The sequence below is a fragment of the Salmo salar genome, chromosome 16 (assembly GCF_965601325.2).
Source record: "Salmo salar chromosome 16, fSalSal1, whole genome shotgun sequence".
NCBI classification, from domain to species: Eukaryota; Metazoa; Chordata; class Actinopteri; order Salmoniformes; family Salmonidae; genus Salmo; species Salmo salar.
This window is the reverse complement of record NC_138306.1, coordinates 17,319,611-17,381,094: the sequence shown is the minus strand read 5'-3', so window position 1 is coordinate 17,381,094 and position 61,484 is coordinate 17,319,611. Positions and strand designations below refer to the sequence as shown.

The 61,484-nt window shown below is 42.7% G+C and overlaps 4 protein-coding genes across 8 annotated transcripts in view; 3 read left to right on the top strand and 1 right to left on the bottom strand.

Annotated features, from left to right (window-relative positions):
- Nucleotides 1-3,277: 3,277 nt before the first annotated feature.
- On the bottom strand, nucleotides 3,278-17,895 carry LOC106573169 (unconventional prefoldin RPB5 interactor 1). Its single transcript, XM_014147885.3, has 10 exons — nucleotides 17,513-17,895; nucleotides 16,302-16,336; nucleotides 15,988-16,066; nucleotides 13,965-14,100; nucleotides 12,722-12,813; nucleotides 5,631-5,890; nucleotides 5,219-5,492; nucleotides 4,932-5,083; nucleotides 4,482-4,722; nucleotides 3,278-4,211 (listed from the first exon to the last, which is right to left on the bottom strand). The coding sequence occupies exons 1-10, from the start codon at nucleotides 17,582-17,584 to the stop codon at nucleotides 4,029-4,031; spliced, it is 1,524 nt and encodes a 507-aa protein (XP_014003360.2). The 5' UTR covers nucleotides 17,585-17,895; the 3' UTR covers nucleotides 3,278-4,028.
- A 1,515-nt stretch (nucleotides 17,896-19,410) lies between these two features.
- Nucleotides 19,411-30,303, top strand: zgc:112052 (protein C19orf12 homolog). Of its 2 annotated transcripts, XM_014147886.3 has the most exons (3): nucleotides 19,411-19,640; nucleotides 20,419-20,579; nucleotides 29,733-30,303. In XM_014147886.3, exons 2-3 carry the CDS (start codon nucleotides 20,420-20,422, stop codon nucleotides 29,996-29,998), a joined length of 426 nt encoding a protein of 141 aa, XP_014003361.1. In that variant the 5' UTR covers nucleotides 19,411-19,640; nucleotide 20,419; the 3' UTR covers nucleotides 29,999-30,303. The 2 variants fall into 2 exon arrangements, with proteins under 2 accessions (XP_014003361.1, XP_014003362.1); XM_014147887.3 differs by lacking the exons at nucleotides 19,411-19,640; nucleotides 20,419-20,579 and adding an exon at nucleotides 24,787-25,744.
- Nucleotides 30,304-45,108: 14,805 nt separating this feature from the next.
- Nucleotides 45,109-49,702, top strand: rxylt1 (ribitol xylosyltransferase 1). 4 transcript variants are annotated; one of them, XM_045696661.2, is made up of 6 exons: nucleotides 45,109-45,892; nucleotides 46,693-46,872; nucleotides 47,035-47,137; nucleotides 47,253-47,567; nucleotides 47,929-48,099; nucleotides 48,455-49,702. In XM_045696661.2, the coding sequence occupies exons 4-6, from the start codon at nucleotides 47,386-47,388 to the stop codon at nucleotides 48,855-48,857; spliced, it is 756 nt and encodes a 251-aa protein (XP_045552617.1). In that variant the 5' UTR covers nucleotides 45,109-45,892; nucleotides 46,693-46,872; nucleotides 47,035-47,137; nucleotides 47,253-47,385; the 3' UTR covers nucleotides 48,858-49,702.
- Nucleotides 49,703-58,214: 8,512 nt separating this feature from the next.
- The window catches only part of LOC106573171 (SLIT-ROBO Rho GTPase-activating protein 1), a 158,912-nt gene continuing 155,642 nt past the window's right edge, over nucleotides 58,215-61,484 (top strand). The window contains 1 exon segment of the mRNA XM_014147891.3: nucleotides 58,215-58,736. Coding sequence (XP_014003366.3) covers nucleotides 58,673-58,736 — 64 coding nt within the window. The 5' untranslated portion in view covers nucleotides 58,215-58,672.

Here is a 61,484-nt window from a genome sequence, read left to right as displayed (position 1 = left end):
GAATAATGCAGGATACCGCTGACTTGTGATTCAGCTGTTTTTACAGTTAGTGCTTAGAGCGCTCATAGGCTTCTTTTCAGAAAGCTTAATTGGGTGCTTCTAACATTCATCACACTCCTGCCATCCCAATGACCTTCCCAATGGATTATTTTCTAATAGAGAGATGGAATTTATCTATACAATAACCACACACACACAAAAAAGACCCTATTGTGCATACATCCTCAGGCATTCTACCTAGATGAAATGTATAGCCTCAAAGTACTGTACTGATGTTAGCTGTTGTTAGCCGCTGGTGCACTTTGACACCATTTACAGAGGTCTGACTTTCATTCAAATTAACTATATGACCCCAGATTGCTGAAATATTAAATAGATGCAAGAACATGTGCGTGTGTGCATACTTACATTATATAGACACAGATTAATGTAACACTTCAGGGGATGTTTCATCGACCAAGCAGTGATTCTCTATGGAACATGGTTTGAAGTACAGGAGTAGGCTTTATCTGGGCCCATGAAACCAGTCCAGGTGTACAGCAAGGAACAGTTTAATGCCTCTTCTGTAGCTGGGAACATGAGCCTCTTTTCTGAGCAACTGTCTGGTCAACAATACCTGCTTGTCTCTGCAAGGAGATCCTAAATAACCTAACTCTTAAACCCTGCAATGTGGATCTCACTGTTGTGTTTCAGATTAACATGTTCCTTAGGTCTCTTTGAACTGTTAAGTATATGGTCCAACATCTACCTTTGAAGATGAGCTTTAAGTCCAATGATCTGTGTCTAGCCAACGCTCAATCAAGTATGTTAACTGTTAGCTAATTTGTCTCATGCTAACTGGATTGGATTTTCATATTGCAGCCCTAATCCTGATGGTGAGGTGATCACCTCAAGACCAGTTCAGTTTAAACGCTGCTTATCAAACCCTGCACTCTCACCACTTAGCAAGCAGCAAGTGATACAGTGCCGTGAAAAAGTATATACATTCTGATTTTATCTAATTTTTATTTTATTTACACTGAATGTTATCAGATCTTCAACCAAAACCTAATATTAGATAAAGGAAACCGGAGTGAACAAATAACATGAAATGTTGATACTTATTGAATTTTTTTAAATTATGCAACACCAATTGCCCCTGTGTGAAAAAGTAATTTCACCATCACACCGCCGGTATGTTGTTCTTACTGTGGAATGCAGTGTTTGGGACAGACATAACCGGACCCATGTCGTCCAAATAGTCGACTAGAATTTGCCAAAAAGCACCTGGATGATCGTCAAGATTCCTGGAAGAATGTTCTATGGACAGATGAGTCAAAACTAACTTTTTGGACGACACTGGCCCCGTTATGTCTGCGAAAACCAAACACTGCATTTCACAGTAAGAACCTCAAAACAACAGTCAAGCATGGTGGTTGTAGTGTGATGGTTTGGGGATGCTTTGCTGCCTCAGGACCTAAACGACTTGTCATCATTGAAAGAACCACAAATTCTGCTCTGTATCAGATAATTCTAAAGGAACATTTCAGGACATCCATCCGTGAACTGAAGTCGAAGCACAACTGGGTCATGCAGCAAGACAATGATCCAAAACGCACAATCAAGACATCAGAAAGGCTGAAAAGCAACCGGTTCTGGAATGGCCTAGTCAAAGTCCAAACCTGATTGAGATGTTATGGCAGGACCTGAAACGAGCAGTTCATGCTCGAAAACTCACCAATGTCGCTGACTTGTTCAGTGGTTGAAAAAGTACCCAATTGTCATACTTGAGTAAAAGTACAGATACAGTACCTTATTAGAAAATGACTCAAGTAAAAGTCACCCAGTAAAATACAACTTGGGTTAAAGTAAAACAAGTATTTGGTTTTAAATATACTTAAGTATCAAAAGTAAATGTCATTGCTAAAATATACTTAAGTATCAAAAGTATAAATCATTTCACATTCCTTATATTAAGCATACCAGACTGCACAATATATTTGGTGTCTTTTTTACAAATAGCCATAAAACATTTTTACATAGGAGAGATGATCTACTGTTGGTCATTGTGTTTTGACATTTTCAGGATACACTATACAAAAGTATGTGGATAAGCCTTCAAATTAGTGGATTGGGCTATTTCAGCCACACCCGTTTCTGACAAGTGTGTAAAATCTAGCACACAGCCACGCAATCTCCATAGTCAAACATTGGCAGTAGAAATGGCCTTACTGAAGAGCTCAGTGACTTTCAACGTGGCACCGTCATAGGATGCCACCTTTCCAACAAGTAACATTTCTGCCCTGCTAGAACTGCCCCGGTCAACTGTAAATGCTGTTATTGTGAAGTGGAAATGTCAAGGGTTTCCATCCCCATGAGCAATGACAAGCGTCAGCTGGAGTGTTGTAAAGCTCGCCGCCATTGGACACTGGAGCAGTGGAAACATTCTCTGGCGTGATGAATCACACTTCACCATCTAGCAGTCGAACGGACTAATCTAGGTTTGGTGAATGCAAGGAGAACGCTACCAGCTCGAAGGCATAGTGCCAACTGTAAAGTTTGGTGGAGGAGGAATAATGGTCTGGTTTTTCAGGGTTCGGGCTAGACCCCTTAGTTCCAGTGAAGGGAAATCTTAACGGTACGATTCTGTGCTTCCAACTTTGTGGCAACAGTTTTGGGAAGGCCCTTTCCTGTTTCAGCATGACAATGCCCCTGTGCACAAAGCAAGGTCCATACAGAAATGGGTTGTCGAGATCGGTGTGGAAGAACTTGATTGGCATGCTCAGAGCCCTGACCTCGGCTTTTGGTCACGTACTGTATGTGGCATACCTGTTATGGACAATAAAAACCAACACGAACATCAGCAGTGGGCAGCCATCCTATCACCTCTGACCAAAGAACATCAGCAGTGGGCAGCCATCCTATCACCTCTGACCAAAGAACATCAGCAGTGGGCAGCCATCCTATCACCTCTGACCAAAGAACATCAGCAGTGGGCAGCCATCCTATCACCTCTGACCAAAGAACATCAGCAGTGGGCAGCCATCCTATCACCTCTGACCAAAGAACATCAGCAGTGGGCAGCCATCCTATCACCTCTGACCAAAGAACATCAGCAGTGGGCAGCCATCCTATCACCTATGACCAAAGAACATCATCCGTCATCTTGTTAATTTCCCAACAATTTTACATGTTCAATCACCCCCCTCTGACACTCAGCAGGTGATCTACTGCGCACAGTCAACGTTTGTGTTGGTCTGGCTCGTCCTTTAGTGGGAAAAAAAGGTTTCAGAAAATCTACCCAAAGGGGAGTAACACGTGACTTTTTCCCCCCCAAATCTTTTATTTTCCTTCCAGTTTACAACAATATTTATTCTGACATAACGCTGGTCACAGAGGTGGGCATTAGGCAGGTACAAGGGGATTGGGGACAATAAAGGGCAGTCAGCATATGACCCAGTGTAGAATAATCGTAGAAAATAAAAAAGGAACAAAAATAAATGACGCAGAGCATGTCGCTTTTAGCATTGCAGGCAAAATGATGGATCAAACAAATAGAGTGGTAAACCACTGGCCTTGTCAAGACACTGACACGAGAGCAACCACCATAAAATGAGCACCTAGGCAGTGTGGACTAGTGTAGTGCCATAATGTTGGAGGATGAGGGCTCTAAATAAACAACTTCTTGACTTAAATACATATTGCAATTAAGTGCTTACTTAGCAACAAAAGCTTGATGTTCCTTACAAGGCAGGTAAATGATTAAGCGTAAGGGCATTGGGTTGCGTTCTAAACAATGCTATGCTACTCTTAGAGTACTGCCTCTTATAGAATAGTCATACTGTAATAGTGTACTAACAGGAAAAGCGTTACGAGAGAGAAGAGAGGCTTGAAGAGTGATGACAAAAAAAAAAGAAGAGACATGGCAGATATTAAGGAGGGTTCACGGTCTGTCCAGCTCAACAAAGTGCTGGCATAGAAAATCTATGTAAAAAAAAAACAACAAAAAACAGCCTGTAGTGTGGATCCTGGAGACTGGCTTTGCAGGGTCACTTCTGCTGCAGCCGGGCAGCTTTGAACTTGGACACCCGCTTAGGGGCCTCACGGGGGGCTTCGGGAGCCACATCCTCCAGCTTCCGCTCCGGGATAGTGGGCAGAGCTGGAGGGGCGATGGTTAGGTGGGGGATCGACGAGGGAATGGGCTCCTTCTCCACCACTGTGCATGAAAAGGCCTGGAAGATCAACAACAAAAATAACAGGAGGTTAATGAGAGGATGTAGAGCTGGACAGTGCACAGACAAACAGCTTGTCTAAGGTGTATCCCTATTCAACATTCAAAGATCATGATTCGAAAAACAAAATCAGCAGAGAACCAGGGTCGTATTCATTAGGGCCTGCAACGTAAAATTAATGTTTCTTATTGCACAAGATGTTCAGGTAGTCCCTCTCGGTCAGTTGTCTTCTGTTAAGTGTCTAATGAACATGACCCAGCTGAGTTTTACCTCGAAGTGTCTGGTGGGGTGTAGAGGTTTCCCGGTGGGGCTGTCCTCCTCGGTGATGCCGTCGCTGGCGTCACTGCACGTGTTCTCGTCGTGGCTCAGGGTGCGTCCGAACGTCCTGCGCTCTTCGAAGTCGGCAGCGCTGCTCTCGCTGGTGTCGCTACACCCACTGTTCTCTCTGCTACGGGACTTTAGGATGGACTTCCTGGGGATGGGCTCGCCATTCTTCACATCCACAAACAACCTGACAAAAGTCCACAAACATAGGCCTAGTCAGCCATTATACCCAATCAGATCGCAGAACAGGTTAATAGACAGACACCATACCGAATCAGAACAAAGTACCTGGAAACATTGAGTAAATAACATGTAAATATATATATTGGACCCAAAATGTTGCTAAAAAAGTATGCCAACCAAGACCTAGATAAGTGATGTGTAGTGTGGGTTTACCTGTAGATGTCTGTGGGTGTGGTGATGTTGTGGAGCCCGTGGTGAGAGTGGCCATTGCTGTTGCCGTTCTTCTTTTTCCTCTTGGCTTGCTGCTTCTGTTCTTTCAGCTCACTGAACTTCAACATGGTGTTCTTCCCTGTGTTTATCCTCACCTGGAGACGAAGCGACAGAGAGACAGAGAGAGAGAGAGAATTGTAGTACATTGATTTACGTGACTCAAATAACATAACTGAAAACATTTGACTGTTGACTGCATTGAGCTTAATACGATTTATAAAAACACTGACCTTCTTGGGTTCCACCGTATGAGAGAAATAGATGGTAGGCAAACCGTTGCTTTCCTCCTCTCCCTTGTCTTCCTCCTCTTCCCTGTCCCTGGTTGTACCGTTAACTTGGCCACTGTTGTGAGGCACAGACATCTTGCCTTCACTCCTCTCGACTTCACTCCTCTCGTCATGTCCGTTGACGCGATGATGGCCGCCACCATCTCCCTCCTTCTCTTCCTCAGAGGAAGAGGATGTTGTGTCGTCATTGCCGTTGGTGTCTGCACTTCCAAAGTGTCTGAAAACAAATCAAAACAATGCATCATGAGAAATCTAATCTTCACTTTTGCAATGAAACACAGGTGTGAAGGTGGGAAGAGTGCGCTGAATCACATCTCAATGTGAAAGTCCATGCATTTTGTGTGTGCAACTCTACCGGTCATGCTCCTCCTCAAGCTTCTCCTTTGCTTCCAGCTCATCTAGTCTGGCCCACAGCTCCTCCTCAGACAGCACTCCTCTCCTACTCCCTCCATCTCCCTCTCCACCGCCCTCCTCCTCTTCTTCTTCCTCCATCTTGACAATAGCCTCCATTTTGGGCTGAGAGTGGGGCTTAAGGGCCACACGCTGCTTTCCTTTGCTTACAAATTCTTCAATACTTCCAACCTCTTCTCTGATGTCCACATAGTCCCCTTTAGCCTGAGGAAACAGAAGGGTAGAAGCCAGAGTGTTAACAATGTCTGCTCATACAAATTGCTTTATCTGCACAGAGGAGTTGTCTATCAGATAAGCTGGCTGAAGAGGATCCTCAAAGCTCTTTGTTTTCACTGTAATTACACTTTTATATATATATATATATATATATATATATATATATATATATATATATATATATATATATATATATATATATAAAACACCTTTATTTAACTGGGCAAGTCAGTTTAGAACAAATTCTTATTGACAATGACGGCCAACCAGAAGGCAAAAGGCCGGGGGCTGGGATTAAAAATAAAAATATAGCACAACACACACATCACAACAAGAGAGACACCACAACACTACATAAAGAGAGACCTAAGACAACAGCATGGTAGCAACACAACAGACCAACATGACAGCAATATTACATGGCAGCAGCACAAAACATGGCACAAACATTATTGGGCACAGACAACAGCACAAAGGGCACGAAGGTAGAGACAACAATACATCACGTCAAGCAGCCACAACTGTCAGTAAGATTGTCCATCATTGAGCCTTTGAATGAAGAGATGAAGATAAAACAGCCTAGTTTGAGTGGTTTTTTTTGCAGCTCTTTCCAGTCGCTATCTGCAGCGAACTGAAAATAGGAGCGACCCAGGGATGTGTGTGCTTTGGGGACCTTTAATAGAATGTGACTGGCAGAGGGTTTTATATATAAGCATCATTCAGGGGATCTTGGGACGGGTATACAGAGATGACCAGTTTACAGAGTAGTATAGAGTGCAGTGATGTGTCCCAAAATAGCATTGGTGGCAAATCTGATGGCCCAATGGTAAAGAACATCTAGCCGCTCGAGAGCACCCTTACCTGCCGATCTATAAATTACATCTCCGTAATCTAGCATGGGTAGGATGGTCATCTGAATCAAGGTTAGTTTGGCAGCTGTGGTGGAAGAGGAGCTATTACGATAGAGGAAACCAAGTCTAGATTTAACCTTAGCCTGCAGCTTTGATATGTGCTGAGAGAAGGACAGTGTACCGTCTAGCCATACTCCCAAGTACTGTATGAGGTGACTACCTCAAGCTCTAAACCCTCAGAGGTAGTAATAACACCTGTGGAGAGAGGGGCATTCTTCTTACCAACCACATGATCGTTGTTTTGGAGGTGTTCAGAACAAGGTTAAGGGCAGAGAAAGCTTGTTGGACACTAAGAAAGCTTTGTTGTAGAGCGTTTAACACAAAATCCGGGGAGGGGCCAGCTGGGTATAAGACTATCGTCTGCATATAAACGGATGAGAGAGCTTCCTACTGCTTGAGCTATGTTGTTGACGTAAATTGAGAAGAGCGTGGGGCCTAGGATCGAGCCTTGGGGTACTGCCTTGGTGACAGGCAGTGGCTGAGACAGCAGATGTTCTGACTTTATACACTGCACTCTTTGAGGTAGTTAGCAAATCAGGCCAAAGACCCCTCAGAGACACCAATACTCCTTAGCCGGCCCACAAGAATGGAATGGTCTACCGTATCAAAAGCTTTGGCCAAGTCAATAAAAATAGCAGCACCACATTACTTAGTATCAAGAGCAATGGTGACATCATTGAGGACCTTTAAGGTTGCAGTGACACATCCATAACCTGAGTGGAAACCAGACTGTATACCCAAGAGAATACTATAGACATCAAGAAAGCCAGTCGACAAGTTTTCAACACTTTTGATTAACAGGTCAAAATAGAAATTGGCCTATAACAGTTAGGATCAGCGTCATCTCCCCCTTTAAATAAACGATGCACCGTGGCTGCCTTCCAAGCAATGGGAACCTCCCCAGAGAGGAGAGACAGGTTAAAAAGGTCAGAGATAGGCTTGGCGATGATAGGGGCAGCAACCTTAAAGAAGAAAGGATCTAAACCATCTGACCCAGATGTATTTTGCGGTTCAAGTTTAAGGAGCTCCTTTAGCACCTCGGACTCAGTGGCTGTGGTCCAAACACTTAAAAAGACACACCCTATCCCCTCACCCCTCAAATTAAGTGGACACTTCTGATGACGTATGACGAGTATACACTTGCTGGGCAAGGGAGGCATAAATCATTTTTTTAATGGACCACCACACTTGGTCGGATATTTGTCACTCGTTCATCCCGCGATGATTGTCTTTTCAGCCACCGGTAATTTGTGGGTGCTTTATATGCGCTACAGTCAATTATGATTGCATGTCTACTTATATTAAATAATTATTAATATACACTACCGTTCAAAAGTTTTGGGTCACTGCGTTCGTTATGGGTCTGTGGTAAAACGACCACCCCTCATCACTGTCAAACGCTCCCTAAAACACTTCTGCGAGCAGGCCTTTCTAATCGACCTGGCCCGGGTATCCTGGAAGGATATTGACCTCATCCCGTCAGTAGAGGACGCCTGGTTGTTCTTCAATAGTGCCTTCCTCACAATCTTAAATAAGCATGCTCCTTTCAAAACATTTCACTCCAGACCTGACTGCCCTTGACCAGCATAGAAACATCCTGTAGCGCACTGCACTAGCTTCGATTAGTCCAAACAATACTCAACTTTTCAGGGAAGTCAGGAACCAATATAAACAGTCAGTTAAGAAAGCAAGGGTTAGCTTTTTCAAACAGAAATTTGCATCCTGCAGCACTAACTCCAAAAAGTTTTAGGACACTAAAGTCCATGGAGAGTAAGAGCACCTCCTCTCAGCTGCCCACTGCACTGAGGCTAGGAAACACTGTCACCACCGATAAATCCACGATAATCAAGAATTTCAATAAGCATTTCTCTACGGCTGGCCACCCCAACCCCAGCTAACAGCTCTACACCCCCCGCAGCAACTGGCCCAAGCACCCCCCCGCTTCTCCTTCACCCAAATCCAGACACCTGATGTTCTAAAAGAGCTGCAAAATCTGGATCCCTACAAATCAGCTGGGCTAGACAATCTGGACCTTCTCTTCCTAAAATTATCCGCCGTCATTGCCGCAACCCCTCTCTCTTTCGTATCGTCTGAGATTCCTAAAGATTGGAAAGCGGCCACGGTCATCCCCCTCTTCAAAGGGGGAGATACTCTAGACCCAAACTGTGACAGACCTATATCCATCCTGCCCTGCCTTTCTAAAGTCTTCCAAAGCCAAGTGAACAAACAGCTCATCGACCATCTCGAATCCCCACGTACCTCCTCTGCTTTGCAATCCGGTTTCCGAATTGATCACGGGTGCACCTCAGCCACGCTCAAGGTCCTAAACAATACCATAACCACCATCGATGAAAAACAGGACTGTGCAGTCATCTTCATCGACCTGGCCAAGGCTTTCGACTATGTCAAACACCTTATTCTTATCGGTAGACTCAACAGCCTTGGTTTCTCTAATGACCGCCTCGCCTGGTTCACTAACTACTTCTCAAACGGAGTTCAGTGTGTCAAATCGGAGGGCCTGTTGTCCGGACCTCTGGCAGTCTCTGGGGGTGCCACAGGGTTCAATTCTCGGGCCGACTCTTTTCTCTGTATATATCAATGATGTTGCGGGTGATTCTTTGATCCACCTTTACACAGACGACACCATTCCGTATACATCTGGGCTTTCTTTGGACACTGTGTTAACTAACCTCCAAACGAGCTTCAATGCCATACAACACTCCTTCCGTGGCCTCCAACTGCTCTTAAACGCTAGTAAAACTAAATGCATGCTCTTCAACCGATCGCTGCCCGCACCACTACTCTGGACGGTTCTGACTTAGAATATGTGGATCACTATAAATACCTAGGTGTCTGGCTAGACTGTAAACTCTCCTTCTAGACTCATTAAGCATCTCCAATCCAAAATTAAATCTAGAATCAGCTTCCTCGCAACAAAGCCTCCTTCACTCATGCTGCCAAACATACCCTCGTAAAACTGACTATCCTGCTGATCCTTGACAAAATAGCCTTTTTTCAACAGTCAAGAGGCAACTCCGGGATGCTGGCCTTCTAGGCAGAGTTGCAAAGAAACAGCCATATCTCAGACTGGCCAATAAAAAAAAGATTAAGATGGGCAAAAGAACACAGACACTGGACAGAGGAACTCTGCCTATAAGGCCAGCATCCCGGAGTCACCTCTTCACTGTTGATGTTGAGACTGGTGTTTTGCGGGTACTATTTAATGAAGCTGCCAGTTGAGGACTTGTGAGGCATCTGTTTCTCAAACTAGACACTCTAATGTACTTGTCCTCTTGCTCAGTTGTGCACCGGGGCCTCCCACTCATCTTTCTATTCTGGTTAGAGACAGTTTGCACTGTTCTGTGAAGGGAGTAGTACACAGCGTTTTACAAGATCTTCAGTTTCTTGACAATTTCTCGCATGGAATAGCCTCCATTTCTCAGAACAAGAATAGACTGACGAGTTTCAGAAGAAAGTACTTTGTTTCTGGACATTTTGAGCCTGTAATCAAACCCACAAATGCTGATGCTCCAGATACTCAATTAGTCTAAAGAAGGCCAGTTGCATTGCTTCTTTAATCAGTACAATAGTTTCCAGCTGTGCTAACATAATTGCAAAAGGGTTTTCTAATGATCAATTAGCTAATCCAAGTTCAGCATTTTAAAAGGCTAACACAATGTGCCATTGGAACACAGGAGTGATGGTTGCTGATAATGGGCCTCTGTACGCCTATGTAGATAGATTTTTTTAAATATATTTTTTTAATCAGCCATTTCAAGCTACAATAGTAATTTACAACAATAACAAGGTCTACACTGTATTTCTTCTGATCAATTTGACGTTATTTTAAATGGACTTTTTTTATAGCTTTTCTTTCAAAAAACAAGGGTATTTCTAAGTGACCCCAAACTTTTGAACGGTAGTGTACGCCTACTGTATGTCAGCTAGCAAATGAATTAGCTAACTGTCGTTAGCCTGGCTAGCTGGAACTTCTGAAGAAGTAAACATTTTTTTTTCTACAATTTGCAAACGATAACCAAACAAAAACATATTTACGAGACGTGTTTGTGCCGTCATGTGCATTAGTAGCGCAATTTCTAACTTATTTGCATTTGTTTTTACTTACACTTGTATGTTGACTTCTCCATTGATGTTGTTTTTAAGTTTTCACAGACTTTTCTTAGCGGATGTTCAATCGGCGCAAACTGAATTATGGGGAGTTTCAGGCCCCAGAGTGAACATAATTATACACTCACAAAGCTGACTAAAAACGAGGGCTGAGGGCCTTACGTTGCAAACTTCCCTTGCTTGGCTAATCATTTGGACCACCCTCCAAGATGGCGACAGGGATTCCCCCAAGGGCATAAGGCGAGGGTAAGTGGACGAGTGTGTCTTAAGTGTTTGGACCGCAGCCAGTGACCGCCTGCAAGGAGAAACTTGGTAGCAGGGCAAGAGACAAAAAGGGAGGACTATTGGGGATAGTCGCATTAGAAGGGGTGGGAGATGAGGAAATGTTGGACGGGCAAGGAGGCATGACTGAGTCAGATAGGAATCCTGACTTAATGAAGTGGTGATTAAAGAGCTCAGCCATGTGCTCCTTGTCAGTAACAACCACATCATCAACATTAAGGGACATGGGCAGCTGTGAAGAGGAGGATTTATTCTCCAGGTCTTTAACAGTTTTCCAGAACTTCTTGAGGTTAGATCCACAGAGAGAGAACTGCTCCTTAAAGTAACTAACTTTGGCCTTCTGGATAGCCTGAGTGCACTTATTTCTAATTAGCCTGAACGAGAGCCAGTCAGCCTGAGTATGACGAGCGATTTGCCAAATGGAATTATTGAGGTGGAGTAACTCTGCCAGATCAAGGTCGAACCAGGGACTGAACCTGTTTTTAATTCTCATTTTCTTCATGGGCGCGTATCTGTTAACGATACCACGGAAAATATCAAATAAAGGTCCAAGCGTCTTCGACAGAGGGGATCAAGCTGATTCTATACCAATTTACAGAGGCCAAGTCATGAAGGAAGGCTTGCTCAATAAAGTTTTTCAGCAAGCGTCTATGACAAATCAGGACAGGTCGTTTCACTGAGCAGCCATTGCAAACACAGGCAGTAAAACAGTGATCACTAAGGTCATTACAGAAAACACCAGACTGATACCTATCAGGATTATTTGTAAGGATAACATCAAGGAGAGTAGCCTTTTCTGGGTGTTTGGAGTCATACCTTTTGGGATTGGTAATAATCTGGGAAAGATTTAGGGAGTCCCATTGCTTTAAGACTTGGTCAGGTGGTTTAAACATGTTTTGGTCACCTAGCAGGACAAATTCAGACTTAGTGCAAGGGGCCAGGAGAGAGCTTAGGGCAGTTAGGGTACAGGCCTGTGCTGATGGTGGCCTATAACACCCAGCAACAGTCAACAAAGAGTTATTTGAAAGTTAATGTTTAAAACCAGCAAATCAAATTGTTTGGGGACAGAATTGGTGGTGACAACCGAGCACTGAAGGTGTTCCTTGGTAAAGATTGCTACTCCACCACCTTTGGAAGATCTGTCTTGCCGAAAACATTTATAACCAGAAAGGTTAACATCAGTGTTCAAAACACTGTTTCTTAACCACGTCTAAGTAATGACCAACACATCTGGACTGGAGCTGTGAACACACACTTTTAGGTAATAAGCTTCTAGTGTTAACGTGCAGAAAACTCAGGCTTTTTACGAGAGCAGAAGTCAGTGAAGCAGATATCAGAGCACAAATCAGAATTGGGCCTAGCAACAGTAGATGGGCCAGGGTGTACATGCACATTTCCAGGTATAATCAGCAATAATACAATCAGGGCACAGCAGAGGACAGGGAGAGCTCTGCAAAGTTGATTTATAACATTTGAAGGTGCTTTAGATGGCACTTACACCTGAGAGTTTTTCTAGATCCTCTGTGAACCCAACTCTGGCTTCAAAGTTCTTCCTCGTCTTGTGCAAGTCATCCAGCGCACTCCTTACATCTAAAAAACAAAAGGGAAATGTTTTGATTTGATATCATTTGAAAAATAAAGCACCAAAATTGTGTGATTAGTATGGAATTGGAAAAATGTGTGTGTAAGGGGTCAAGACATGTCGCTCGTGAACCAGATTGGTCGCAGTCAGGAGAAAAGAGAAACAAAAACCACAGTATTCGGACCAGCAAGGGGTTAAATCCTGAACACACTGACAAAAAAGGGAAATGATGACACAAACAGTTCATAATATCTCATGCCCTCGGTGCTACTTCGGATCATTAAATCTTCACAACAATTAAACCCCCGTTTGCTAATGGCAGCAAAGGGCCCCGTTGCCATGGCGACGGCGAGCCCTCAAGCCGTACGTCTCCGAAGCGTTGGGGAAAGGTCAAACACGGACAGCCTGACAACTCAGCGGGGCTGTTTGACAGATCTCAGCCAGCCATGTTTGCATTATGGCACTTAGCTGTGTAAAAGCAGCCTGGGCAGGGTCAGGGAGGGGTGGACAGGGTTATGGCACATTCACGCTTCAGTAAACATCAGTCTAATAAAGCTCCCATCACTATCACACATTGTTATTTAGGCCGATTTGACACAATATTAAATTGCTTTTCAGGGCGTAGGGTGAATAACAAAGGAAGCAAGGGGAAACTGCTTTCTCTTACATGGGTAAGAGAAAGAAAGAACGGCCAGCAGTGGAATGGACAGGAGGATTTTTAAGGCTGGACTGTAGTGACAAAATGACAGCAGAACATGGTCAAATCGACCTGAGTAACCAAACAATGGCTTTATCAATGTGTAACATTCTGGTCACAATTCTGCATTTTCAATATTTAATTGCCCACCAGCAAGACTACATCAAATATGATTATAATCCAAATATTCACAAAATGAGTAGCCATTCAACTTTCCTTGATAACACTGAGTGATCACCTCTTTGTTTCTGACAGCAAGTCTATAACAACAGCCTCCTCTGCTGGGCAAATGGTGGGAGTCTTAAGACATTCATAATATGACCTCAATATTTCACAATAACCACACATATACAATTGAGAAGTTAACTAACATTATAAAAAGACTAGAGAAATGAGTGTCAAAGTTTGGCAAGGAATCATGGTATCTGAGAAAATTCAACATGGCTTCCAAAATAAACTCACGTTTCTTCCTGTGCTCCACGAGCTTCTGGGCTTGCTTGGCAGAGCACTTGGCAAACCAGTTGTCTCCCAGTAGCACAGTGATCTCATTGGTATGGACCAGCTTCCCAGGCATGAATGCCAAAGGGCCAAACGGCACCTGTTACAGCAGAGAGGGGAGGAAAAAGGGTTTTAAAATAAATACTGCATTATTTAAGTTTCGAGTTCAAGTTACACCTCGACTAAAATCATTTTTATATTACGGCAATTCAAACATAGTTCTGCATATTTTTTTACAAACTGAAAGTGAAACTTAAAAAAATAAAGGGAACACTTAAACAACACATCCTAGATCTGAATGAAATAAATAATCTTATTAAATACTTTTTTCTTTACATAGTTGAATGTGCTGACAACAAAATCACACAAAAATAATCAATGGAAATCCAATTATCAACCCATGGAGGTCTGGATTTGGAATCACACTCAAAATTAAAGTGGAAAACCACACTACAGGCTGATCCAACTTTGATGTAATGTCCTTAAAACAAGTCGAAATGAGGCTCAGTAGTGTGTGTGCCCTCCACATGCCTGTACGACCTCCCTACAACGCCTGGGCATGCTCCTGATGAGGTGGCGGATGGTCTCCTGAGGGATCTCCTCCCAGACCTGGACTAAAGCATCCGCCAACTCCTGGACAGTCTGTGGTGCAACGTGGCATTGGTGGATGGAGCAAGACATGATGTCCCAGATGTGCTCAATTGGATTCAGGTCTGGGGAACGGGCGGGCCAGTCCAGAGCATCAATGCCTTCCTCTTGCAGGAACTGCTGACACACTCCAGCCACATGAGGTCTAGCATTGTCTTGCATTAGGAGGAACCCAGGGCCAACCGCACCAGCATATGGTCTCACAAGGGGTCTGAGAATCTCATCTCGGTACCTAATGGCAGTCAGGCTACCTCTGGCGAGCACATGGAGGGCTGTGCGGCCCCCCAAAGAAATGCCACCCCACACCATGACTGACCCACCGCCAAACCGGTCATGCTGGAGGATGTTGCAGGCAGCAGAACGTCCTCCACGGCGTCTCCAGACTCTGTCACGTCTGTCACGTGCTCAGTGTGAACCTGCTTTCATCTGTGAAGAGTGGCTAATTTGCCAATCTTGGTGTTCTCTGGCAAAACCCCCACCTGTGGACATCGGGCCCTCATACCACCCTCATGGAGTCTGTTTCTGACCGTTTGAGCAGACACATGCACATTTGTGGCCTGCTGGAGGTCATTTTGCAGGGCTCTGGCAGTGCTTCTCCTGCTCCTCCTTGCACAAAGGCGGAGGTAGCGGTCCTGCTGCTGGGTTGTTGCCCTCCTACGGCCTCCTCCACGTCTCCTGATGTACTGGCCTGTCTCCTGGTAGCGCCTCCATGCTCTAGACACTACGCTGACAGACACAGCAAACCTTCTTGCCACAGCTCGCATTGATGTGCCATCCTGGATGAGCTGCACTACCTGAGCCACTTGTGTGGGTTGTAGACTCCGTCTCATGCTACCACTAGAGTGAAAGCACCGCCAGCATTCAAAAGTGACCAAAACATCAGCCAGGAAGCATAGGAACTGAGAAGTGGTCTGTGGTCCCCACCTGCAGAACCACTCCTTTATTGGGGGTGTCTTGCTAATTGCCTATAATTTCCACCTGTTGTCTATTCCATTTGCACAACAGCATGTGAAATTTATTGTCAATCAGTGTTGCTTCCTAAGTGGACAGTTTGATTTCACAGAAGTGTGATTGACTTGGAGTTACATTGTGTTGTTTAAGTGTTCCCTTTATTTTTTTGAGCAGTATATATATATATATATATACACACACACACACATTAGGCCTGTTCCTATATATATATATCATAGGAGCTGTATTAATTGATGTGTTTCTTTCCAGATCAAGACAGGACAATTTATAATAAGGAATTCACTCTGTGACACACCTCATTTAATGAACTTTAAATAAGCCCTGCTATGGAAACTCTCCCCCGTGCATTTAATAAGAGAGAACGTACCATGATGTCATAGGACACCTCATCTGGAAGAGTTTTGAGTTGATCCTCAAGGGCTTCATAGTCACCTTTTACCTTCTCCCTGAAAGTCCAAAGATTTTAATTTTAGCTAAGTAACGGCACACACAATGATCCACATGCCCTTCCTGGTCTACCGGTTATCCCAGAACTAATGTTTAGACTATCTATGTACTATCAAGGATGTGGTGAGGGACTAGGTGTAACTAGTAATCTAGGAGCACAGTAGCATCGTCATTTATGAGATTCTGTTTGACTCCTACGCCAGTCACTACGCGGAATCGCTACACAAGACTCACCAGTGCTGGATCTGAACTTCGCAGCCTTTCACCACCTGTTGTTGACAGAGTGACAATTCTATAGGTCAAACTTTGCATTTTTATTCTCCATAAAAATTAAAAATAAACTCTAAATAACTATAAAATGCAGGGGGTTATTCTCACTTACTCAATGTTGGGGAAGCAAATTCTCAGAAAGTTTAGGGTGTTTTGATTTAACAGCTGTCAAAGATGAATTGACAAAAGCTTTTCTGGAACTCACAGGATATACTTACACAGAAGCACCAACTTGGGGACAGGAAGAGGCATCTGTACACTTTACAGTGGATGTCATACTAGGAAGTAGCCTATAATACTACACTTTTGATAGGGGTATGAAATATGACGTGTACTATGGAATGAGGCAGATACAATTCTTTACTCAATACGACAGAGATTTAGCTAAGCATGTCTGGTCAACACATTAGGCCTGTTCCTATTTGAAAGTAGGCCTTCAGGCCTACAGCAAAGATGCATGAGTCAAATTCTACTGTAACACAACACGAGCATTACTTTGCCAACTGACTTGCTAACTAACTTTAATTTTGTCCTACATTGCATTGCCATCAATGCATGTTAATAAACATCCAATCACTGCCCAACACTGTGTATTGATATTCTCTGAACATTTAGATACGATTATACTAACTCTAGCTAGCTATGGATGTTGAATCTAGGTCAATGTTGAAAGGCCAGTAGTAAATTAGCTAACGTTAGGCCACACAAGGTAATGCTTGTGTGCATAAGTGTATGGTAAATTCATTAAACTATCCTTCATGCATTGGGCAAGTACATTTGTTTATTTATGCATTATGCATTGTGTTTGCTAAAAAATATAATTCAACATCAGACCAATTGACAAACTTCACTTTGCATATTCGATGTTTGTAGTTAAACAACACGGTTTGGCCAGGATCCAAGCTGAAATAAACTAGAAGCAACATGTGACCGCAGGCTCAAGGAAGCTTCTAGAAAAAGGTTGAACTCGCTAGGTTTCCACGATGAATTATCTGTCGAAGATGCCACACGCATTAATGAATATGCAACTAAATAGCTAGCTTGCAACATTCTGAAAGAGAATGCACGTTAGGCTGTCTCATTTAATGAACATGTAAAACAATTTGATAATTATAAGTCGACCGCGTACATTGTCAGACAGAGCACGCACAATCCACCTAGCTCGTTTATTTTACCTTCTTATGCTCCACTCGAAGTCTGTCAACTCCTTGTAGGACCTCTATGTTCCTTTTATTTCTCTCAGCCATCTTCCCATGTAATAATCAAATGAAATGTGACGTTTGTGAATCCAAAACAATGCTCAGGGGTTGTAAGTCCTAAAGAAATGTTTATGAATACAATTGCAGGTATTCCTGAGACGCGTTTTCCTCTTATTCATCAAAGGGGCAGTGATAGATATCCAAGACTTCGGAAATGAGACCATTTCACACTCTCATTTTAGGATTTCAGCATGATCTCAAAAATATCCACGTAATATAATCCTCAATGTTCAGCGTCCTCCTCATCGACCCTGCGCCATGTTCCCATGTCTGTTTCCCGGTGTACTCTGGGTAAAATGCTCACTTTCACAACAATGTTGCAAATGAATGGAAAGGATCACAGTATGTAAGACTGTATCCAATAGGCTACATATAAACAGGATTTCCCTCTCTTGCAATGGTATTAAATTAAACATATTTATCTTTATTCCCAATCAAATGCTTTAACTACATTTTAAACCTTGAGTGTTTACCTTATATCGCAAATTATATCTCAAGTTACAGTTGTAAATTCACTAGTTACAGAGCTGACACATTTACAGAATAAAGAAACAATTCTCACTCAATATTATCCCATCAATCCAACTAGTATGATGACTGAGGTTGTAAAATTACTGTCATGATTGTCTTTTACATTCTTTGGCATAATGCAAAATCGAATAATCTATTTATAATGTTGCTCCAAGATGCACATGGTATAATTCATTGGCCGGATGATCTCATGATAGAGGACAGCAGTGTAGTTGGGAAGATTAATAGTCTGTCTCCTTTGCAGAATGATATACAGTAAATTCAAATGGCACAATCTTAGCAAGAGGGCACACAGGCTCAGAACTCAACACGGGAGATGTATCAATGAAGTCACATGTGTAAACACGCTGCCAGTTGACCACGTGGTCCACTGTGCTCAGCAGAGGCTCAGGGAAGTAGAATGAAGTTGCCCTGATCTGGGTTGTCACTAGTTACCACAGCCACAAAGTCAAAATTATGGCTAAACCCCGACTATTTCTACAATTTCTCTTCTTAAAATCTGATTTTAAACCTAACCTTAACCACACTGCTAACCTTATACCTAACCATAAATTAAGACATAAATATATATATTGATGAATTTTTAAGATATAGACATTTTTACATTTTTGCATCGTGTTCACAGTCATATCAAAGACAGTACTGTGGCCATGTCTTTGTTATTTGGGACAAGTAAGCTGATCCTAGATCTGTGTTTCAAAGACAACTTCTACCAGCAATGTGTATCAATCTAATTGATTAGAGATGTAGGCTAATTTGATGTAGTTTGACTCGTTTGATGTAGTTTGAATGTTTGAATAACCTATTATTGAAAAAAATAAACACATATTAAATACTATCAAGCCAACACGATAAGGTTATTTTCAGACCTCTTCTCATTGGCTCACATCTCTCTGACGTAGTGGCTTTACAGGAAATGAACCAGTACCTTAAAGCAATACGACCGTGACAAGGAAGGAATTCGATTAATGCCCCGGGTACGCCGGGTTAGTGCTGATCGCATTCGTTTTGAAACTGGGCTGCCTCCTGGTGGTGAGCCGGATAAAACGGTCAAATCAAACGGGGAAGTCCTCTGAAAACAAAAGTGACGTATGTTAAGTACGTGGATTAATGAGTTAGGATTCAGTGTTTTCACATGCAAAAGTGTTAGATCTTTATAAAAACGCATATATCGCTTTACCCACACTTCCCAAGGAAGACTATTTGTGAAGAAATTGTCAAATATATTTTATATAAAAATTAATACATGCTTTGTGTTTCTGAACGATTCATCATGTTTTGTTGACATTATGGCCAGAAGATGCTCGATGAGAGGGTGCTCATCCCTCACCGCTTTTGCCTGGTGACGTGACGTGCCATAGACCGGTTTTCCCCGGTTCAGTCTAATGGAACTCTCTCAAGGCTCGGGAAATCAAGAATGACGCTTGAAAAAACCTCTAGTTTTGACTGGAATTGAACCTTCATATAAATATAGCAAGCAGACAATATACAAGGAATTTAGTTCATCATCAAGGTATGTTGACTATTAGTTTATATTACAATATTTGTATCTTATCGCTGCAAATTCGTTTAGCGAAACAATGTAAAACACATTCAATGTCAGAGAGTAAATTTACTTATCATCGTCACGTGATCATCTTTAACGTTCTGAAGTGATACATTGTACCTTGAATTGTAGCAAATACATTCTAGCAAATAGAATAAGCGTTACTTGTATTGTGGAGTTAATACATTAAAGATATCTTCACCAAAACAAGCAGAATACTTACATTTCGATTATAGAGTATATACTGAAATAATATGACATTGATGACAATCCTTATCTATTTATTGTTGCCACATATTTCCTGCTGTTCAAAGGTCATGCATAGGGTTTTTAAAGGTAATCATATACCCATTTGATTCTTATAAAATGCAATTCAAATGCTTTATGACCTTAGTACAGCTGTCTTATCATAGCCCAAGATCAATGGCTGTATTAGTCAATGTTTGTTGTCATTTGAGTGTTTGGAAACGATTTCTAACTTATATGTTTTAAACTATCATGATAATCTCAGACTGTCAATCCTTGCATCCATAGCACTATGAATTTTAGTGTTTACATTTCCCCCGCCCCATCCCTCAGTTTACCCCAAAAGTTGGTGGGTCAGACTGTTGAACTGGCAGATTGTGGCATTAAACAGCAATAGCCTATTATGTTTTCCCCTCAGCCCATTCACTCTATGCAGCTGTCAGTGTCATTGTTGAGTTATTGTAAACGTGGGTCTAAACCCTTAACCTTTGTTCCCCAGAATGTCGCAACGAATTAACGATGTTGTGCGGCTGTGTTGCGAGTTATCTGCAAACCAACAGATAAAGACCACAGTGAAGGGATCTTCCAAAGGGGCGGTGGCAGCAGGGGGACTAGCCTTTGCAGGAGGACTGGTTGGAGGCCCCCTTGGCATCGCTGTGGGTGAGTGAGGATTATAAAAATCACGAGTTGTTTGTCTCACATCTAAATGACAATACTTACACAACTTGTCCTCTCTTATAGTAGTGCGAACCACCGCATTTAACCATGGAAAAAGGTCTGGGAATATGGCTGAATATAAACAGTGTAGTTATTCTCTCCGCAAGGCAATCAAACAAGCGAAATGCCGGTACAGGGACAAAGTGGAGTCGCAATTCAACGGCTCAAACACGAGACGTATGTGGCAGGGTCTACAGGAAATCACAGTCTACAAAAAGAAAACCAGCCACGTCACGGACACCGACGTCACGCTTCCAGACAAACTAAACACCTTTCTTTGCCCGCTTTGAGGATAATACAATGCCACCGTCTCGGCCCGCTAACAAGGACTGTGCCCCCCCCCTCTCCTTCTCCGTGGCCGACGTGAGTAAAACATTTAAACGTGTTAACCCTCGCAAGGCTGCTGGCCCAGACGGCATCCCTAGCCACATCCTCAGAGCATGCGCAGACCAGCTGGCTGGTGTGTTTACGGATATATTCAATCGCTCCCTATCCCAATCTTCTGTCCCCACATGCTTCAAGATGGCCACCATTGTTCCTGTACCCAAGAAGGCAAAGCTAACTGAACTAAGTGACTACCGCCCCATAGCACTCACTTCTGTCATCATGAAGTGCTTGAGAGACTAGTCAAGGATCATATCACCTCCACCTTACCGGCCACCCTAAACCCACTTCAGCTTGCATACTGCCCCAACAGGTCCACAGACGATGCAATCACCATCACACTGCCCTATCCCATCTGGACAAGAGGAATACCCATGTAAGAATGCAGTTTATTGACTACAGCTCAGCATTCAACACCATAGTACCCTCGGAGCTTATCATCAAGCTGGAGGCCCTGGGTCTCAACCCTGCCCTCTGCAATTGGGTCGCCCCCAGGTGGTGAAGGTAGGAAACAACATCTCCACTTCGCTGACCCTTAACACTGGGGCCCCACAAGGGTGCGTGCTCAGCCCCCTCCTGTACTCCCTTTTCACCCATGACTGCACGGCCATGCACGCCTCCAACTTAATCATCAAGTTTGCAGACGACACAACAGTAGTGGGCTTGATTTCAAACAACGACGAGACAGCCTACAGGGAGTAGGTGAGGGCACTCGGAGTGTGGTGTCAGGAAAACAACCTCTCACTCATCATCAACAAAACAAAGGAAATGATCGTGGACTTCAGGAAACAGCAGAGGGAGCACCCCCCTATCCACATCAAAGGGACAGCAGTGGAGAAGGTGGAAAGTTTAGTTCCTCGGCATACACATCACAGGCAAACTGAAAATGGTACAGCGCCTCTTCAACCTCAGGAGGCTGAAGAAATTTCGCTTGTCCCCCAAATCCCTGACAAACTTTTACAGATGCACAATCGAGAGCATCCTGTTGGGCTGTATCACAGCCTGGTACGGCAACTGCACCGCCCTCAACCATAAGGCTCTCCAGAGGGTGGTGCGGTCTGCACAACGCATCACAGGGGGCAAACTACCTGGCCTCCATGACACCTACAGTACCTGATGTCACAGGAAGACCAAAAAAATAATCAAGGACAACAACCACCCGAGCCATTGCCTGTTCACACTGCTACCGGTGCATCAAAGCTGGGACCGAGATACTGAAAAACAGCTTCTATCTCAAGGCCATCAGACTGCTAAACAGCAATCACTAACTCAGAGAGGCTGCTGCCTACATTGAGACCTAATCACTGGCCACTTTAATAAATGGATCACTAATCACTTTAAACAATGCCACTTTAATAATGTTTACATATCTCACATTACTCATATCATATGTATATACTGTATTGTATTGCTCCTTGCCTATGCCGCTCGGCCCTCGCTCATCCACATACAGTTGAAGTCGGAAGTTTACATACACCTTAGCCAAATCCATTTAAACTCAGTTTTTCACAATTCCTGACATTTAATTCTAGTAAAAATTCCCTGTCTTAGGTCAGTTAGGTTCACCACTTTATTTTAAGAATGTGAAATGTCAGAGTAATAGTAGAGAGAATGATTGATTGATTTATTTCAGGTTTTATTTCTTTCATCACATTCCAGTGGGTCAGAAGTTTACATACGCTCAATTAGTATTTGGTAGCATTGCCTTTAAATTGTTTAACTTGGGTCAAACGTGTCAGGGAGTCTTCCACAAGCTTCCCACAATAAGTTGGGTGAATTTTGGCCCATTCCTCCTGACAGAGCTGGTGTAACTGAGTCAGGGTTGTAGGCCTCCTTGCTCGCACCTGCTTTTTCAGTTCTGCCCACAAATTTTCTATAGGATTGAGGTCAGGGCTTTGTGATGGCCACTCCAATACCTTGACTTTGTTGTCCTTAAGCCATTTTGCCACAACTTTGGAAGTATGCTTGGGGTCATTGTTCATTTGGAAGACCCATTTGCGACCAAGCTTTAACTTCCTGACTGATGTCTTGAGATGTTGCTGAAATATATCCACACAATTTTCCACCCTCATGATGCCATCTATTTTGTGAAGTGCACCAGTCCCTCCTGCAGCAAAGCACCCCTACAACATGATGCTGCCACCCCCGTCCTTCACGGTTAGGATGGTGTTCTTCGACTTGCAAGCTTCCCCCTTTTTCCTCCAAACACAACGATGGTCATTATGGCCAAACGGTTCTAGTTTTGTTTCATCAGATGAGGACATTTCTCAAAAAAATACGATCTTTGTCCCCATGTGCAGTTGCAAACCGTAGTCTGGCTTTTTTATGGTGGTTTTGGAGCAGTGGCTTCTACCTTGCTGAGCGGCCTTTCATGCTATGTCGATATAGGACTCATTTTACTGTGGATATAGATAGTTTTGTACCTGTTTCCTAAAGCATCTTCACAAGGTCCTTTGCTGTTGTTCTGGGATTGATTTGCACTTTTCGCACCAAAGTACGTTCATCTCTAGGAGACAGAACACGTCTCCTTCCTGAGCGGTATGACGGCTGCGTGGTCCCATGGTGTTTATACTTGCGTACTATTGTTTGAACAGATGAAAGTGGTACCTTCAGGTGTTTGGAAATTGCTCCCAAGGATGAACCGGACTTGAGCTCTTGGCTGATTTCTTTTAATTTTCCCATGATGTCAAGCAAAGAGGCACTGAGTTTGAAGGTATGCATTGAAATACATCCACAGGTTTTACTTTTTTTTTTACCTTTATTTAACCACGTAGGCTAGTTGAGAACAAGTTCTCATTTACAACTGTGACCTGGCCAAGATAAAGCAAAGCAGTGCGAAACAAACAACAACAGAGTTACACATGGAATAAACAAACACAGTAAATAATACAATAGAACAAGTCTATATAGAGTGTGCAAATGAGGTAGGATATTGGAGGTAAGGCAATAAATAGGCCATAGTGGCAAAATAATTACAATATAGCAATTAAACACTGGAGTGATAGATGTGCAGAAGATGAGTGTGCAAATAGAGATACTGGGGTGCAAAGGAGCTAAATAAATAACAGTATGGGGATGAGGTAGTTGGATGGGCTATTTACAGATGGGCTATGTACAGGTGCAGTGATCTGTGAGCTGCTCTGACAGCTGGTGCCTAAAGTTAGTGAGGGAGATAAGGGTCTCCAGCTTCAGTGATTTTTTTTGTAAAAGATTTTTGAGTATTTTTTTTCATATTTTTTTCATTATTCTTTTTAAAAAGAAATTGCAGTTCGTTCCAGTCATTGGCAGCAGAGAACTGGAAAGAAAGGCGGCCAAAGGAGGAATTGGCTTTGAGGGTGACCAGTGAAATATACCTGCTGGAGCGCGTGCTAAGGGTGGGTGCTGCTATGGTGACCAGTGAGCTGAGATAAGGCGGGACTTTACCTAGCAAGGACTTATAGATGACCTGGAGCCAGTGGGTTTGGCGACGAATATGAAGCGAGGGCCAGCCAACGAGAGCATACAGGTCGCAGTGGTGGGTAGTATATGGGGCTTTGGTGACAAAACGGATGGCACTGTGATAGACTGCATCCAATTTGCTGAGTAGTGTTGGAGGCTATTTTGTAAATGACATCGCCGAAATCAAGGATTGGCAGGATAGTCAGTTTTACTAGGGTATGTTTGGCAGCATGAGTGAAGGATGCTTTGTTGCGAAATAGGAAGCCAATTCTAGATTTAATTTTGGATTGGAGATGCTTAATGTGAGTCTGGAAGGAGAGTTTACAGTCTAACCAGACACCTAGGTATTTGTAGTTGTCCACATATTCTAAGTCAGAACCATCCAGAGTAGTGATACAGGATGGGCGGGCAGGTCTGGGCAGCGATGGGTTGAAGAGCATGCATTTAGTTTTACTTGCATTTAAGAGCAGTTGGAGGCCATGGAAGGAGAGTTGTATGTCATTGAAGCTCGTCTGGAGGTTAGTTCACACAGTGTCCGAAGAAGGGCCAGAAGTATACAGAATGGTGTCGTCTGCGTCGAGGTGGATCAGAGAATCACCAGCAGCAAGAGCGACATCATTGATGTATACAGAGGAAAGAGTCGGCCCGAGAATTGAACCCTGTGACACCCCCATAGAACCCTGTGACACCCCCATACAGACTGCCAGAGGTCCGGACAACAGGCCCTCCGATTTGACACACTGAACTCTGTCTGAGAAGTAGTTGGTGAACCAGGCGAGGCAGTCATTTGAGAAACCAAGGCTGTCGAGTCTGCCGATAAGAATGTGGTGATTGACAGAGTTGAAAGCCTTGGCCAGGTCGATTAATACAGCTGCATGGTATTGTCTCTTTTCAATGGCGGTTATGATATCGTTTAGGACCTTAAGCATGGCTTAGGTGCACCCATGACCCGCTCTGAAACCAGATTGCATAGTGGATGTTACGTTCCCCAGTTTCTGTGTTGTGGTTTGTGTATTTTCATGTATGTATTCCAGGAAATGGATTCCTGAAATTCTCTACAAGCAGCTGATTGGTCAGCCCCATTGATGATTGGAGAGCTGACCCCGCCCCCTCATCAGGACACAGCTGTCTCCAATTACCAACTCCTTCTGAAGCTTTATAAGCCAGTGTTCTGTTGCTCAGAAGAAGGAGAGATGATTGCTGAGAGAGGAGGCTGAGGGTTATTACTTTGTTTGTTACTAACAGACATGAGTGTCCTGTGTTGATTGTTGCTGGAGAGCTGATTGGTAAATTCTGTGTTCAGAGTTTTGTTTAAGTATTGTGTAGCCTCTGACTTGAGGTATGTGTGTGCCAATAGAACTGTGTTTTTGATTATTGAAACTGTTACTTACATTTGTGTTATTCTGTTTCATTTGTTCCCAGGGGGGAAGGGAAAGGCACCTAGGGAGTGCTAAGGCAAGAGGCCCGCGCGCATACATAACCCGTAGTAGTTTACTGTCTATGCACACTAGGAAAGACCTGGGTGGACCATCCCCTGTATTTTGGTTAGTGCACCAGGTGGTGCTAGTTGGTTAAGTAGTGGGTAGGCAGGTAAGGTGGGAGAGGGGGCTTTGATATTTACTTTCTTTGCTTTGGTTCCATCCAGCCCCTTTCCCCCAAAGTACCGTGTGACGGAATATATTCCTTGTAAACGGTAATTCTCTGCCTTTTGTCATCCTTACTCACACCTACAGTCCCTACCTCTTTCACACCACGAGAGTTGAGTTGTAGCAGGGTGTCGCGTTCCCTCTTCCTAGAGGCGTGCGTAACAGCGGAGAAGGTACGGTGGGATTCGAAATGGTCGGTGATCTGATTGTTGACTTGGCTTTTGAAGACCTTAGAAAGGCAGAGTAGGATAGATATAGGTCTGTAGCAGTTTGGGTCTAGAGTGTCTCCCCCTTTTGAAGAGGGGGATGACCGTGGCAGCTTTCCGATCTTTGGGGATCTCAGACCATACAAAAGGGAGGTTGAAGAGGCTAGTAATAGGGGTTGCAACAATTTCGGCAGATAATTTTAGAAAGAGAGGGTCCAGATTGTCTAGCCCAGCTGATTTGTAGGGGTCCAGATTTTGTAGCTCTTTCACAACATCAGCTATCTGGATTTGGGTGAAGGAGAAATGGGGGGTGCAGGGCTGTTGACCGGGGTTGGGGTAGCCAGGTGGAACGCATGGCCAGCCGTAGAAAAACGCATATTGAAATTCTCAATTTTCGTGGATTTAACAGTGGTGACAGTGTTTCCTAGCCTCAGTGCAGTGGGCAGCTGGGAGGAGCTGCTCTTATTCTCCATGGACTTTAGTGTCCCAGAACGTTTTGGAGTTTGTGCTTCAGGATGCAAATATCTGTTTGAAAAAGCTAGCCTCTGTTTTCCTAACTGCCTGTGTATATTGGTTCCTAACTTCCCTGAAAAGCTGCATATCGCGGGGGCTATTCGATGCTAATGCAGTACGCCACAGGATGTTTTTGTGCTGGGTTATGAGAATTACGTTCCCAATGTTAACTTCATTGGGAACGAAAGTCTGCAACCCGGAATTGGTAAGATTCTGGTTGAATGAAGAGTCCCAGCTTACAACAGGCAGAATGTTTATTCACAAGAACGTTCTGAAGTCCGTTGTACAGAGACATCGATTATATACCACTCCTTATTTACGCACACACATACACACAAACATTAAGGAGAGTTCGTTATCTTCTTCCCCAGAACTCTCAACACTGTAAAACCTCACCCAGCCTGACAGTTTCATTCCTCTGAGATTAGGGAAACCTCTCATATCATAAACCCTTAGAGTTCAAGCTAGGCCAGGTCAACCACAGTTTAACAGTTCTTGGTGTTTACTTAAACACACACAGACACACATTCTTCTCTTTCCCAGTCCAACCTCATTAGATTTATGCTTAACCCTTTAGTTACTCATTCTACATGCTATATAGACCATATCCCTAATAGCTAAGTTTCAGGGTAGAATTATTTAATCATTACATTCAAACATATAAATCCCTTAACAGGCAGTCAGGTCTGGAGTGAACCAAGGGCTATATCTGTTCCTGGTTCAGAATTTTTTTGAATGGGGCATGCTTATTTAAGAGGGTGAGGAAAGCACTTTTAAAGAATAACCAGGCATCCTCTACTGACGGAATGAGGTCAATATCCTACCAGGATACCCGGGCCAGGTCGATTAGAAAGGCCTGCTCGCTGAAGTGATTTAGCGAGCGTTTGACAGTAATGAGGGGTGGTAGTTTGACCGCAGACCCATTACGGATGCAGGCAATGAGGCAGTGATCGCTGACATCCTGGTTGAAGACAGCAGAGGTGTATTTGGAGGGCAGGTTGGTTAGGATGACATCTATGAGGGTGCCCGTGTTTACGGATTTAGGGTTGTACCTGGTAGGTTCATTCATCATTTTGTGAGATTGAGGGCATCTAGCTTAGATTGTAGGATGGCCGGCGTGTTAAGCATGTCCCAGTTTTGGTCACCTAACAGCACGAGCTCTGAAGATAGATGGTGGGCAATCAATTCACATATGGTGTCCAGGGCACAGCTGGGGGTTAGAAGGCGGTCTATAGCAAGTGGCAACGGTGAGAGACTTGTTTCTGGAAAGGTGGATTTTTAAAAGTAGAAGCTCAAATTGTTTGGGAACAGACCTGGATAGTATAACAGAACTCTGCAGTAGATTGCAACTCCGCCCCCTTTGGCAGTTCTATCTTGTCGGAAAATGTTATAGTTAGGGATGGAAATTTCAGGGGTTTTGGTGGTCTTCCTAAGCCAGGATTCAGACACGGCTAGGACATCCGGGTTGGCAGAGTGTGCTAGGGCAGTGAATAAAACAAACTTAGGGAGGATGATTCTAATGTTAACATGCATGAAACCAAGGCTTTTACGGTTACAGAAGTCAACAAATGAGAGCGCCTGGGGAATGGGAGTGGAGCTAGGCACTGCAGGGCCTGATTTAACCTCCTCTACATCACCAGAGGAACAGAGAAGAGTAGGATAAGGGTACGGCAAAAGGCTATAAGAACTGGTCGTCTAGTACGTTCGGAACAGAGAGTAAAAGAAGCAGATTTCTGGGCACGGTAGAATAGATTCAAGGCATAATGTACAGACAAAGGTATGGTAGGATGTGAATACAGTGGAGGTAAACCTATGCATTGAGTGACGATGAGAGAGATATTGTCTCTAGAAACATCATTTAAACCAGGTGAGGTCACCGCATGTGTGGGAGATGGAACTAAAGGGTTAACTAAGGCATATTGAGCAGGGCTAGAGGCTCTACAGTGAAATAAGGAAATGATCACTAACCAAAATAGCAATGGACAAAGCATATTGACATTAGGGAGAGGCATGCATAGCCGTGTGATCATAGGTGTCCAGTGAGTTGCTCGGCAGGCTGGAGACACGGCGATTCAGACAGCTAGCGGCCGGGGCTAGCAAGCTAGCAGAAGGGCCTTAGAGGGACGCCGCGATGGAAGAAGTCTGTTGTAGCCCCCTCTTGCTGTTACTGTCGGCAGATCATTCGTGATGGATCAGCAGGGCTCCGTACACCTACAATTCACTCAAATGATGTCAATTAGCCTATCAGAAGCTTCTAAAGCCATGACATCATTTTATGGAATTTTCCTAGCTGTTTAAAGGCACCGTCCACTTAGTGTATGTAAACTTCTGACCCACTGGAATTGTGATGCAGTGAATTAAGTGAAATAATCTGTCTGTAAACAATTGTTGGAAAAATTACTTGTCATGCACAAAGTAGGATGTCCTAACCGACTTGCCAAAACTATAGTTTGTTAACAAGAAATTTGTGGAGTGGTTGAAAAATGAGTTTTAATGACTGCAACATAAATGTAAACTTCTGACTTCAACTGTATTTATATGTACATATTCTCATTCAACCCTTTAGATGTGTGTGTATTAGGTAGCTGTTGGGAAATTGTTTGAATACTTATTAGATATTACTGCACTGTCGTAACTAGAAGCACAAGCATTTTGCTACACTCGCATTAACTTCTGCTAACCATGTGTATGTGACCAATAAAAATGTGATTTGATAATGTTGTGTGCAGAGGTGAGATCACACGTAAGAGGTCCATACACAGAAAAATACATAAAAAAATGGCTCATACTTAAAACTGTTGAAAATGTGTTAGACTAACAAGGTTTCCAAAGAAATGGATGATTGATTTCAGACATGCATCCTTACCTCAGCCTCCTCATTCTTGCCTCTTCCTCATTATCTCTGTCAGGGGGTGCTGTCGGTGGCCTACTGGGATGCTGGATGACCAGTGGACAGTTCAAGCCCCTGCCTCAGATCATCATGGAACTGACCCCGGTGCAGCAGCAGAAGCTCTACGTTGACATCATGGCCATCATAGGTGAAGTCCAGTGGACCGACGTGGCCCAGCTGACTGCCCTGGTCATGGGCAACGCCACCCTACAGCAGCAGGTGACCGCTGCCCTCCTGGGCTATGTGACCAAAGAGCTCCAGGCAGAGGTGCACTATATAGACTGACAAGGCCTCTATCAGAGAGCACATCTCTTTAGGGTTTTCAAAGGAAAATTGAAACAATGCTGGTCTGACATTTTGCACAACCTCAAAGGACAATTTAAAAATGAAGGACAAGAGATTATTTATTAAAAGTGGGGCAGTACACTCAAGGATGAAAACCTCCATGGTCTGTGAGAAGGGAAGGAGCCACTGATTGAAAGTGCATGAAATGAGTTGTGGCTAATTATTTCAAGGGTTTGTGTGACTATGTATTGACTACCTGAGTTAAGAATTGTGTGAAAAGAAATACAACCTTTTAATCCGTTCAATTCTGTACTCCTGGATGTCACTTGTATACATCTGTGAAAGCTGGCACTTATCAAGTAAGTTTTTTTCTCATAGACTGGTGTGCTCTGCAAGTTTAACCAGCGAGATTATAGGAGCCTAAGTTAGACCGCCTAATGCTTCTTGAGGGTTTGGTCAATCATACTCAGACCACAGTCTTTATGCATTCGGTGCCAAAAATCAATATAATTTAAATAAGTAAAATTGACAAACTGACATTCACATGCTGATACACCGGGATACACGCCCATCTGAAATGTGTTGTAATATTATCACTGATTATAACATACGGATCCTGCCCGCGAGGCTATTCAATCTGACACGGGGGAGGTGTGCGTAAAAAGAATACATACTGAACAAAAATATAAAACGCAACAGTTCATGAGGAAATCAGTCAATTGAAATAAATTCATTAGGCCCTAAACTATGGATTTACTTTTTTTTTAAATGGCACTTCTCCAGAATGACTTACAGAAGTGAATGCATACGTTTTCGTCCTGGTCCCCCTGTGGGAAACAAACCCACAACCCTGGCGTTGCGAGCCCCATGCTCTACCACCTGAGCCACACAGGACACATGACTGGGAATACAGATATGCATCTGTTGCTCACAGATACCTTAAAAGAAATGGGCCTCACAATTGTCCTTAGGATCTCGTCACGGTGCATTCAAATTGCCATTGATAAAATGCAATTGTGTTCGTTGTCTGTAGCTTACGCCTGGCAATACAATAACCCCACCGCCACTATGGGGCACTCTGTTTACAACGTTGACATCAGTAAACTGCTCGCCCACATGACGCCATACACGCGGTCTGCGGTTGTGAGGCCAGACATTCCTGCAGTCAGCCTGGCAGTTGCACGCTCCCTCAAAACTTGACACTTTTTAGAGTGGCCTTTTATTGTGCTCACTAACAGGGATGTAAACAAATTTTGCACAAAATTTGAGAAATAAGGTTTTAAGCATATGAAACATTTCAGGGATCTTTTATTTCAGCTCATGAAACATGGGACCAGCACTTTACATGTTGCATTTATATTGTTGTTCAGTGTACAGTATAACACATACTTTTTGTGTGTTGGGGGGGGATTATTTTGGGGGAAAGAAACACTCCAGGCCATTCTTAAACATCAAACTATATAGAAAGTATGTCAAAACTATAATGGACTTATACGTTTTCAAATAACTTTCTTGCCCACAAATTGCTTTTGGCAAATAAAAAAGTAGAGTAACCTTTCTTTTTCACCTAAGAGTTCTCAGCCAGACCCATCTTTAAAAACATACACTACATAAAAGTATGACACCTGCTCACCGAACATCTCATTCCAAAATCATGGGCATTAATATGGAGCTGGCATTGCACATGGTGTTCTTAGGCTTGTGTGTGGCTGCACGGCCATGGAAACCCAATTCATGAAGCTCCCGACGATCAGTTCTTGTGCTGACGTTGCTTCCAGAGGCAGTTTGGAACTCGGTAGTGAGTGTTGCAACTGAGGATAGACAATGTTTTCATGCTTCAGCACTCGGTGGTCCCGTTCTGCGAGCCTGTGTGGCCTACCACTTCGCATCTGAGCCATTGCTGCTCCTAGACATTTCCACTTTACAATAACAGCACTTATAGTTGACCGGGGCAGCTCTAGCAGGGCAGAAATTTGACTGACTTGTTGGAAAGGAGGCATCCTAAGACGGTTCCATGTTGAAAGTCACTGAGCTCTTCAGTAAGGCCAATCCACTGCCAATGTTTGTCTATGGAGATTGCATGGCTGTGTGCTAGATTTTATATACCTGTCAGCAACGGGGGTGGCTGAAATAGCCAAATCCACTAATTTGAAGAGGTGTCCACATACTTCTGTATACATAGTGTACTAGAGAGGAAGGGAATGGAGCTCCAACGTCTATCCCACAACAACTGTGTCGTCGTCCGGGAACTCGTAATAGGACACCTCCAGGTTGAGGCGCACGGGCCCCTTCCTAATTCTCCCTGAGGCATCATAGTGGGAGCTGTGGCAGGAGCAGCAGTAGTAGTCTCCGGTGTTTTCCTGGACTCACTGCTCTCCTGGGAGGACTTCTTGGGATCCAGTAACTCAAGATGAAGGTAATCTGAGAAGACTGGGACCTTGAGGTCGGTGTGGGCTGGTGGGAGGAGCTATAGGAGGACAGGCTCATTGTAATGGCTGGAATAGAATTAATGGAACGGTATAAAACACAACAAAGATTTGGAAACCACATGTTTGACTCAGTTCCATTTATTCCATTCCAGCCATTACAATAGCTCCTCCCACCAGCCTCCACTGGTGTGGGCCATGTGAATTCCACCAGGGGCTGCATATGAGACATATAATATGTCAAATAGCAACAACATTATGTTCACAATTGAAGAAAATGGTTCAAGTTATTAGACAGGTTCTTTATGGGCAATTCCACAGTAAAAGACTCAGATGTTTCACTTTAAAATGTACGCCAAACAAAAACCAATGATTGCGAAGTGAAACTATGCGCAATGACTACTTTAAACAATCCTTTTGCTACCATTTCTGTAAATTCTACTCATACAATTTGATGCATTAATTGGATTTATAACATTTTCCACTGAAAATGTTACAAACGTTTACTTGAAGAACAAGAATGACTGTTTGCATATTCTGCACTGTTCTTCAAGTAAATGTGTTTTTGTAACCTTTTCAGTGGAAGTTGTTATAAATCCAACTTATGCATCAAATAGAATTACAGAAATAGTAGCAAAAGGTGAATGTTTAACTTTTGTTGCACACGTATCCGGTAAAAATGTTGGATTACATTATGAAAAAAGTTTGACTGCAGAATCTACCATGTTGTTATCATGTGTTGCTGCCATGCTATGTTGTTGTCTTAGGTCTCTCTTTATGTAGTGTTGTTTTGTCTCACTTGTCGTGATGTGTGTTTTGTCCTATATTTTTATTTAATATATTTTTAGTCCCGTCTCCGCAGGAGGACTTTTAGTAGCTGCCATTGTAAATAAGAATGTGTTCTTAACTGACTTGCCTAGTTAAATAAAGGTTAAATAAATAAAATAAATAAATAAATACAAATAAATGTATTACGTAGCATTGATGCAATGACCTTGTCTGTCTGATCAAGTGCGCCATTCTTGATCACAAAACATGAAGTTGACCAGACAACCATAACAAACTAAAGCCAAGGAGTAAAGTACCAAACAATCTGCTTGAGACTTAAATCAACCAAATCCCAAACCAAAAATGAGTCATAGATAGATCATGTCACTGACATTGAGGCGGGTAAAAAAAAAATACTCTACAATGCTCAAGTAAAGTAAGCCCAAAATCAGCAACTAGCTAGCTAAATGCGATTTTGCGACCTGACCACTGACATAAACTGGAATAGTAGCGCTGTCTTTGAGCTGGATTTCAGCAGTGAATCTCCCTTCATGGCTCCCGGGACCAGAGCTTGGAGTGGTCTATTCACAGCTACATTGGTCGCCTGCAAGTACGGGGACAAAGCCCCACACCTAAGGACAGCATCTTTAACCGAACCGGTACTTTAACTCGTTTTGGGACATGTCGACCTTTTGAAAAGATTAGTGATGTGCAGTTCGTGAACGAGTCGTTCTCGACTCTGTTTACCAACTCGAGAGTCATGATTCATTTTTCCGAGTGACGCATTCATTTTAGTTGTTGTTAGCCGCAACGACACCAACTGTCTCATGTGCGTGCAGCATAGAAGGAAAAGACACGTTTAGAGCTGATAAATGATCACATGGTGCAAGAATGAATGCAATTAATTGAATATTTAATGATATCAATGGACAGCTTTGTAGAACCAAAACATACAGCGTGCCTCTGCTTAACACTGGAACTTGAGGACAAATCGTTTGGGTGGCTGCTGCAGTTTGCAAATTATAGCCTATTGCTATTGGCAGTGGCGATTTTAACATATAAATATTGGTGGGGCAAAAAAAAAAAATGTTTTTAGATGCATGCCAGCAAAACCACTACGCAAACACAACACTAAACAATACATGAATTGCACTATAATGGTGACAAACGGTGCCCACATACTGTTAGGGCCTCCATAAAGCTGTCCCAGCAGCAGAGCTTTCTTTTCAGCACCATGGAGTGAATCCTTACCACTGCTACACCTGGCTATCAGCAGAGCCTTGTCTGGCAGTGAAACAGTTAATAAAGCCTCATTTTCTGCCTTTAAAAAACATAGCTGATATCGCTGACTTGCTTAAACAAATGTGGTTTCTACTGACAATTCAGATGTGCCAACTATGGCATAAGGGGACGACGAGCGGATAAGAGGCAATTCGTAATTTCGATTAAGACATTAATGATGGATCTAGGACAAACGTAGTCAATATAACTATTTGTTCAGCACTTTTGAAATGTACAGTGACAGAATTCAGAACATGGGCCGTTCTTACAGTATTCTCCCTGTATACCAAGTCAGAACCGTAGGATAAATAAAGGGGGCATATAAGCAGACAATGAAAGCTCTTACATTCAATGATTGCATTTCTCTTAAACAGGCTTTAGGCTACATGTGCACCACCAAGTCAGAACAATAGGTTAAGTTATGAGGGGGAAAGGGACCAAATTATTAGGGTGAGGCACATGGGCTACTAACAGCCTACTACACAACATACACTTAGTATTACTTTCTTAGCTACAGTATACATATCTCCCTGGCATATTACATAATTTATGCAGCAGCATACAAGACATTTTTGGACTCACCTTGTTGTTCTCACTTGAACAGGAAGGTGGCGGTCCTTCTTGTGGGCAAATGTTGCCATCAAAGTCTGGCATTTTCTGGATTTATGGTGCTTTCAAGACAACTGGGAACTCAGAAGAAAACAAGGTTGAGTCATGATGTCAGTGATCTTCAGGTTGGAGCTCTAGAAAGAGGCCTAAGTTCCTGACTTGGAATTCCGAGTTGGATAACCGTTCAAAACGTATTTTCCCAGTCGGAGCTTGTTTTTTCCCCCCAGAGTTCCCAATTGTCTTGAACTCACTGAAGTCTGAGATTTCCCAGTTCCGAGTTTCCAGTTGTTTTGAACGCAGCAGAAGTCATGCTGGATTGACAGCATGGCCAAAGTATTCAATATTTTCTGGCCCCTGGTGTTGCATGTGAATGTTTGTAGCTTTAAGCTTGGAAAAGAGACCCTTAAACCCAAACATGGACCACATACCCACTCCACTGAATATCAGGCTAGCGATTGCTTTGTCTAGCTTGCTAGCCTCTATGGGCTAGGTGGGACGCTAGCGTGCCACCCGTGGTGCACTCCATCAACAGCAGGTGCATTTCAAGAGCGGCAAATTTGAATCCAAATAAATGTCAAAATTCAAATTTTTCAAACATACAACTATTTTACACCCTTTGAAAGATAAACATCTCCTTAATCTAACCACGTTTTACGATTTCAAAAAGGTTTTACGGCGAAAGCATAAATTTAGAGTATGTTAGGACAGTACATTTACAAGAGTTGTGTGTAATGTTTTGTCAATTCAAAGACAGGGTCACCAAAACCATAAAACCAGCTAAAATGATGCACTAACCTTTTACAATCTCCATCAGATGACACTCCTAGGACATTATGTTAGACAATGCATGCATTTTTAGTTCTATCAAGTTCATATTTATATCCAAAAACAGCGTTTTACTATGGCATTGATGTTGAGGAAATCGTTTCCCTCCAATAACCGGCAGTCAAGTCAGCGTCACAAATTAAATAATTAAAATTAGAAAACATTGGTAAAATATTATATTGTCATTTAAAGAATTATAGATTTACATCTCTTGAACGCAATCAACTTGCCAGATTTAAAAATAACCTTACTGGGAAATCACACTTTGCAATAATCTGAGCACTGCGCCCAGAAAAATACGCGTTGCGATACAGACTAGACGTCATGTTGGGGAGATCTAAAATCGAAAATACTATGTAAATAATCCATTACCTTTGATTCTCTTCATCAGATGTCACTTCCAGGTATCACAGGTCCATAACGAATGTAGTTTTGTTCAAAAAAGCTCATCATTTATGTCCAAAAATCTCCGTCTTGTTAGCACATGATCTAAGCCAGCCGGACTTCTCGTCATGAACGAGGGGAAAAAATATATTTACGTTCGTTCAAACATGTCAAACGTTGTATAGCATAAATCATTAGGGCCTTTTTTAACCAGAACATGAATAATATTCAAGGTGGACGAATGCATACTCTTTTATAACGTATTGGAACGAGGGTACCCAACATGAACTCGCGCGCCAGGTGTCTAATGGGCCATCATCATTCCATGGCTCTTGTTCGGTCAGATCTCCCTCCAGAAGACTCAAAACACTTTGTAAAGGCTGGTGACATCTAGTGGAAGCAATAGGAAGTGCCAAAATATTCCTCAGCCCCTGTGTTTTTCAATGGGATAGGTTTAAAGGTAATACAACACATCAGGTATCCACTTCCTGTCAGAAAACGTCTCAGGGTTTTGCCTGCCAAATGAGTTATGTTATACTCACAGACACCATTCAAACAGTTTTAGAAAATTTAGGGTGTTTTCTATCCATATGTAATAAGTATATGCATATTCTAGTTACTGGGTAGGAGTGGTAACCAGATTAAATCGGGTATGTTTTTTTATCCAGCCGTGTCAATACTGCCCCCTAGCCCTAACAGGCTAGCTAAGATTTTGAAAGTATGATATTGACAGGATCAGTCCAATCAAAGCTACGGTAGATAATGTGATTTGATGTCATTTTATATGTGGCCAATGACCTTAATCCTTCATGGATGGGCACTTTTAATGTAACTCTATGGCAGTACCCAAGGGGCTTGAATTTTCGAGCTCTCCCTGTAGATTTTGCGGTGACATACTGTTCCCATAAGTGACAGAACACTGTGCCAATCACGGTGCAATTAGAGAACATTACCTACCCCTAAGCTCCGTATTTTCCGCTGGCTGCCCCACCACCACAGAAAGCACTGAGCTAGGTTGAAATACCTGCATTTTGGAGCTGCCTTAGCTTAACAGGTGGAGCTCAAAACAGGCGGGGCTCTGCTATTGGGTAAATCTCCCTCGCAGCAGTCATGCAATCCGGTTGCGGCCACAATTAGACCTCATTTCAAAGGTTTGAATCAATAATTGTATTTGTATGCCGAGCAATCAGAAATTATATTAGTAGCTAGTTTCCATCCAATTGGCGATAGATCTTCATGCAATATACTATATCTGCATAAATAAAATGTGAATATATCCACCAGTGGTGTGTTTCCACCAAACAGACTTGTTTCAGATAAAAGTCAGTGGGTGATGATGTCGTGCACACAAAATGTACTTTTTCGCTTAAGTTTTTATGTATTGAATACAAATCTAAAGTTCAATGTGTTTCCATCGCATTTTCAACTCTACTCATAATTTTGTCACAAAAACAGTGTTAAATAGTAAATGTGCCTACTCGTCTTGGCAAGTGCGCTCTAGACAACAGCTTGCAGATACAGTGTGTACATCAAATGTCAAACTTATTCCACAAAGGGCCAAGTCACAGATCAATGAGACAGATATTTCACCATATGTATAAAACTAAAACAGGAAGTACCAATGAGTCGCTCAATAATGAAGTGGTCAGATGATGCAGATGCTAAACTACAGGACTATTTTGCTAGCACAGACTGGAATATGTTCCGGGTTTCATCCAATAGTATTGAGGAGTATACCACATCAGTCACCGGCTTCATCAATAAGTGCATCGACGTCGTCCCCACAGTGACCATACATACATACCCCAACCAGAAGCCATGGATTACAGGCAACATCCGCACTGAGCAAGGGTAGAGCTGCCGCTTTCAAGGAGTGGTACTCTAACCCAGACACTTAAGAAATCCCGCTATGATATGCCCTCTGACGAACCATCAAACAGGCAAATCGTCAATACAGGACTAAGATTGAATTCTACTACACTGGCACTGACACTCATCGGATGTGGCAGGGCTTGCAAACTATTACGGACTACAAAGAGAAGCCCAGCCACGAGCTTCCCAGTGACACAAGCTTACCAGATGAGCTAAATGACTTCTATGCGCAGTATGAGGCAAGCAACACTGAAGCATGCATGAGAGCACCAGCTGTTCCGGACGACTGCATGATCCCGCTCTCAGTAGCCGATGTAAGACATTTAAACAGCTCAACATTCACAAGGCCATAGGGCCAGACGGACGTGTACTCAGAGCATGCGCTGTCCAACTGGAAAGTGTCTTCACTGACATTTTCAACCTGTCCCTGACCAAGTCTGTAATACCTACATGTTTCAAGCAGACCATCATAGTCCTTGTGCCAAGAACACCAAGGTAACCTGCCTAAATGACTTCCGACCCATAACACACACATCTGTAGTCATGAAGTACTTTGAAAGGCTGGTCATGGCTCACATCAACACCATCATCCCAGAAACACTAGACCCACTCCAATTCACATACCGCCCCAACAGATCCACAGATGGCGCAATCTCTATTGCACTCCACACTTCTCTTTCACACCTGGATAAAAGGAACACCTACGTGAGAATGCGGTTCATTGACTACAGCTCAGCGTTGAACACCATAGTGCCCTCAAAGCTCCTCACTAAGCTAAGGACCCTGGGACTAAACACCTCCCTCTGCAACTGGATCCTGGACTTCCTGAATGGCCACCCCCAGGTAGTAAAAGTAGGGAACAACACATCTGCCACGCTGACCCTCAACACGGGGGCCCCTCAGGGGTGCATGCTTAATCCCCTCCTGTACTCCCTGTTCACCCATGACTGCGTGGCCAAGCACGACTCCAACACCATCATTAAGTTTGCTGACATCACAACGGTGGTAGGCCTGATCACAACGATGAGATAGCCTATAGGGAGAAGGTCAGAGACCTGACAGTGTGGTGCCAGGACAACAATCTCTCCCTCAACGTAAGCAAGACAAAAGAGCTGATTGTGGACTACAGGAAAAGGGCCGAGCACGCCACCCATTCATGGCGACGGGGCTGCAGTGGAGCGAGTCGAGAGCTTAAAGTTCGTTGGTGTCCACATCACTAAGGACCTACTATGGTCCAAACACACCAACACAGTCATAAAGGAGTCTGAAAAGATTTGGCATGGGTCCTCAGATCCTTAAAAAGTTCTACAGCTGTACCATCGAGTGCAACCTGACTGAATGCATCACCGCCTGCTATGGCAACTGCTCTGCCTCTGACCACAAGGCACTACAGAGGGTAGAGCATACGGGCCAGTATATCACTAGGGCCAAACTTCCTGCCACCCAGGACCTCTATACCAGGCGGTGTCAGAGGAAGGCCCTAAAAATTGACAAAGACTCCAGTCACCCTAGTTATAGACTGTTCTCTCTGCTACCGCACGACAAGCGGTACCAGACCGCCAAGTTTTTCTTCCCTCCAAGCCATAAGACTGCTGAACAGCTAATCAAATGGCTACCCGGGCTATTTGCATTGACCCCCCCCCCCCCTGTTTTTATGCTGCTGCTACTTGCTGTTTATTATCTGTGCATAGTCACTTTAACCCTACCTACATGTACATATTACCTCAATTACCCTGACTAACCTGTACCCCCACACATTGACTCGGTACCCCCTGTATATAGCCTAGTTATTGATATTTTATTGTTACTCTTTTACATTTTTTTACTCAATATTTTCTTAACTCTTATTTTTCTTAAAACTGCATTGTTGGTGAAGGGCTTGTAAGTAAGCATTTCACAGTAAGGTCTGTTATATTTGGCGCTTTTGACAAAATACATTTTGATTTGAAATGGCCGGCAGTGGGAGAAGATGGAACAAGATGGATTGTGGCCGACATTCTACTAATTGTCTTATCAATTAAACATTTGACCTCAATTCAGCTTTCTGTTCCCAAAACTACAATCTGTTACGAACAGAGTAGACTAAGTTTTGTAGACTTTACCCTTTACCAAAGTTTTAAAACATGTAATTGTTTAGAAGGATTGCAAAGGCAAATTGAGTTATTGTACACGCACACTTCGGAGTAGGCGATCCCTAACGGAAATATGCAAATGTTGCTAGAACGCACCAATAGGATCTCGCTAGCTCGTGCTTGGCTCTGCCGACCTCCTTGCTTGTTTTGCCCACTATGACTCATTTGTTCGCATTTGAAATGACATGCTGTGGTCTATCTTGGTTTAGTTATAAAACATCTTTGGCCGAGTGTCTATGGATTTCTTCGTCTTTAGGATTTGGTTGGCGGATCGCATCCAACTTTTGGGTGCGTACACCACCACGTACTGTACTGGTGTGTGAGGTCATTCACAGCCTACGTACATTAAATTCTTGATACAGTAATACAAAATTGTGGAAAAAGAAAATTTCCCCGCCAACAGTTAACTCTCTCCAAAAAAAAATACACTAGTCCACTATTTAACCCTATCTAATTCTACTCCAGACCAATGGTCTGTGAGGACAGAACACTACTAATCAACACCTCCTACAACTGCTCTGCAATAAATCCTCGCAATCCCAAGTACTTCTCTGCCGCTGCCACCACAACCTCTATTTTATGTGACTTATGATCCATTTCTGCAGTACAATTGACAACCATGGCTATAAATGCTGAAAAGCCCACCTTACTGAAGCACATATTCTTCCAATTACTCTCTCTTGGTCTCTGCCTATCCATAGGAATCCTCTCAGTATCCCTCACCCTGTACCCATCTTCCTCTACCCTTCACTTCACTGCTTCGGCATACACCACTTTCCGTACTACTCTAACCCTGGCAACCTAAACCTGCCTCTCTCTCAAAGGACACCTCCAATCTCCATCCCCATAGGCAACCCCATAGCTAACACACACACACACACACAACTTTCTCCACCGATACTACACATTCCTTCGACTCATTCCCTCCTACACACTGCTGCAACATGCCCATAAACTTGACACCTGAAACACCGTAGTATTTTCAGAACAAAAGCTCTCAAAGGATAACAGCTAGCCTAGTGGTTAGAGTGTTGGGCCAATAACCGAAAGGTTGCTAGATCAAATCCCTGAGTTGACAAGGTAAAAATATGTCATTCTGCCCTTGAACCCACTGTTCCTAGACCGTCATTGTAAATAAATGTGTTCTTAAATGATTTGCCTTAAATGACTTACACTTCCTAACTTGACCTTGTCAAGACTACATCAAAACTTAGCAGGACAGACAATGGCTTCTCCATTTCCCCAGACTCGACACCGGATCTGCATTGCACCAAACGGCAGGCATAACAGGTACTGGGAATCTTCAATTTCAACTAATCCTCCTCAACACTTAATGCATCCCCCTTTATCACTCCTTTCAACGACACTCTGCTCCAGAGAGCAAGGCAAGTCACATTTCTTGTCTCTAATCGCGTGATCCGGAGCGCCCACTCCCTCTGGACTGAATAAACACAAATCATCACTAATCCACTCTGAGTTACTCTCACCAACTAAACAGTCCCCCAACCTGACACCACATATGGATCAGCCAAAACGCAAGGATCCATTCTCTCCACAAACCTCAACCCCCACTGGGCCAGAACCAACCTTTTCATCCTCGGGACGAGGCCCGAACTTGGCGGTCCTCACCGCCTTCTTTTGTGACCTGCTGCTTCTCGCAGCCGTCTGCAGGTTTCTTCTTCTTCTTTGAAGTTTTATGGCAGACTACACCTATTGGTGTATTGCCGCCACCTACTGTACAGGGACTTCTTTGATATTATGGCGGGCCGCAAACAAATGCTATCGGTGCATGCCGCCACCTACTGTTTTGGCTGTATATCAACCCAAATAATAAACGTAATTATTTGGGTTGATACTATTATGTCCAGTTTCTTTGACTTTATTTTCTTTTGTGCAGTACAATTAATCACATGCGCAATAAACATAAAATCCACCTTCTTCACAATCAGCATATCAGTTTCCCTCAACTGTTTAACAGCCCTCAATCTCCACAGTCTGCGGAGCATCCACTGCCATATCTTCAGCTCCTTCAAATATTTCACGTGTCTCCGTGTAGTAGACCTGCTGTATAGCCCTGACCCTCTGTGTAGGAGACCTGCTGTATAGCCCTGACCCGCCGTGTAGTAGACCTGCTGTATAGCCCTGACCCTCCGTGTAGTAGACCTGCTGTATAGCCCTGACCCACCATGTAGTAGACCTGCTGTATAGCCCTGACCCTCCGTGTAGGAGACCTGCTGTATAGCCCTGACCCTCCGTGTAGTAGACCTGCTGTATAGCCATGACCCGCCATGTAGTAGACCTGCTGTATTGCCCTGACCCTCCGTGTAGGAGACCTTCTGTATAGCCCTATCCCTCCGTGTAGGAGACCTGCTGTATATCCCTGACCCTCCGTGTAGTAGACCTGCTGTATAGCCCTGACCCTCCGTGTAGTAGACCTGCTGTATAGCCCTGACCCTCCGTGTAGTAGACCTGCTGTATAGCCCTGACCCTCCGTGTAGTAGACCTGCTGTATAGCCCTGACCCTCCGTGTAGTAGAACTGCTGTATAGCCCTGACCCTCCGTGTAGGAGACCTGCTGTATAGCCCTGACCCTCCGTGTAGTAGACCTGCTGTATAGCCCTGACCCTCCGTGTAGTAGACCTGCTGTATAGCCCTGACCCTCCGTGTAGTAGACCTGCTGTATAGCCCTGACCCTCCGTGTAGTAGACCTGCTGTATAGCCCTGACCCTCCGTGTAGTAGACCTGCTGTATAGCCCTGACCCACCATGTAGTAGACCTGCTGTATAGCCCTGACCCTCCGTGTAGTAGAACTGCTGTATAGCCCTGACCCTCCGTGTAGGAGACCTGCTGTATAGCCCTGACCCGCCGTGTAGTAGACCTGCTGTATAGCACTGACCCTCCGTGTAGGAGACCTGCTGTATAGCCCTGACCCGCCGTGTAGTAGACCTGCTGTATAGCCCTGACCCTCCGTGTAGTAGACCTGCTGTATAGCCCTGACCCGCCGTGTAGTAGACCTGCTGTATAGCCCTGACCCTCCGTGTAGGAGACCTGCTGTATAGCCCTGACCCGCCGTGTAGTAGACCTGCTGTATAGCCCTGACCCTCCGTGTAGTAGACCTGCTGTATAGCCCTGACCCTCCGTGTAGTAGACCTGCTGTATAGCCCTGACCCTCCGTGTAGTAGACCTTCTGTATAGCCCTGACCCTCCGTGTGTGAGATCTGCTATATAGCCCTGACCCTTGCCACTTCATACTCTTTTATCCTAACCAGGCACTCTGGGGAATTGGGAATATGGTTGCCATCACAATTATAACATTGTACATCCTCAGATTCTTCAACAACATTCCTTCGGCACACACTTGACACATGTCCATACCTTTAGCAATTCCAGCAAAACAACGGCTTGAACACAAAAGCTTTCGCCGCATATCTAACATATCCCACCTTCACATGTGAAGGGAGATACTCTTCATCAGAGATGACACCTTTTAACGGTGCTCTGCTACAAAAATCGAAACTCTTCACTTCAAAAGTCCATCTGCGGGTTTTCACTGCTCCCTTGTACTTGATTGATTAATTAAGGTCACTAATTAGTAAGGAACTCCCCACACCCGGGTTTAATTGAAAGGGAAAACACTGAAACCTGCACACACTAGGCCCTCCATAGTATGAGTTTCACACCCCTGGTCTACATGATGAGATTATTATGCATATTTTTATTTGTCAAAAGGCAGTCAAACATCAATCATCATGTTACCAAAATAAAACCCTTAATATTTATTGGAAAGGACCATCAAGACCCCCTGTGCACTTCATAATTTATTTAATCTGTAGCCTAATAAACTGCATGGTTTCCCAAGTCATAGCAGGAGGAACACACACCATACCATCGCGTGACTCCAAGTTTACTTTGATATGATGGTTATTATATCAATATTTGCGCATAAAGGCGTTCCACCACCATTTCTCGCATTATTAATTTTACCAACACAAAAAGATCCCACCATGTCGAATGAACAAATTATCTGTCGGCATTTATAAAATTGTACCGAAAATACCTGTTTCCATCACAGCTGTTTTGATTTTTTGGGGGGATGGTGTGACTTTACTCACATAAAAAATTGGGATGAAAACCACAGGAGGTTGGTGGCACCTTAATTGGGGAGGGTGGGCTCGGGGTAATGGCTGGAGCTGAATAGGTGGAATGTTATCAAATACATCAAACACATGGTTTCCATGTGGTTCTGGGAGGGGGGGCCAGTGCCCCTGTGACAACCATTTTGGACCCCCTTGTGGCCCCCTTAAATGTGGAGTATGAAATAATTTTTACATAACACATTTTTGCTATCATTCTTTTTTTACTTCCATTATTAGACAGTGGCAACGTGGAACACTAATTTAACCCACACATTTTCTAGAGGGATGGCTTTAGGTGGAACACAACAGTATCGTACCACATGCAAAACGATATGACAACAATAACGTCTAATGTAACTGGCCCGAGCTTGGCCCCCCCAGTTGAAATGGTCTAGAACCGCCACTGCGCCTTTCCAGACATTTATTATGAGCCATCCTCCAATCAGCAGCCTACACTGATGGAAACATAGTTACTGACTCAAATTAATGAAATTAGTATAAATAATTGTTTCTTTGACTGAACGAATCGAAAAGATCACAGTGAATAAAAAGAGTCGACCTTCCCATCGCTAGAAAAAGAACAGTGAGGGCTTCCCTATGTCTTAACCAGAGATACTTTTGAGGAGATGCAAAAATCCACTGGAATCGTAGTAACTTCGTCAATGGGCCGCGCGGTGCATTCTGGGACAATGAAAGCTCTCCTTTAAGGACTTAATGGGAGTCAATTGGGTGCTAGCTCAAAATAATATATTCGCATACGTCTCGTCAACAAGAAGTACAACATAACAAATATTTTCGGAGATGTGAGATAATTAATTTATCTGTAATATCATATAGCTTTGGAATCTTGACATTAAGTACTTTCGAGGAAAATAGGCAGGTTTCTCGACTCGGTTTAGCAACCGCGTGACGCAGTACGACAATGTGAACGCGATTGGTCGACAGTCTGCTGGGTGAGACGTTATACATTCACCCATTTATTGCCCAGTGGGATTCATATCTCTCCTTTCTCTAATAAATCTGCCTTAACTGCAAGAGTTTTTAAACCCAGAGGGGCAACATTGCGAGACTTCTGGGAAAGCTTGTGAAGCAGACCAGGCCGGGGTTTGAGTAGTCAATGACAGAAGTTTTATATATTTTTATTTATCGAAATCTAAAGGCACAACCTTGATTCGAGCCAATGTCTTAAGTAGTTGTACATGTTATTAGTCCAACCTGTTGAAAGTGATAAACTGCACCTTTTCATTTTCGTCAAACACTATTTTATATTGGATTGCCTTTGATTTGATGGCTTGCACATGCGCAGTTTGGCGCGTGTCGACCGTTAGACCCGATTGCGTGTTTCTGCGCATGAGTTTAGCTAGCCAACGTCGCCATGACATCGCCTACGAGCGTGATCGTGGATTTATAAAGGATAAGCAGTTTCTGTCTTTGCCTTAACTGGCAGCTCGCTCCACATTAGGTACGTCCTGGGTAACATCCGGGATTATGTTTCAGCGCGCGGTCTCAATTCTTATAACATCTTTGTAAGCAATTTGTTTTGTATTTAATTTCAAATATGCCACACGAGTCGCTTTAATTATCAAAATAAAAATCGGTTCTGTATGACGATAAAAGAAAATGCTTCACATAGATGAATTCCAAAAGGGGAATAACTTTTCTCCGGCAAATCTTATGCCAGCCTTTGAGCTGGGTCCTTGAACTGTAAACAGTCGCCTTTGATTGCTTTCTCAGTGTTTCCGAGACAACGAGCTGCACAGATATTGGTTACTTTAAAGGGGTTAACTGGTACTCGAGTGCAGAATGGTAACGTGAGAAGGAAAACATGAAAAAACATCACAGAAAAATATTCATCCTGATAGTTTTTGTCTATGTGGTGTTTTCCTTGTATGCTGCATACAATGTATTTTTTAATACGAAGGTGATCACCCGTGTCCACAGAGTGGTGAAGAAAATTACAGTCGCAACCTCAGGTAAATTAGCTAGCTAGCTACTTATCTGAGAAAATAAACTTACTGTCCATAGTTTGCGGGTCATGTCCAATGTTGTATATGATCATATACAGTTACAATCCAAAATGGTGAGCATTACAAGCATATGTGGCCACAGGGTACTTCAAATAACAGTTACGTGGTGGGTCGGCAAAACTGGGTCTGGAGTCACCACGTGAATACCCTGACAGGGTTATGTACTCGTCATGTGAAAACCACTAACTAGCTAGCTCCAGTAAGTGTTATTTTCCTGTTGTTTTGGTGATTACAGGTGGTGGTGTTGTGGCTCCTTACATTGGGGATGATGTGTGGAACCCTTGGGAGGATGAGCAGGCTAATGCGCTTTCTGCTCTGCACAAACAGAGGGAGGCTTTCAGACAATACCAGGAGCGCATTGACAAGAACAGGCCCAAGAGATACAAAGTTCAAATCTGGGGGAAAGCGGCCATAGGTAATGCCTTTTTAGGGATCTTCTGTGATAAGTTGTACAATATTGCTTGGTATCTCTTTCTTGTTTGATGCTTCCTCTTACAATGTTAGGTTACATTATGGTGTGTAAAAAAAACATTCTTATGGATATTGTCCCTCTGAAGTAACTCCTCTCTTCTATCAGGACTTTACCTTTGGGAACATATTTTAGAAGGTCCCCTCAACCCCACCGACATACAAGCACAGTGGAGAGAGGGGGAGATACAGGTGGGAAAGATAGATTTCAGGTAAGGCATCACAAATGAGACTCCTATCACAATATAAGATGCATATGATCTAGCTGATGTCAGCTATTCTGACAGCCCTCCACCCCACCATCTCTCTCTCTCTGTCTATCTATAGTTTCTACACAGGTCCAGCGGTGATCCAAGGCCACGTTCCTCTGGACACAGACAGTGTGGTTCTGGTGCTGAACGGCCGGGAGCAGCAGAAGATCTCCTACGCCACCCGGTGGCTGCAGCATGTCCAGACCTTGATGCAGTTCCACGCTGTGAATCGTGTGGCTGTGGTTCTGCTGGGCAGCGAGCGCTGCACCAACGACTGGATCAGCCCCTACCTGAGGAGGCACGGGGGCTTTGTGGACCTGCTCTTCCTGGTCTATGACAGCCCCTGGGTTAACGACAAGGATGTCTTCCAGTGGCCCCTCGGAGTAGCCACGTAGGTCGTCTGAACCCTTATTCATAAAGTATCAGAGAAGGAGTGCTGATCTAGGATCAGTTCTATCTTTGAGATCATAATTATATGGAAAGAGGACCTGATCTTAGATCAGCACTCCTACTCTGAAATGGTTTGTTAATACAGGCCCTGATTTAGTTTGAGGGTTTCTCTGAGTGTGTTTCTCAAGTTTCAGAATTCTGCATTTCTTGTTTGTCTTTCTTCCCTCAACATGTACTTTTCCCTTCTTTCACTCATGTTTCCATTGTAGGTTACATAATAGTACATTTTAACACTTTAGGTATTGCATTGCACCAGAGAGGAGCATATTTTAAAAGTGGATTTGTATGCCCGCTCTGTTCAGATACAGGCAGTTTCCTGTGGTCATGCCAAACTCCCATATGGTGAGCTCCGCAAGGCCCTTCCTCTGTAACTTCCTGGGAACTGTCTACAAGAACTCCTCGAGGGAAACACTCATGGGGATCTTGAAACAAACAGGACTGGACAAAGAGTGCATCACTACTGGCAGAGAGAAGTATTTCACTATGCTATGTTGTCACTGTCAAGCACTGTATCAATTCACAATAATGGTTTTCAGTCCAATTTTTGCATCCTGTCTTTCTCAATGAGGTTTGAACCTCTAGTAGCTCACTTCAGTGGAAATACTTTTGTTGGTGGGCTTTGTTTACCAGTCAAATATCAATTGAGTCAGCACACTCAAATAGAAGTTCAACCCTTTTCTGATCTTTGCATTTAAAAATTCATGAAGCGCAAAGGGGAATTTACAAGTACTATGTGTAATATTCACAACAGAAGCCTGTTTAAATACGTAATACATTAAATGAACTCCCTGCTCACTAGACGTTAATATTCCTCCTCTTCTGCATCAGGTGGCTTCCTCAGGAGACAGTGGAGAGTCTGAGACAGTACCAGACAGCCCTGGCCCAAAGCGAGCTCACCCTCTGCCCTGTGGGAATCAACACGGAGTGCTACCGCATCTACGAGGCTTGTGCCTACGGCTCCGTACCCGTGGTGGAAGACATGCTGACCCCCGGTGGGTGCTCTGCTGCACGCAGCTCCCCACTGCGTCTCCTCAAAGCTGCAGGAGCCCCCTTCATCTTTCTCAAAGACTGGAAGGAGCTTCCAGGCCTCCTGGAAAAGGAGAAGATGATGAGCCACGAGGAAAGGACTGAGAGGAGGAGGAGACTGCTGGAGTGGTATAGCAGTTTCCGCCAGCAGATGAAGGACAGGTTCACCGAGGTCTTAGAGGAGACCTTCTTCAAAAACAGCTAAGTCTTTTTAAAGCTCAGAGTTAAACACAAAATGGCACAATTACGAGGTACAATGTGGATCTCGTTGGCAGTGTGTTTAAGGGAGAAAAGCCACCTTTTGGGGGGATTTTGTGGGCTTATGGCTCCATTTTGTAAAGTTTCCACTGGTAGCTGACAACTGTCTCTCAAGATAATGTTCAAACAAAACATTTATTTCAGGCTATGGGTGAATTATATTAGAATGAGGTGGCTTTTAATCTTGTTGTTCTCCATAATTTATTTTACATAGTTCAAGATTTACATGTATTTATGTTGTAACTTAAAAGATTATGGATTTCAGTTACTCTTGAACTACTTGCTGAATGCACACTCCAAAGCAACATTGTATTCGACCTTTCAGTAAGGCCCAGTTATTGTATTTTTACCCGAGGAGGGTGGCGCTATAGGAGGACAGTCTCGTTGTAATGGCTGGAATGGAATGAATGGAACTTTATCAAACACAGTAAACATATGGAAACCACATGTTTGACGTTCCATTTATTCCATTACAATAAGCCCGTCCTCCTTTCGCTCCTCCCACCAGCCTCCTCTGATATTTTTCCCATCTAGATATTTGTCAGGAGGATATCTCCTTTTCCTTTACATTTATTATAGACCTGTCCTTGAACTAAGTAGGGCTTGTTGTTGTGGCAGGAGTAGGTCTATCTCTAGTGCAATTGCAGTAAACCATATCCTGTGGTAAACCATAACCTCATGTTTTCATGCTGTTAATGCATTAGAGCTTGAAAAATGATTAACACTGTTCTTGTTTTCTGTGAAATTCTGTAAACGGTTTGTTTTGCTATTAAAATGTGTAATATTTGTTAAGTTGTAAATGTTTTATTTTTTTCATGAGACTGGAGAGAAAATTAATCTGTACCATAACATGATCACCAGCAGATGGAGCAATAGAACCACATTCATTTCAGTACACATTGCTTTTATTTATATATATATATATTAGTACCAGTGAAAATTTTACATTAAAGAATAATAGTGAAGACATCAACACTATGAAATAAATTAAACAAATCAAAATATACATTTTATATTTGAGATTCTTCAAAGTAGCCACCCTTTGCCTGATGACAGCTTTGCACACTCTTGGAATTCTCTCAACCAGCTTCATTTGGAATGCTTTTCCAGCAGTCTTGAAGGAGTTCCCACATATGCTGAGCACTTGTTGGCTGCTTTTCCTTCACTCTGCGGTCTAACTCATCCCAAACCATCTCAATTGGGTTGAGGTCGGGTGATTGTGGAGGTCAGGTCATCTGATGCAGCACTCCATTACTCTCCTTCTTGGTCAAATAGCCCTTACACAGCCTGGAGGTGTGTTGGGTCATTGTCCTGCTGAAAAACAAATCCACTAAGCGCAAACCAGATGGGATGGCGTATCGCTGTGGTAGCCATGCTGGTTAAGTGTGCCTAGAATTTTAAATAAATCACAGTCATTGTCACCAACAAAGCACCATCACACCTCCTCCATGCTTCATGGTGGGAACCACACATGCAGAGATCATCCGTTCACCTACTCTGCGTCTCACAAAGACACAGCGTTTGGAAACAAAAATCGCAAATTTGGAATCATCAGACCAGAAGATAAATATTTGTGATTTCCACCACTCTAATGTCCATTGAAAGTCTCTTCTTATTGGTGTTTTTTAGTAGTGGTTTCTTTGCAGAAATTTGACCATGAAGGCCTGATTCACCCAGTCTCCTCTGAAAAATTGATGTTGAGATGTGTCTGTTACTTGAACTCTGAAGCATTTATTTGGGCTGCAATTTCTGAGGCCGGTAGCTCTAATGAACTTATTTGCTGCAGCAGAGGTAACTCTGGGTCTTCCTTTCCTGTGGCGGTCCTCTCGAGAGGCAGTTTCCTCATAGCGCTTGATGGTTTTGTGACTGCACTTGAAACTTTCAAAGTTCTTGAAATGTTCCGTATTGACTGACCTTCATGTCTTTAAAGTAATGATGGACTGTCGTTTCCCTTCACTTATTTGAGCTTGGTTTTCTACCAAATAGGGCTATCTTCTGTATACCACCCCTACCTTGTCACAACACAACTGATTGGCTCAAAAGCGTTAAGAAGGAAAGAAATTCCACAAATGAACTTTTAACAAGGCACACCTGTTAAAACCTCTCTAGGGTATGTGGGACGAAATCGTCCCACCTACTCAACAGCCAGTGGAATCCCGTGGCGCGATATTCAAATACCTTAGAAATGCTATTACTTCAATTTCTCAAACATATGACTATTTTACACCATTTTAACATGCATGTTTTGTTCAATCAAGTTCATATTTATATCAAAAACCAGCTTTTTACATTAGCATGTGACGTTCAGAACTAGCATACCCACTGCAAACTTCCGGTGAATTTACTAAATTACTCACGATAAACGTTCACAAAAAACATAATTATTTTTTAAGAATTATAGATACAGAACTCCTTTATGCAATCGCGGTGTCCGATTTTAAAATAGCTTTTCGGCAAAAGCACATTCTGCAATATTCTGAGTAGATAGCTCGCCATCACGGGCTAGCTATTTTGACACCCACCAAGTTTGGCACTCACCAAACTCAGATTTACTATAAGAAAAATTGGATTACCTTTGCTGTTCTTCGTCAGAATGCACTCCCAGGGCTTCTACTTCATCCACAAATGTTGTTTTGGTTCAAAATAATCCATAGTTATGTTCAAATATCCTCTGTTTTGTTCTTGCGTTCAAGACACTATCCGAACGGTGACGCGCGGACGCGTATCGTGACAAAAAAATTCAAAATATTCCATTACCGTACTTCGAAGCATGTCAAACGTTGTTTAAAATCAATTTTTATGCGATTTTTCTCGGAAAAAAGCGATAATATTCCGACCGGGAGACGTCCTTTCCGTTCAAGGACTCAAAATCTAAAATGGACTCCTCATGTGCACGCGCGCCCCCGTCTCATTGTTCTCAGATCGACCACTTACCAAATGCGCTACTGTTTTTCAGCCTGGGACAGCAGAGTCATCATTCAACGTTCTGGCGCCTTCTGAGAGCCTATGGGAGCCTTACAAAGTGTCACGTTACAGCAGAGATCCTTTGTTTTCAATAAAGAAAGTGTAGAAGGCCAAGAAATGGTCAGAGAGGGCACTTCCTGTACAGAATCTTCTCAGGTTTTTGCCTGCCATATGAGTTCTGTTACACTCACAGACACCATTAAAACAGTTTTAGAAACTTTAGGGTGTTTTCTATCCAAATCAAACAATTATATGCATTTTCTAGTTTCTGGGCAGTAGTAATAACCAGATTAAATCGGGTACGTTTTTTATCCGGCCGTGCAAATACTGCCCCCTACCCCCAACAGGTTAATTGAAATGTCATCCAGGTGACTACCTCATGAAGTTGGTTGAGAGAATACCAAGAGTGTGCAAAGCTGTCATAAAGGCAAAGTGTGGCTACTTTGAACAATCTCAAATATAAAATACTTTTTTGGTTACTACATGATTCCATATGTGTTTTTTCATAGTTTTGATTTCTTCACTATTATTCTACAATGTAGAAAATAGTAAAATAAAGAAAAACCCTTGAATGAGTAGGTGAGTCCAAACTTTTGACTGGTATTGTATATTTGGGGACTATATATATATATATATATATATATATATATATATATATATATATATATACACTGCGTGCACAATTATTAGGAAAGTGAGTATTCTGATCTAATCATTGTTTCTATTCACATTTCCGAACTCCAAACCATATAAACTTGAATGCTTATTGGATTTAATCATTTTCAGGTGATATGTATTTGTGTAATGAGGGAGGGTGTGGCGAAAGTGAATAACACCTTATATCAAGGTGTGCATAATTATTAGGCAGCCTCATTACCTCAGGTAAAATGGGCCAAAAAAGAAATTTAACTGACACTGAAAACGGATGTGACACTCTTTAAATAGCTAAACTATTGAGGTGTGACCACCGGACATTCAAACGTTTTGTTGCGAATAGTCAACTGGGGCGCAAAAAAACGTATGGGGAAGAGAAGGTGCAAATTAACTGCAAAAGACTTGAGAAGAATTAAATGTCAAACTACCAGGAACCCATTATCTTCCAGTGCCACCGTATTCCAGAACTGCAACTTACCTGGAGTGTTCAGAAGTACAAGGTGTCAAGTTCTCAGAGACATGGCCAAGGTCAAGAAGACTGAAACAAGACCACCACTGAATAAGATTCACAAGTTGAAGCGTCAAGATTGGGCAAAGAAATACCTGAAGACAGATTTTTCAAAGGTTTTATGGACAGATGAAATGTAAGTGACTCTTGATGGACCAAATGGATCAGTAATGGACACAGCGCACCACTTTGAGTCAGGTGCCAGCAATGTGAAGGAGGGGTACTGGTATGGGCTGCTATCATTGAGGATGAGGTAGTTGGACCTTTTCAGGTTGAAGATGGACTGAAACTCAACTCCCAAACCTACTGCCAGTTTCTGGGAGATTCTTTCGTCAAACAGTGGTACAGGAAGAAGTCCTCAGCATTCTAGAAGGCCATGATCTTTATGCAGGACAATGCTCCATCACATGCATAAAAGTACTCCACTGCTTGGCTAGCCAGCAAGGGCCTCAAAGATGCCTGAATAATGACCTGGCCCCCTTCCTCACCTGACTTAAATCCTATTGAGAACTTGTGGGCCCTTCTCAAACGTGAGATTTACAGTGATGGAAGACAATACACCTTTTTGAACAGCATTTGGGAGGCTGTGGTTGCTGCTTCAGTGAAAATTGATCGTGTACAGATCAAGAAACTGACAGACTCCATGGATGTAAGGCTCATGGCAGTTATTGAAAATAAGGGTGGCTATATTGGTCACTGAATATTTTTGAAAGGCCAAAAATGTTATGTAATTGTCATTTTGTATTACTTATCTGTTACACTTACTCAAAAAATGTAGAATAAACAAGTGAGTTGAGAGAAATTATTTTTGTAATTTAGTTGCCTAATAATTCTGCACACTAATAGTTGCCTAATAATTGTGCACACATATATTTCCCTGAGAAAGACAAAACTCACTTTTCCTTTGTTAAACATTCAGGTTTGAGGTTCAATAACATTTTGGATTGACTGAGAGCATTGTGTTTGTTCAACAATAAAATGAATCCCGAGGAATACAATTTGCCTAATAATTGTGCACGCAGTGTACTGAGCAAATATGAACGCAACATGTAACAATTTCAAAGATTTGACTGAGTTATAGTTCATATGAAGAAATCAGTCAATTTAATTCACTAGGCCCTAATCTGTGACTGGTAATATAGATATGCATCTGTTGGTCACAGATACCATAAAAAAAGGAAGGCGTGTGGATCAGAAAACCAGTCAGTATCTGGTGTGACCACCATTTGCCTCATGCAGCGTGACACATCTCCTTCACATAGAGTTGATCAGGCTGTTGATTGTGGCTTATGGAATGTTCTCCCACTCCTCTTCAATGGCTGTGTGAAGTTGCTGGATATTGATGGGAACTGGAACACGCTGTCGTACACGTCGATCTAGAGCATCCCAAACATTCTCAACGGGTGACATGTCTGGTGAGTATGCAGGCCATGGAATAACTGGGACATTTTCAGCTTCCTGGAATTGTGTACAAATCCTTGGAACATGGGGCCGTGCATTATTATGCTCAAACATGAGTTGATGGCGGCAGATGAATGGCTTGACAATGGGCCTCAGGATCTCGTCACGGTATCTCTGTGCATTCAAATTGCCATAGATAAAATGCAATTGTGTTTGTTGTCTGTAGCTTATGCCCACCCATACCATAACCCCACCACCACCATGGGGCATTCTGTTCACAACGTCGACATAAGCAAACCAGTCGCCCACAGGACGTCATACCCGCTGCCCGGTACAGTTGAAACCGGGATTAATCGATCCAGCACACTTCTCCAGTGGCCATTGATGATGAGCACTTGCCCACTGAAGTCGGTTACGACCGTGGTGAGGATGATGAGCACACAGATAAGCCTCCCTGAGATGGTTTCTGACAGTTTGTGCAGAAATTCTTCAGTTGTCCAAACCCACAGGTTCATCAGCTGTCCGGTTGGTTTAGAGTACCCTTTTATTGTCCCCAGCACAAGGTGCACCTGTGTAATGACCATGCTGTTTAATCAGCTTCTTGATATGCCACATCTGTCAGGTGTGTAGATTACCTTGACAAAGGAGAAATGCTCACCAAATTTGAGAAAATACGCTTTTTATGCATATAGAAAAATTTCGGGGATCTTTTATTTCAGCTCATGAAACATGGGACCAACACTACATGTTGCGTTTATATTTTTGTTCAATATAGGTATAGATGGACCTTTTATCAATTAGATTTGTTAATCTCCTGCGTCCTCTCTCCTCTGTCTTCTCTCACCTCTTGCGTCCTCTCCTCCGTCCTCTCTCGCCTCCTTTGGAAAAGGGTCAAAGTTAATCGATGAGAGTTGGTGATGGATGGCAATTGGTTTGCTTGAAATGAGACGGTCCTTCTCCGCTCGCGTCATTAGGCAAATTATGTTTACAGGGGTGGATCCCAAAATAACTGTGTAAACTGACATATTGCAATAAAGTAACATATTGTTTTTAAACATGTGCATGTTTTCCTCTTCTGACACAACAAAAGATTATTCAAAAGGGGTGTGGCAGATTTCAAAACTCTTCCCTCGTAGGATACACATGAGTATCCTCAATGAAAGTTGGCAATTGAGGAGGTGAAGACGCTTCCATTTGTCTACTAAAGAATTGGCACTCAAGGACCACTTATCGTTTTCCGGGTCACGGAGGAGAGAGGACGGAGGACGGTCTTTTGCCAAAACGAGAAAACCCCATAATGTGCACAATTGTTACTCAGTTACAATGGGAATAGTTGAAAATATTAAAAGGTCTCTTTTCACAAAGCATGTTGAACACCAAATATGCTCTATATTCTCATAGGGTCCTTATCGGGGACATTGATCCTGTTAAAGAAAACAACTTATGTAAGTCGATGTCGCTTTTTACATAAGATAATTCCATACATATATTTTCACTGATACCGTAGACGCACATAAATTGAGGTTTATGTCACACACCACAGATTAGAGGATGGATGGATGACTTGTAATATTGTATAGAATATATTTTATTTTTACAAAACCATTTTGAAGTGTAGAAACCGCCAAAGCTATTTCACCAATGGAAATATTGTAACACTGGTAGCAGGTGAGGCCTACTTTGTATAATCATTTCAATGTCACTGGAGCCACTTTGATGCAATGAACAGCCGTGCTTATAATATCAACACTGCCTTGGGGCGTATGTATATGTGGATCACACCCTGTACGTACATACCTGGGGAACTTCTAGCAGGGATTTCATGATATTATCAGAATACATAATCGGCCATCTAGCAATTCTGGCAAATGCCAGATGGGCTGGACACACAAAACTGACACACAAAAATATTTATATATATATGTATATATATGTGTATATATATATATATATATATATATATATATATATATATATATATATATATATATATATACAAAAATCAATAAATTAAAGGTGACATGGCCGGTGGCCCATGGGCCTGTTAAGTTGATATTTAAAAAAAAAATATTAAATTCACAATCTCTCTGTTATACTAATCTATGATGAGCCTTTGGCTGGTCATTGAGCAACGACCGGTCCCCCTACCAAGATTGGCAGGCCCGGTTTAATGAGCTGAGGTCACGCAAACTCACATTGAAAGTGAAAACACAGCATCAGCACCTGTTCTGACTCTGTCATCAGTTAGACAGCCAAGATCATGGACGGTAAAAAATGGAAAGGGTGCCTGTAAACATAGAAAGAGCACATTCTACATTGTCCTCTCACTCTAAACGTTCTATTTTTCAGGTGGCTAAAGCCATGACTTGGTCAAACAGTAGTGCATTATCCTCATGATTCCTGTAATGAAAGTGTGTGCAGTGCCCCTGTGTCTGTTTTGCTGGGGCCTGCTGCTGTAATGAGCGAGCCACTCTCCTCTCCCACATGCGCTCGAGAGAGAAATGTGTCCTGGTCTTATAACCTTTAAAAATGCAATTGCAGGAAAGACACCAGTGGAGGCTGCTGAGGGGAGGACAGCTCATAATAATGTCAGGAACGGCGCCAATGGAGAGAATTTCTTTTTTTTAATTACATTTCCTGCAATTCTACACATTTTGCCATGGGGCGGAGAGAAAACATTGGAGTTTTACAGTTAATTTCCTGCAATTCTACCCATATTGCGATGGGGTGGAGATATCATTTTTTTATCCAGTTTTAAAGCTAATTTCATGCAATTCTCCACATTTTGTAATGACTTATGTTATGCCATGTTAATATGATATCTGAGTGGGAATGACTAACAAAGTCAATGAGGGTCCCTCTGGAGGTCAGGGCCCCTGGGCCCGGTTGGTATTCGGCCATGATTAAGACAAGTTTAAATAGCTGGCTAGACTAACTACCAATCTAAACATTGTAGCTGACATGGCCAATTGAGTGACTGTCAGTGAATGACATAAAAAGAGAAGAACTGCTGATGCACAACCAAGTTGTAAAGAATGGTGTTTGCAATGCCAGCATGGTGTGTGCAACGCCAGGGTTGTGGGTTCGATTCCCACGGGGGGCCAGCACAAAAAAAAAAACAATGCATGAAATGAAATGTATGCATTCACTACTGTAAGTCACTCTGGATAAGAGTGTCTGCTAAATGACTAAAATGTAAATGTTTCCATTGCATTTTCAACTCTAACTAATTTCATGCTATTCTACACATTTTGCAACAAGGCTGAGATAATTGAGTGTTTTTAAAGCAAATTTCCTGCTACTCTACATTTTCTCATTAGGCTAATAGAAAATGTAGAAGTTGTATACTTAATCTCATGGTATTCTACACATTTTGCAATGAGGCTGAGAGAAATGTGCAATTTTTAAGCTAAGTTTAGATAGCTGGCTAGACTAACTACCAATCTGAACATTGTTAGCTGACATGGATAATTGAGTGACTGTCAGTGACTGACATAACAAGAGAAAAACTGGTGTTGCACAACCACATTTTGCAATTGCAGTTTTGCTACAATTTTAATTCTCAGTAGTAAATTGAGACCCAACTGAGTTCCTTTTGGGGGGGGGGTCCGACCAAATCATGGGCTGGTATGAGGTTGTTGGCGGATCACAGTGATGTGGGCTGGTGTGGATAAAATGCCAGGCCCGAATTCTTGCCCAAGTCCGCCCCTGTAATCGGCCCTACTGGTTAGACAAAAATCATGTCAATCCATGTCTTGTTTCCGTTATGCCTCTTCGATACCTCCCATTTCCACAGTGACTCTCCGGCAGCTGCGCTGCAGTCAGTCTTCTCTGTGAAAAACAACGAGGCAAATGGGAAGTGTGGGACCGGGGAAACTAGAGAGCACCAAAGGAAGTATAAGATTAAAGTCGACATACTATATATTGGTACTCCGCGTGCAATAAAACCTCGCACCTTCTCTACTTGCGTTGAACATGGTATACTTTACTGCGTGGTTGATCTGATTATCAGAGGTTATGCTGTTGCACCGACTCGACATCTTCGCTCTGCCTGCCGCGGCATAGCCAGCGGTTATCTGTGATTTCATTGATTGATATCAGGATTTCGTGTTGGCCTATTCTTTTCCAGCAATAGTCTACTCGTGTAGGAGAATGGACTGAACGTTTTCTTGAAAAGCAACTTTTTTTTGTTGACTAATAGTTTAACTTCCGAACTACTCTAAATCGACCTGAAAATGTCTAATACAAAGTTCAAAAAGGATAAAGAAATCATTGCTGATTACGAGAGTCAAGTTAAAGGTACGTTTGTTTATAATGTTGTATTTACATAATTTTGCCTAGATTATTTTATCTCCATTATGAGCCTATTTTCTATTCAATGACAAACCAAATCCGTGGGTCCAATGTCTAAACTCTGACCATGAGATGTATGGGTCAGTGGCACACCGCAGTTTCAAGGTCTGAGCAAGAATTGCAGTTTTATAACTAATCTCATGCTATTGTGCAGATTTTGCCATGAGGTTAAGATAAAATGTTTATATTTTAAAGTTAATTTCCTCCAATTCTACACATTGCCATGGAGCAGAGTTGTATAGCTATTCTACACATTTTGCAATGAGGCTGAGAGAAATTTGCATTTTTAAAGCACATTTCCTGCTATTCTACACATTTTTCAATGAGACATAGAAATTATTTTATTACAAGTGAATTTCCTGCTATTCTACACATTTTGTGGGTTGCCATGGTTTATGTGTTCATATCAGTGGAGGCTGGTGGGAGGAGCGATAGGAGGATGGGCTCATTGTAATGGTTGGAATGGAATAAATGAAATGGTATCAAACATATGGAAAACACATGTTTGGCTCCATTCTATTCCAGCCATTACAATGAGCCTGTCCTCCTATAGCTCCTCCCACCAGCCTCCACTGATTCATATGCTACCTTGGGGGTGGGGGTGCTGCTGTTCCTGACGCTGTTCCTGCTACTGCCACCACACCCTTTAATCCATTTTAATGGTCTCTTGTGTTCATTAAATAGATCACAGCATTTTCTTTGCAACTTTGGGTAGAAATCCAATAGCTTTTGCTTATTATGAAAATGAATTATGTGGTCCAGCCAGTCCTCCATGAAAGCAATTCCGTTTGTCCTTCTCTTAGCAACTGAATGCTTCAACCAAACTCTCCTTGAATAGTCCAACAAATGGCAGCTCTCTGAGATGGCTATCGGTATGGTGCAGTTCCCATATGAAGACTTTCCCTACAAGTCCCAAACTTTTGAATGAGAAATTAGCTAGTGACTAAAATGTGACAACCCTAATAAAATAATACAATTATAAACCATTGCATGGCACTCAAATGGTTTTCAATAAAATGATTTAAAAAGACATCTCTATATGTAGTGTGAACAGTGACATTTACCATTCAACCCAACACCATTACCATTGCAAAACACTATACAGTGTTTGTTTGGGACTTTTACCATCGAAGACCATTAGAGACCATAACATTGAAACCATTAGAATTGCTGTTGCCTAATGGTTCACTTGTTCACCAGGAATGTTCTAACTAATCCAGACCTTTTTTGAAGGCAATAAACCAAACACAGGGGTGCTGTTTTCTGGACACAAATTAAGCCTAAGAGCAGGACAAACAATGCCATGAAGTCCAAAATGTATGGGCGGAACTAGAAACTTGGCTGACAGAAGTATTACAATGTAAATGTACTTTTAACCCGCCTGTCAGTATATTTCAAGACATGGCATATGAGGGTGCAGTGAGATACCCGGTGGGTTGGATGATATTTTTCTTGTCAATCATCTTGGGAAAAAAACGATACTTTACTGGAAATCAACAAATCCTTCATCCTTAACATAGTGGAAAGGTCAAATGCTTTATCTAAATGTTGAATGTGCGTGGGCGACGGAGAGAAATAAAATGGTGCAGTTTGAGGCCATGTGGGGAAGAGTGATGCGGGCGCTGGAGATGGGTGTGAGCAGGTGTGTCTGAGCAGGTGTTATGTCATTGATGTTGGTGTGCATCTGTATGCTGTTGTTTTGTATGTATGTTTTTGTATTGTTTAAAAAATGTAATCTTACAAAAAAAAGACAAACTGAATTGCTTTCCAAGAGGACTGGTTTGAATTGTGAGGATGACCACACCATTTATTTTCATCATGAGCAAAAGTTATTGGCTTTCTACCCAAAGCTGCAAAGAAGATGTTGTGATCGATTTAATAAACACAAGAATCCAGCTAAATTGATAAAAGGGTGTGGTGGCAGTAGCAGGAACAGCAGCATCTATTGGGTAAAACTTGGTTCTTAAACACAAATTTATGGTAAATAATGCAAGTGACTTCAATGGCTAATTTATCTGAACAGGGGAGAACATCACCACATTCACAGGGAATGATACATTAAAAAAGATGAAGAAGCAATACTCCAAGCAGCAGCTCCATACTACTTGTTAGACATAGAGAACTGATGCTGTATTGGTTGTTGGATTGGTGTGTGTGTTTGTGGAATTCATGGATTCCTCATGTCTTACTCATTGTTATTACATTTACATTTACGTCATTTAGCAGACGCTCTTATCCAGAGCGACTTACAAATTGGTGCATTCACCTTATGAGAAATTATGGTGCAAATTGGATGTTAGGTTCTATATTTTTTGAAGATTATATTTGTACATTTTTTTATTTTACCTTTATTTAACTAGGCAAGCCAGTTAAAAACAAATTCTTATTTTCAATGACGGCCTAGGAACAGTGACAGAACGACAGATTTTTTTTACCTTGTCAGCTCGGAGATGCGATCTTAAAATCTTTCGGTTACTAGTCCAACGCTCTAACCACTAGGCTGAACAGGGGAGAACATCACCACATTCACAGGGAATCACCACATTTACAGCCTATAAATTAAAATGGCCAATTTGGGTGCAATAAATTAGCTTAATTTCTCAGTGATGAAATTATATTTAAACAAAATAATGTTTCAGGAATGCTAATCTTATGTTTCTAACTACAGAAACTATCTTTCTTGTTCTGTTTCAG

What these genes read in the sequence shown, in the direction of transcription:
- zgc:112052 (XM_014147886.3), top strand. Translation starts at nt 20,420, where the DNA reads ATGTCGCAACGAATTAACGATGTTGTGCGGCTGTGTTGCGAGTTATCT. An exon ending in CCCCCTTGGCATCGCTGTGG is followed by an intron (nt 20,580 to 29,732) that starts GTGAGTGAGGAT and finishes TATCTCTGTCAG; the next exon opens with GGGGTGCTGTCGGTGGCCTA.
- rxylt1 (XM_014147877.3), top strand. Translation starts at nt 46,256, where the DNA reads ATGAAAAAACATCACAGAAAAATATTCATCCTGATAGTTTTTGTCTAT. An exon ending in GTGGGAAAGATAGATTTCAG is followed by an intron (nt 47,138 to 47,252) that starts GTAAGGCATCAC and finishes GTCTATCTATAG; the next exon opens with TTTCTACACAGGTCCAGCGG. An exon ending in ATCACTACTGGCAGAGAGAA is followed by an intron (nt 48,100 to 48,454) that starts GTATTTCACTAT and finishes CTTCTGCATCAG; the next exon opens with GTGGCTTCCTCAGGAGACAG.
- LOC106573169 (XM_014147885.3), bottom strand. Translation starts at nt 17,584, where the DNA reads ATGGCTGAGAGAAATAAAAGGAACATAGAGGTCCTACAAGGAGTTGAC. An exon ending in GAAGTTCAGATCCAGCACTG is followed by an intron (nt 16,067 to 16,301) that starts GTGAGTCTTGTG and finishes TTGGACTTTCAG; the next exon opens with GGAGAAGGTAAAAGGTGACT. An exon ending in AGGTGTCCTATGACATCATG is followed by an intron (nt 14,101 to 15,987) that starts GTACGTTCTCTC and finishes CTGCTGTAACAG; the next exon opens with GTGCCGTTTGGCCCTTTGGC.